We start from the raw sequence: 72,089 nt of genomic DNA, 5'->3' as shown, positions 1-72,089 counted from the left end.
AGAAAACCTGACACTTAACTTAAATAAAATGCATCAACCGCGTGTGTAGCCGTGATGGTCTCTTTCCGGCGGAGTCCGGGAAGTGAACACGGTTTTGGTGTTATGCTTGAACGTAAGTAGAATTCAGGATCACTTCTTGATCACTTCTAGTTCACGACCATGCTTTGCTTCTCTTCTCGCTCTCATTTGCGTAAGTTAGCCACCATATATGCTTAGTGCTTGCTGCAGCTCCACCTCATTACCCTATCCTACCCATGATCTTAAATAGTCTTTATCGCGCGGGTGTGAGATTGCTGAGTCCCCGTGACTCACAGATTACTTCAAACAGTTGCAGGTGCCGATGATAACCGTGCAGGTGACGCAACCGAGCTCAAGGAGGAGCTCGATGAAGATCGTGTTCGTTGTGTTGTTTCGTTTCCAGTTGATCAGTAGTGGAGCCCATTCGGGACAATCGGGGATCTATTGCATTAGGGGTTGTCTTTCTTTATTTGGTTCCGTAGTCGGACCTTGGTTCTATCTGGATGATGTAATGATATATGTATGTATTGTGTGAAGTGGCGATTGTAAGCCAACTCTTTATCCCTTCCTTATTCAGTACATGGGATGTGTAAAGATTACCCCTCTTGCGACATGCCTACCATGCGGTTATGCCTCTAAGTCGTGCCCCAACACGTGGGAGATATAGCCGCATTGTGGGTGTTACATGGCTAGAGAGGCATATCGATCGATGTGTGCCGTAAAGAAGGAGCTGGGGGGGCTACACACACCGTGGGTGAACGACCTAAAGTGACAAGACGAATTTGCACGATGAACCTAGAGAATGCTGAGGGAGGGTGAGAGGGATGCGGGTGTGTGCATGCACGAGAGAAAGTTAGCGCTAGCTAGCTACAAAGATAAGAGGATTGTGTGGGTGTAAAAGACGAATAGAGATCATACTTCATTATAAAAAGAGAATTCGGATATTTGAAGAATTTATCATAGTGTTTTAAACCGACGCATGTGTGAATATATATAACGGTGATACACATGGTGTGGTTATGAACATGTTATACTACATATAATATATTTTATCTCTACTCTTATAAAAAACGGAGTTGTTGATGATGGTGTGCCTGCCGTCCTGCAATATAGGCCGTCCGATTTGTATCTAACAGATAGGAAGGAAACTATGGCAATTTTGAAAAAAGATACCCACACCCCTCTCCATATTTGCAAATTAGGTCTCCCCTTGATCATGTTGATGTTCTGTGGAACGCATGGGCATCTTGCTAGTACTACGTATAATATATAGAACATTGATCATAATTCGGGCTAATGTGTGGCTTTTGCAGCTCAGGTCTAAATACTTGTCATAATGTAGGGGGCGGGGCACTATACTATGTGTGATAAACACGGTGTACACGTATCGAACATGGTTTAGATTATGAATATATAGTTAGTACATCAAATGTACTATTATTTGGAATCAACATCAAGTGTATTCAAAAAACAGAATTCGAGTTCATGTAGTACACATAGTTCATATCTATCTCTATAGTAATCATGTGCTGTGTTATTAAGGTAATACACGAATGATGGTTGAAGTTGGCAACAATCATGATTGTAGATTCTTATTGAAATAGAAAAACGAATTCAAATTCAGTTCGAATTGCAGCGGTAGTATAGACATTTGGAATGCACTAAAATGTTGGTATGAGTAGGTTACATTCATTATACAGCAAGCAAAAAAATTAATTGGACATAACATGGATTCATACTCCCTCCTTCCATCTATATAGGGCGTAATGCGTTTTTTAAGACCGCCTTTGACTATTGACAAGATTAATAGTACATGACAAGCACAATGTAAAAATCATATCATTGAAAGAACCTTTCACAGATGAATTTAATGGTGTGCTTTGTGTAAGTTGCATGTCATATATTATTTCTCTAATATTTGGTCAAAGTTAGCATCGAAAAACGCATTAGGCCCTATATAGATGGAAGGAGGGAGTAGCTTTGAATAGCATTTTTATAGTAAAACGGGGCAAGACTCTCTCTTTGTGTGGTGTGAATATTTTTATTTTTTTCGTTCTCTTTTTGGTTGAGGGAAGTGCAAATTGATTTGGTACGTACAAGTACAATATTACATGTTAGGCTTGTCCCTAAAATTCAACCCGCGCCTTGTTATATCCCGAAAATTCAGATATTGTGCTCCCAAAACTAGCGCCTTCACAACCCGCACCTTGCTACCCCGAAATTACAACGTGCGCGAAAACTCCCTCCAGCTGCCAAATCCCGACATGCGACATCCTCCTTCTAACCCTGAGCCGAAAGGGCCGCTAGTTCAAATCGGTGGGGGGTACTTTTGTAACACACCCTACATTTTGGACAAGCGCGTCCCTAAGTCATGGTTCACCCCTCCCATCGCCTCCTTTTTGCCATACGAAATTCCAGGCCGCCATAACCTCTCCACTCCAGTCGCGAAACCCCACCCTCCTCCGTCTGCCACGTCACTGCTACCTAGACGGAGCCTCTTCCCCGACGACGTCGTTGATACGTCTTTGCCGTATCTACTTCTCCAAACACTTTTGCCCTTGTTTTGGACTCTAACTTGTATGAATTGAATGGAACTAACCTGGACTGACGCTGTTTTCAGCAGAATTGCCATGATGTTGTTTTATGTGCAGAAAACAAAAGTTCTCGGAATGACCTGAAACTCCACGGAATTTCTTACAATAAATAATAAAAAATCCTCACAAAAGATGAAGACCAGGGGGCCCACACCCTTTCCACGGGGGTGGGGGGCGCCCCCCCTAGGGCGCGCCCCCTACCTCGTGGGCCCCCTGGAGACCTCCCAACTCCAACTACAACTCCAACACTATATATATGCTTTCAGGGAGAAAAAATAGAAGAGAAGATTTCATCATGTTTTACGATACGGAGCCGCTGCCAAGCCCTAAAACCTCTCGGGAGGGGTGACTTGGAGTCCGTTCGGGGCTCCGGAGAGGGGGGTTCATTGCCGTTGTCATCATCAACCATCCTCCATCACCAATTTCATGATGCTCACCGCCGTGCGTGAGTAATTCCATCGTAGGCTTGCTGGACGGTGATGGGTTGGATGAGATTTATCATGTAATCGAGTTAGTTTTGTTAGGGTTTGATCCCTAGTATCCACTATGTTCTGAGATTGATGTTGCTATGACTTTGCTATGCTTAATGCTTGTCACTAGGGCCCGAGTGCCATGATTTCAGATCTGAACCTATTATGTTTTCATCAATATATGAGAGTTCTTGATCCTATCTTGCAAGTCTATAGTCACCTATTATGTGTTATGATCCGTTAACCCCGAAGTGACAATAATCGGGATACTTACCGGTGATGACCGTAGTTTGAGGAGTTCATGTATTCAATATGTGCTGATGCTTTGTTTCGGTTCTCTATTAAAAGGAGACCTTAATATCCCTTAGTTTCCATTAGGACCCCGCTGCCACGGGAGGGTAGGACAAAAGATGTCCTGCAAGTTCTTTTCCATAAGCACGTATGTCTATATTCGGAATACATGCCTACATTACATTGACGAATTGGAGCTAGTTCTGTGTCACCCTATGTTATGACTGTTACATGATGAACCACATCCGGCATAATTATCCATCATTGATCCGATGCCAACGAGCTTTCCATATACTGGTTTACGCTTATTTACTTTCTCGTTGCTATTGTTACAATCACTACAAAATACCAAAAACATTACTTTGCTTTCGTTACTCTTTTGTTACCGATACCATCACTATCATATTACTTTGCTACTAAACACTTTGCTGCAGATACTAAGTTTCCATGTGTGGTTGAATTGACAACTCAGCTGCTAATACTTGAGAATATTCTTTGGCTCCCGTTGTGTCGAATCAATAAATTTGGGTTGAATACTCTACCCTCGAAAGATGTTGCAATCCCCTATACTTCTGGGTCATCAAGACTAATTTTTGGCATCGTTGCCGGGGAGCATAGCTCTATTCTTTGAGTCACTTGGGATTTATATCTGCTGGACACTATGAAGAACTTGAAAGACGCTAAGACAAAAATTTATCCCTCAACTATGAGGGGAGGTAAGGAACTGCCATCTAGCTCTGCACTTGATTCACCTTCTGTTTTGAGTAAGCTTGCGACACCTACACCTGCTTCTGCTATTCGTTCTGATATGTCGCATGTTATTGATGATGCTACTTCTGCTATACATGATACTTATAATGAAACTACCTCTATGCTTGATACTACTATGCCACTTAGTGATTTTCTTGAGGAACGACTTGCTAGGGCTAGAGAGATTGAAAATATTGAATCTAATTATGATGATGAAAGTGATGATGAAGAATCACTTGTTATTCCTGAGGGTTATTTATTTGATCAAGAAGCTTCTTTAGCTATTTTAGCTTGCAAAGATGGATATGAACTCAAAAGGTTATTAGCTAAATGGAATAAGCAATCTCTAAATGCTAGGATGAAACCTGACCCTGCTTTTACTGCTTCACCTATCTGTGTTACTCATAAGGATTTTGAATTCTCTGTCGATCCTGATATAATTACTTTGGTTGAATCTGATCCTTTTCATGGCTATGAATCTGAAACAGTTGTGGCACATCTTACTAAATTAAATGATATAGCCACCCTGTTCACTAATGATGAGAGATCTTGCTACTTTTATATCCTTAAAATATTTCCATTCTCATTAAAGGGTGATGCTAAAATATGGTTTAATTCTCTTGATCCTGGTTGTGTGCGTAGCCCCCAGGATATGATCTATTACTTCTCTGCTAAATATTTCCCTGCTCATAAAAAAGAAGCTGCTTTAAAGGAAATATACAACTTTGTGCAAATTAAAGAAGAGAGTCTCCCACAAGCTTGGGGGAGGCTTCTCAAGTTACTTAATGCTTTTCCTGATCATCCTCTTAAGAAGAATGAAATACTTGATATCTTTTATAATGGACTAACCGATGCTTCCAGAGATTACCTGGATAGTTGTGCTGGTTCTCCTTTCAGGGAAAGAACACCGGATGAAGCTGAAATCTTATTGAATAATATGATCTTAATCCTTTATTTATTGAAGTACCTCTAGACCTCGATAACCCGACACAGGTAGTAAAGGTAAATTCTCTCTATAGATATGATAAAGCTATAATCCCACTTACTAAAATTGCTAGCCCATGCTTAGATGAGTTTGATAAATTTATGGCTAAGCAAGAAGACTTTAATGCTTATTTTGGTAGACAATTAAAATACAATTCAAATATGCTTGGACACTTGGGTGATTATATGGCTAATGTCAAAGGTGAACTTAAACTTATTAGTAAACATGCTTCCATGGTTACTACTCAAGTAGAACAAGTACTTAAAGCTCAAAAGGAATTGCTCAATGAGATGAATAGTAAGAAAAATGATTATGCTGTTAAAGTGGCTACTAGAACTGGTAGAATGACTCAGGAACCTTTGTATCCTAAAGGCCACCCTAAGATAATTGAGCAAGATTCTCAGAGAAATAATATTGATGCACCTAGTTCTTCTAAAAGGAATAAAAAGAAAAATGATAGAACTGTGCAAACTTCTAATGAACCTATTGCTGAACCACCTGATAATCCAAATGGTATATCTATGTCTGATGCCAAAACACAATCTGGCAATGAACATGAACCTAATGAAAATGTTAATGATGATGTTCATAATGATGCTCAACCTAGTAATGATAATGATGTAGAAATTGAACCTGCTGTTGATCTTGATAACCCACAATCAAAGAATCAACGTTATGATAAGAAAGACTTTGTTGCTAGGAAACATGGTAAAGAAAGAGAGCCTTGGGTTCAGAAACCCATGCCTTTTCCTCCCAAACCATCCAAGAAAAAGGATGATGAGGATTTTGAGCGCTTTGCTGAAATGATTAGACCTATCTTTTTGCGTATGCGATTGACTGATATGCTCAAAATGAATCCTTATGCTAAGTACATGAAATATATTGTTACAAATAAAAGAAAGATACAAGAAGCTGAAATTTCCACCATGCTTGCTAATTATACATTTAAGGGTGGAATACCAAAGAAACTTGGAGATCCAGGAGTACCTACTATACCATGCTCCATTAAAAGAAACTATGTTAAAACTGCTTTATGTGATCTTGGAGCCGGTGTTAGTGTTATGCCTCTCTATTTATATCATAGACTTGACTTGAATAAGTTGACACCTACTGAAATATCTTTGCAAATGGCTGATAAATCAACTGCTATACCTATCGGTATTTGTGAGGATGTGCCTGTTGTGGTTGCAACCGTTACTATTTTAACGGACTTTGTTATTCTTGATATTCCCGAGGACGATAGTATGTCTATTATTCTTGGAAGACCTTTTCTTAATACTGCAGGGGCTGTTATTGATTGCAACAAAGGCAATGTCACTTTTCATGTTAATGGTAATGAGCATACGGTACACTTTCCTAGGAAACAACCTCAAGTTCATAGTATCAATTCTATCAGAAAAATTCCATCGAATAGATTTGGAGGTTTTGAATTTCCTCTTCCTACTATCAAGAAGAAATATGATATACTTATTATTGGGGATGTGCATATCCCTGTTGAGGTAACCTACTGTTATTCGAAATTTCTCTGGTTTCATGTTAATCGGAATGAGTTTGTTAACAAGACTTGATCAACCTTGTTAGTGGATTCCTTTTGACGAGCATGAGATGGATGAAACTAGAAGCACAACCTTCTGTACCCTCTCTATACTTTCTGTTATTTAGTTGAAATAAAGTAAAAAATAGTATTTTTCTGTCTGTTATCTGATTATCCGTGCAATATAAAAATGTCCCGAAAATAAAAAGTCCTCAGAATGACATGCCAATTTAATATGATTTTTTCGGGAATATTTGAGGATTTATGGTGCAAAAATTACCGCGGGGGGAGCTGCCACCTGGTCACGAGGGTGGAGGGCGCGCCCTCCCCCGTGGGCGTGCCCCCTGCCTCGTGGGCCCACGGTGGCCCTCCTCCACTTATTCCTGCACCCATCCTCTTCTTCTTCCTCCCACAAACACGAAAAACCAACTCAAGCACGAGTTCCAGCCCTCTTTGCTGTAATTTTCGATCTCCTTGCTCAAAGCACCTCTCACAAAACTGCTTGGGGAGATTGTTCTTTGGTATGTGACTCCTCCATTGGTCCAATTAGTTTTTGTTCTAGTGCTTTATTCATTGCAAATTTTTGCTGCTTAGGTGACCCTGTTCTTGAGCTTGCATGTCAAATTTATATGTTCAAAAGTAGTTTTGATGCATGATATAGGCCCTAGGCACTTGTAGGAGTAGTTGCTATCAATATTATTGAGTTTGGTTTACTTTTATTTTGAAGTTACTAAAAAATTCAGAATTTTTCACAGGAAGAAATATGCTTAGGAAAATGTTCCAAGGTGGTTCCTCAAGGAAGCAAGGACCCAGGCTTGCAATGCGTGATGCTGATGAAGAGCCACCAAGAGACGCTCCAGTGCGTCCTTGTGAGTGGCCTTCTGGAAATTTTATGGATCGAGCGGGAATTAAAGAAGAGTTTAACGCATATTTGCGTAATGCCGGTCTTGAGGACTTTGAGGCAGACAAATGCCCCCAGTATCATGATCTCACAAGCTCTTTTGTGAGGAGGTTTGAGTATTCATCTTCGTGTAATTCTCCTTCAATCATGTTTGATCTTTATGACAAATCTTATACCATGGACTTAGAGGATTTCACTTTTTCTTGCAAACTTCCACAATGGGGTAGTGTTAGGGATCCCCCTAAATCTGAATTTAGAAACTTTCTTGCTAGTATAACTGTCGGGGAATCTAGAGATATAACGCAAGCTACCATAGGGGGCATTCACTTGACTACTATACATTATTTTGCTCTCTTCATAGGTAGGTGCATAAATGCTAAGAATGAAGCATGTCACATGTGTGTCCCTCACCTTAGCATTCTCAGGAGTGCTGTGTCAGGAGACCAATCTTATCATATGGGAGCCATTGTAGTTCGTAGGTTGCATCATAATAGATATAATGAAGATTTCTTTGGAGGAATTTATGCAACCCGCTTAGCTAAATTTCTTGAGATAGACGTTCGTGAGGGAGACATGGAGTTGCCTCCTGCTTATTTAGATTTTGATTCTATGGTTTCTCACCATTTTGTCGAGAGGAACGAATCACCTCTCCAGTACCGACTAATCTTTGACAGACGTCGTGCTGTCCGTATTACTCTCCCTGCTCCTGCTTTCTTTGATTATCAGGCAAGAGGAGGATATACTATTACCAGAGAGGAGGCAAATAAGTACGAGAGGAGAGCGGAGGCCGCTCGTCGCCACACTGTAGCTTAGGAGGCGATAGCCGCTGCATCACAGTACGACCCCAAGAACTATTATTATGGATATCAGCCAGGCCAGCCGTGGCCATAGACCAACTTAGGCCAAAAGCCTAAGCTTGGGGGAGTACGTATTTCTCACCGACATTACATTTATGTTCACACACACACTCATTGCTAGATGTCGGTGCTCATACTTTTTCATTGTATGATCCATGCCAGTTTATTTCCTTTTATGCTTTCTTCTTGTGTGTTTAATAAACCTTAAGAAAAAACCAAAAAAATTAGTTGTAGCTTTTAATTAATTTACTTTCCATGCTTGTAGTAGTAATTAAAAAGAAAACCCAAAAATATTTCCTGTTCTTCTTTTGCTTGTTGGGAGCTTTCCCGTGTAAATAGTTTTATTTCTTTTCTTTCTTTGGGGGTCGATAGGAGAAGACCATAATTAAATTGTTGAAGTGGCTCTTATATGCTTTATTGTTGATTTAACCAAGAGCCCATATTGCTTTGTCTTCTCCTGTTTATTGAATGCTCGCAGATTCCAGCTTAGTCCAATGCACGTGCACTCTTATTATTATTCACATTGTTCGGTCGTGCAAGTGAAAGGCAATTATGATGATATATGATGGACTGACTGAGATGAGAAAAGCTGGTACGAACTCGACCTCTTTTGTTTTTGTAAATATGATGAGTTCATCGTTGTTGATTCAGCTTGTTATGAATAAACATGTTTGCAATGACAATTAAAGGTCATAGTTGCTTGTGCCATGCTTGATTAGCTATGAGTTATAATGGTTTACCTTGCGTGCCAACATGCTATTGAGATGGTTATGATGTGGTATGATGGGGTGGTATCCTCCTTTGAATGATTTAAGTGACTAGACTTGGCACATGTTCACGCATGTAGTTGAAACAAATCAACATAGCCTTCGCGATATTTATGTTCATGGTGGATTATATCCTACTCATGCTTGCATCCAATGTTTATTAATTTTAATGCATGTACATGGCTGTTGTCGCTCTCTAGTTGGTCACTTCCCAGTCTTTTCCTAGCCTTCACCTGTACTAAGCGGGAATACTGCTTGTGCATCCAATCCCTTAAACCTCAAAGTTATTCTAGATGAGTCCACTATACCTTCTATATGCGGTATCTACCTGCCGTTCCAAGTAAATTTGTATGTGCCAAACTCTAAACCTTCAAATAATCATCCTATTTTGTATGCTCGAATAGCTCATGTATCAACTAGGGATGCCTGTATCTTCCATGCTAGGCGGGTTATTCTCAAGAGGACTGGACTCCGCTCCTCACTCACGAGAAAATGGCTGGTCACTGGGATGCCCAGTCCCATGCTTTATGCAAACTAAATAAAAAATAATTGCAAAACAAAACTCCCCCTGGGACCTGATGTATGTTGGAGGCACTCATTGTTTCGAGCAAGCCATGGATAGATGTTTGTTGGTGGAGGGGGAGTATAAACTTTACCATTCTATTTGGGAACCGCCTATAATGTGTGTAGCATGGAAGATATCGCCATCTCTTGGTTGTTATGTTGACAACGAAAGTATACCGCTCAAAATATTAATTATCTCTATTTCAAAACCGAGCTCTGGCACCTTTACAAATCTCTGCTTCCCTCTGCGAAGGGCCTATCTATTTACTTTTATGTTGAGTCATCACCCTCTTATTAAAAGCATTAGCTGGAGAGCGCGGCTGTCATTTGCATTCATCACTGTTAATTTATATTGGGTGTGAATATGATTGGATCTCTTTTACCATGAATTACAATGTCTAGTCAGTCCTTGATCATTAAAGGTGCTCTGCATTTATGTTTTGCGGTCTCAGAAAGGGCTAGCGAGATACCATCTTGTTATATCATATTATGATTGTTTTGAGCAAGTGTTGTCATCCGAGATTTATTATTATGGCTTGCTAGTTGATTATGCTATTGATATGGGTAATCATGAGACCTGAGAATTATTGCAAATATGGTTAGTTATAATCCTTGCTGAAAACTTGAATGCTAGCTTGACATATTTACAACAACAAGAGCAAACAGAGTTTGTAAAAGTTTTTCTTTATTTCTTTCAGTTTGTCAACTGAATTGCTTGAGGACAAGCAAGGGTTTAAGCTTGGGGGAGTTGATACGTCTCCGTCGTATCTACTTTTCCAAACACTTTTGCCCTTGTTTTGGACTCTAACTTGTATGATTTGAATGGAACTAACCCAAACTGAAGTTGTTTTCAGCAGAATTGCCATGATGTTGTTTTATGTGCAGAAAACAAAAGTTCTCGGAATGACCTGAAACTCCACGGAATATCTTACAATAAATAATAAAAAATCCTCGCCAAAGATGAAGACCAGGGGGGCCACACCCTTTCCACGAGGGTGGGGGCGCCCCCCCCCAGGGCGCGCCCCCTACCTCGTGGGCCCCCTGGAGACCTCCCGACTCCAACTCCAACTCTATATATCTTCTTTCGGGGAGAAAAAAATAGAAGAGAAGATTTCATCGTGTTTTACGATACGGAGCCGCCGCCAAGCCCTAAAACCTCTCGGGAGGGCTGATCTGGAGTCCGTTCGGGGCTCCGGAGAGGGGGATTCATCGCCGTCGTCATCATCAACCATCCCCCATCACCAATTTCATGATGCTCACCGCCGTGCATGAGTAATTCCATCGTAGGCTTGCTGGACGGTGATGGGTTGGATGAGATTTATCATGTAACTGAGTTAGTTTTGATAGGGTTTGATCCCTAGTATCCACTATGTTCTGAGATTGATGCTGCTATGACTTTGCTATGCTTAATGCTTGTCACTAGGGCCCGAGTGCCATGATTTCAGATCTGAACCTATTATGTTTTCATCAATATATGAGAGTTCTTGATCCTATCTTCCAAGTCTATAGTCATCTATTATGTGTTATGATCCGTTAACCCCGAAGTGACAATAATCGGGATACTTACTGGTGATGACCGTAGTTTGAGGAGTTCATGTATTCAATATGTGCTAATGCTTTGTTCCGGTTCTCTATTAAAAGGAGACCTTAATATCCCTTAGTTTCCATTAGGACCCCGCTGCCAAGGGAGGGTAGGACAAAAGATGTCATGCAAGTTCTTTTTCATAAGCATGTATGACTATATTCGGAATACATGCCTACATTACATTGACGAATTGGAGCTAGTTCTGTGTCACCCTATGTTATGACTGTTACATGATGAACCACATCCGGCATAATTATCCATCATTGATCCGATGCCTACGAGCTCTCCATATACTGGTTTACGCTTATTTACTTTCTCGTTGCTATTGTTACAATCACTACAAAATACCAAAAACATTACTTTGCTTTCGTTACTCTTTTGTTACCGATACCATCACTATCATATTACTTTGCTACTAAACATTTTGCCGCAGATGCTAAGTTTCCAGGTGTGGTTGAATTGACAACTCAGCTGCTAATACTTGAGAATATTCTTTGACTCCCCTTGTGTCGAATCAATAAATTTGGGTTGAATACTCTACCCTCGAAAGTTGTTGTGATCCCCTATACTTGTGGGTCATCAGTCGTCCACTGCAACAGCTCGACGTCCCTCGTCCACCTCCCCGGATGAGGATCCGTCGTCCATCTCGTCGTCCCGCCGGTTCAGCTGCCCCGTCCTCCACCTCCAAGGAGCTGCTCCGACGATCGTCTCGTCTATAGCGGCTGCTCCATCCCCACAGAGCCGCCTTTACCTGCTCATCCTCACTGACTCCTCGAACGAAGCCAAGGCCTACTCGGCGCCACCAAAGAGGTTGTACACTCATCGCATCGCACATTCTCCTTAGCTCGACCTCCCGGCGCCGACGGTGCTCCATCCCGCACCCCCATGGAGCGGCTACCTTGAAGCCGGCGCCGCGGGCAACATCTCCACGGCGGCTCTTCCCCAGTGCGAGGCCCCTTCGGCGGCGGCATCCATACCAGCCGGATCTGCTGCTGCTGCTCTGGCTCTCGCTCGCTCGCTCGCGCTGCTGCTGCTCCGACTCTCGCTCGATCACTTGCTCGCCCAGCTGTTGCTGCTTCGGCTCTCGCTCGCGCTGCTGCTACTGCTCTCCCCCACGCTCGTGCTGCTGCTCTGCTCCGACTGAATCGACTTTTGGGTCAGTCCATTTTCAGGGGGGCTCGCCGGAGTTAAGGAAGAACCACCCGCAGCGGGGACGGGGGCTCGGCGGAGAGGTACCCCACTATCTACCTTAGGGTTCAGGGTGGGGGCAGGGGGCTATAGGGCTGGCCGGGGTGGCAGCGGACCGGCGGTGGGGAGTTGCTTCGGGGCGGCGAGGCGGCACTGGCGCCGGCGGTTCGGCCGGTGGTGGCTGGCGGCTCAAGGGGGGTGCAGGTTGAAGATGAACTGCAGGTCCTCCCTAAACTACATGTCAAGTGCCTCTCTGCTGCCATTGCGTTCAGTTTTGATAGTAACATTCAGATTCCACAGTAAATTTTAGTTTCGACAGTTAAGTTCAGAGTCAACAGTTTTTTACCTTTGTTCTAGTTAGGTGGTTTTTGGTGATGTAAATTTTACATCTATTTTACATCATCTATTGGAGATAATATTAAAATCCCACTTGAGATTGACAATGTCTGTCTTGTGCTGCTTCAGCCTTGACGTCTTACGGCTCAGCGGGGCTGCTCCAACGACAGAATGATCCATCACAACAGAGTAGTGCCCTGGACGCCGTCTACAGATTCCTCAGATCTTCCTCCACACCTCCGACAGCCACCTCTGCCTCAACTGCTTCAGCGACCAACCCAATGATGCTGAGGTCGACACGGCTACGGCAAAGAGGTTGTACACTTGTTGCATCACTTATTACTATACATTCATGTCGATCCATTAGGGCTATTTTGGTTCGACGGAAAAACATAGCAATAGGGAATTTTCCAATGGCACTCTACTATTCAATTATTCATGCATTTTGTTGAAAGCAATGAAGCAAAACATCCACCTGGACCTACTTTTCAAAATCCTATGCATGAAAACAAGACCAAGTGCATTAATGGTAGAATAACATTCTAATTGTACACGCTTTCATATGGTTTCACTTTATTTTGGCCATGTTTCTTTGCATTCCTGTGCTCTTCCAATTCCTGTAAACCAAACACTCAAGTTGACAGAAATCCTGTGTTTACAAATGCTCTGTTTACCATGTGCATTCCTATCCTATTCTGGTGTTTTTCCTATCCCTGCGTTTTTAGAATCATGCAAGTCAAATGAGACCTTACAGAATTACTTCAGTTACAGGTAGGTGTCGAAGGGAACTTTGTGTGGTTTGTCCTGCTCCTACCGCGACGTCGTCCACCTCAACTGAGCTGCTCCATCGACAGAAACATCCAGCAAACCAGACATCACGACTCCTGACCGTCTTTCGCCGCCTCAGATCTCCTTCCCTGCCGCCGGCACCCACCGCAACGGCATCACCATCATCGGCTCAGCAGATGAACCTGAGGAGTACATGGGTCCACAAGAGAGGTCGCACTCTTTTGTTTCTGCTTATGTTATGCATTGCTTAAAATTACCTGCTACTTTATCATCCTGTTCACCTCTTGGACTCCAAGTCAGGTCCAAATTAATGTTCAAACTTGAGTTCTAAATTAGTTGTGGGGCACATACCGAGGAAGCAATGAATAGTATCTCTGTCTAATATCTGGTTCACCTAGGGTAAGCCTATGTTGTTCATCTTGGGTGGGAAACAAATAGTAGAGCAATCATCATCTGTCTTTTTATTAAATTAAAGCAATCATCATCCTGCTATCATTATTTTTGGATCCATCCACTGGTTGTTACCATCACTCTAAATTTCTGCATGCTCTCCTTACATAATCTCACCATATTTTTTCGTATGCATGTCAGATATTGTACACAGTCATGCCGAACATGTAGAGAAAAAGAGAAGAGTTTTGCGCGGAAATACAATGTGATGCAGACATCGCTCCATGGTGGGTTCAATGGCAAACCCTCCCCACCCCTCTCCAGATTGTAATCCAGAGGAAGATATCTGTTCTGAGGCAGATTCAGACGCCGCTGACCACTCCTATTTAGCCCCCAAGGTGTTTGCTCTAACTTGGCATGATGATGTTAGTCATATCATGCATATGTTGCCTTGCAGTGCATACTTTTGACATCATATATGTCATCTGCTTAGTTTAGACATGTTATGTAATGCCACCTGTTTAGTTTCTATATCATATATGGGAATTATGCAGTCTCATGTCTTTTAGCCAGCCATAATATACGTGAAATGTGCAATGTCATCCTGTTTAACCAGGCATCATATATTTGAATGATATGTTGCCCATCCTTTTCTTCATTACATTTCCATTTGTCGACAATGTTTGTACATTAAACTACACTTCCTATGAATCAGCCATTTGGGTGGGAGATTGAAAAATCTGGAGTGAAAACAAGGCCTTCAGAGCAGACAGTGCTACCTGTCGAAGCAGATCTCTTGTTGGGTCCCGATAGCTCCTTAGAGATGGATTCAGAGACAGATGACCAGTCCTATTTCCCCACCGAGGTGTATGCTCTAACTTGGCACGGTTATACTGCTCATATCATGCATATGGTGTCTTGCATTGCATAGTTTAGACATCATATACACAATATGCAACACCATGTTCTTAGTTCAGACATCATATCTAATGCCCTCTGTTTAGCATATTAATCACATATGTGAATTAAATGATGGATCCTGATTACTTAGATAACATGCAGTGAATTATGTCATGCGATCCTGTTTAGGTATTCATCATATCTTTGAATTATGTTATGCTATGCTATCCAGTTTAGATAGACATCATATATGTGAAATTATGTCATGCTATCCGTCTTAGTTAAACAATATACATGTCAAGTATTTCATGCCCTCTTTTTTCCACACTATCTATTGCATCTGTCTCTCATACAATGTCTGTACATTCAACTATGTTTCCTGTTTATCAACCATTTGAATTGGAGCGGGTGATGCCAGCATCTAGTAGACTAAAAACACGATCTTCAAATAAAACAGTGCTACCTCTTGGTGGAGATAGCACCCCGGTTGTACATGCACGAGAACCAGCCCTACCACACATAACCCAAACTCTCGCAGATTGTAACCCTACTACGATGGACAGAGAACCAGATAAAATAGTGCTACCTCTTGGTGGAGATAGCACCCCGGTTGTACATGCACGAGAACCAGCCCTACCACACATAACCCAAACTCTCGCAGATTGTAGCCCTACTGCGATGGACAGAGAACCAGCTTCACCCAATCTAACCCCAACCCCAGCAGATAGTAACCCAGTTCCTGTTGACACAGCACCATCTCCACCACAGAGCTCCCAAACAAGAGCAGTTAGTAAGGCAGCTCCAGTGCCCAAAGGGCCAGTACTACCACGGCGAACCCCAACTCCACCAGTTAGTATGCCTATTCCTGTGGAGGAAGCACAACCAGCTAGTCGTAGTTTAGCATCTATCGCATTTGATGTTGTTAAATCGTATGTGCGTATCTTCCCATCTTGGAAATATTATACTGAAGATGAAGGAAAATGCCAGTTGCAGGTGTTTGTCCAAGAGTTATGTGTAAGTAATGTTATTCATGGGAATTACTTTGCTTTGTCCCATACATCCTACCTCCATGATGGTTATAATACATCAAATTTTCCCATTTTTCTCTATAGAGAAGGACCGATTTGGAAACTCGGGATGAGGTAACCTGTGCTAATACCTCTGCTATCTTCAAGAATGCTTGGTGATAGTATCGGAATTATCTGAAGAAAACTTACTTCACCGGCAAAGAAACTCATAAAATTCCCTTACGTTCTCCTGAGACACATTTACTGGACGATGACTGGGAACACCTTGTTCTGTACTGGTCCCGAACCAAGAATGTGGTAAGGTCTATGAGCTCATTTTCTATTTTTAAGTACTATATTCTTGCGTCTTACTGTACTCTGTTCATGTAAAACAAGTGCCTAAACCTGAAGAACAATTGTTCTAATTTAAGATTCCATTGCTATCATAGTTCAAAAAAGCGCTACGCGTTAATTGTGTGTTTTGCCACCGCATTGCGCTTTACTGACCAAAGCACATGCTTATGCACAGTTATGCACAGATTAAGCGTAGTTATGCGCAATGCGTTTCGCCAACGCCTAGAGCCTAGGCGCGCTTAAGCGCTCGCTTAGGTGCGCCTTTTTTAACTATGATTGTTGTCGTGCATACTGCTTTGCTCTTGTATAAATGTATTTACTCATACAAACTTATTTTTTAATTGGAGGATCTAATCGAAACTCCAATGGCACAGCAGGTATGTTCACGCATGTTTCTTTAACAGGCTGGCTCTTATCAATAGCTCTGTTGATTTCAATTTCAATTGTGTATACAGTTGACTTCTCATATCATGCACCTTACTAGCATCACAACAGAGCCAATAGTGTTGTTGTACATGTAGACCCGTGGTACCCATCTGAAATCTTGTTGTGCCGTGTAGTTTCCCACGCTTTGTATTCTTTCACTCCTCCTTTTCCTTGAACTGATATGATTTGAACCGTGCCTCTATTTTGATTTGGCAAGACAATGCAGTGACCATAGGACATAGATATATGTTTGTTTGATGCTTTTATTATGTACTGGTACTTGGCAATAAAAGACTTGGTAGTTTAATCCTGTCCACCTTACTAATGAACTGGTTCACCGAAATGAGTTTCATATAGTAGTACATGCTAAACATGTTATGTGTCTGCTTGTTTATTCTTTTAGAATGCTGACAGAATATTGGGGAAGAGTGCCTTATTAAGCAATGGTAAAGGAAGTACTGCAGATAAGGTTCAGGATAGTGACACATCCTTGTTGGTCTCCAACAAAGCTGATAAAACAGCTAAGTAAGACTATCTCAAAGACAGTGAGACAACCCAAAAGTCCTATCTTGGTTTAGTGTTCGAGTTACTGGCCACTACCGCTTGCACAAGCTATTCAAACTCACTGTCTGAATCAGTTTGGTTTCTTGAGTCTCAACTACAAGCTGAAAGACATCGATCAGTTGTGCAGCAAAAAGAAGCAGAAGGACTGCGGAAGTCCCTGGAGCATTCAGATGCATACTTTTTGGTGCAACAGCAAGCGTTGGAGGATTTTAGCGCCAAACAGGACAAAGCTAATAAGCTTGCTAAGCTTATTGCCAGCATGGTGGATACCACGTTTCTTGAGCTCTTCTGAAGTTGTTTCAGTTATGCTCTTGTTTTGCTGCCGCGTTTATTTGCACTGGTGGCCAATTTTGACGGCCAGTGTATGTAATATGCTGCTTTGTTCCCTATATTTGCACTGGTGGCGAACTTTGATGCCCAGTGGATGTAATATGTAATAGCGGTAATAGGCTAGCGTTAATTGCTTGCTTATTTATTTCCTTATTGTCTTGTTTAGTTGTTTGCTTGTAGTCACTGCAGTTCTTTTTCTGTGTTTTTCTAGTGGCCCCAATAACCTATTTTTGGAAACTAGGCAAAAATAATCATGGCAACACATGGACTGTTGTAACCATGGGCCTCCTGCGGGCCGTATGATCCATGGGCCTTCTACGGGCCGTAGGATCCATTGGCCTTCTACGGGTTGTATGATCCATGGGCCTTTTACGGACCGTAGGATCCATGGGCCTTCTACGGGGCGTATCATCATTTCGCCAACCATGGGCCCTACTATTCATGGACAATAACGGGCCGTTAATAGGTCGTATTTGATAACTCTATGAAAACAGCCCAACAGGTTTTTTCGATATGAAAACGGCCCAACATATTAACGGGCTGACTGTAACCACGGGCTGAATTTGGCCCACAAGAAGAAAATGACAGTAACGGGCCATAAGTAACCGAATGCTGGAAATGAGCCCAAGAATAAATGGGCCCTGAGAAGGCCGAAAGATAACATGGGCTGGAAACGGCCCAACGGAATAATGGGACGTTAATGGGTATAAAGTGATACACTGTTCATTACGGGCCAGTTTTACCATGGGCCGTTAAGGGGCCGAGGGTTACTAAGGGCCTCATATGGGCCGAAAGACGTCATGGGCCATACATGGGCCGGAAGTTAAAACGGTCTGGAATTATATTGGACAGCCCAGATGACGCTACTAGGCCTAATTCGGATAGGCCGTAAACGGGCCCTGGGATAGCGGGCTGTAAATGGGCTATATGTGAACATGCCATTAACAGGCTTGCCGTGGGCCGGCCCACCACCCTTTGACTAAGTCAAACGGGCCGGCCTTTTCACAGGAATGGGCCTCTGTTGGGCCGTGCCATGTGTCGACGTATCATAGGCACTTTGGGTCCAATGAGTGGATGACATCTGTCCCAACGGTGAGCCGACATGTGTTTCCTCCAGCCAATGATGATTTTACACGTGGAAAATCCCCATTGGTCAGGGTTGTTAACGGGTTATCGAATCCAAAACCGGACCCGATAGCTTAACGGCGTTCCGTTACGGTGGATGCCACGTGTCGGTCACCCTTGACGAAAGCACTTCTGTGACACGCGATTTATCGTCATGGAAGTGGACACTTCCGTGATGATAATTTTGGTAATGTCATGGAACACTTCTACGACAGCACAGGTATGACTATCTTGATTCTGTCATAAATTTTTCATGGATGGACATGCATGACAGAAAACGTGACCTACTGTGACAAACATGTATCATCACGGAAGTGTATTTTTTTATAGTGTACGCGCCAGCTGTCCCAAAATATCGACCCACCTAACGGTCATATCATTGAAGGGCATTTATGTCTTATCATGTCGGGCTGCTCCCTAGGCTATAAATAGCCACCCCTACAACCACTAGCTGGTTGGTTGCTCTCGAGAAACTGACACTTGTCATTGAGAGCATCCCATCCTTCAAGGACTTTGAGCGAAAATCATCAAGTGAGGAAAAACCCAAAACTCAAACCAAACACCTACAAACCCAAAGTGATTTAGCATCACTGAAGAGATTGTTCCTATGTGGAATCGACGCTTGTTACCTTTGAGGACTGTGCATCCTCCAGACGGTTAGGCATCATGGTCTGAAGCATCCAAGAGGAAATTGTGGATCGCCGAGTGACCGAGTCTGTGAAGGTTTGGAAGTCACCTGAAGACTTACCACGACTGATTGGACGAGGTCTGTGTGACCTTAGTTCAAGGAGAATACGGTGAGGATTGTGTGTCCGGGACTGTGTGTCCTCAGATTTAAATACCTGGCCGCTCTAACCAGACGTACAACTGTCACAACAGTTGGAACTGGTCTACCAAATCATTGTCTTCACCTAGCTTACTGGTTCTATTTCCTCAACCCCTTCATTTCCTCATTACTGTATTGTGTGCTTGTTCATATCTGTTTGAAGGCTTTGACTAAAGACTTTCTCAATTTCCTAAGTTCAATTTCTTCAGTCTGTTTGCCTTCACCCTGTTTTATCCCGTGCTTACGCTTTCTGTACTCTGTGTCTTGTTTTCAATTCATCATGACATCCATGCTTATGTTATGGCATGTCTGCATCTGAGTACTTATTCCGCTGCAAGTAGTTCTTCGCTTAGGAATTTCCACGCCCTGAAATTCCTCAATGAAGAATTTATAAAAATCGCCTATTCACCCCCCCCCCCCCTCAAGTCGACTTAACGCACTTTCACCAAGCAAGGCTTACTTGAGCCCTAAGCAAGCGACCCTTATCTAACCCTAAGACTAACGGGCTATACTGCCAGCCCATGCCCATTAGGCCCATTACGTATTCTAACACAACACCCCACCTGGACATACAGCTTGTCCTCGAGCTGCAACCTAACCAACTTATAACCATGACTCGACGCAACACAAACCTAACACCTAAAAACAAGCCTTTTACATCTCGGCTTGTTTTATTACTCTCAACCTGAAATGGATTGGGACGCTTTATTTTGGACCCCTGAACATAAAGTGGACACCATCCTCACGTCGGACGTGCATGTGTACAGCCACCTGGATCCCATGGACACCATCTGGACAAAAGGACTGCATCTGTATGGCCACCTGGAAGTGGTCGCAAGAGCGACCAGCAAAGGCGCCCTCCCGGCGGCCGGCGGCGGGATGCAGTGGTGCTACGTGGTGTGCTCCTGTCGGTGACTGTCGTGGTTCTAAGTCTGACAACAAAGTAGAGGGCCCTTCGCGGTGGAAGTAATAGCCCTATGTCTCGGTGCCCGGAGGCTCGGTCGATTGGATTATGCGTGAAGTTACAGGGGGTGCGAACCCCTGTGCCAGAGGAGGGGTTTGGCTTATATAGAGTGCATCGGACCCCTCCAGCCCTCAGTTACACAGTGTTTAAGGTACATAAAGATGGGGCGTTACTAATAATGCCAGCAATAAAGACACATGAATGACTATTAAGTCTACAGGGTAACGCCTGACCGTTGCCATACAGAGTGACTTTAGATCTTCTATCCGTCGAGTGATTCTTGTTACGGTCGAGTGAGTACTCCTTGGTCGAGTGAACTTGAATCTTTTGAGTGGAATGTTTATGGTCGAGTGAATGATGGTATCCCTCGAATGCTTCTGACTTTAGGTCAATGTCCTTGGGGAGGGTGTCTAGGTCAGGCCTATGACCCTACCCTAGGTACATGTCGTCATCATTAGCCCCCGAATGGTTCAGGGTTCAAGTGGAAGAAGGAGTGGAAGTTGGTTCCGACTCTGTTACACGCTGCGAAAGCATTTTCCTTAAACTAATGAGTCGTGCGACAACTTTGACTTCATTTTCAGTCGCCTTGATCCATTCTAAAGTAGTCGAGTGAAGTTTTGCTGATAAGCTTCAAGTGTTGATATGGAAGAAATCTTCGGTCTGATAGGTTGCTCTGCTGCTCCCGGATCTTGCGGGATTCGAAATATTGGGAAGCGCGCGAGACGGAGGAGGCTGTAGTAATCGGGATGGATTACGCAGGGGCGCCTCAATCACCACATCACCTCTTTTGCCACGTACCGAGCGAGCGACAGTTGCGGATTTGACATGATTGCCCGGGCCCAGTCGTCAGTCACTCGGAAATGACTCCATATAAGGCATTGGGTTGGGGAATTTTGCATAGTGCGCCCCAATTTCTCCTTCTTCCTCCTCTGCTTCTCCACTCCTACCGCTTCCGCTCTCGACGCCGCCTCCCGTCCGTGCGCCTCTTGCTGTGATGGCGAAGGACAAGATGGCGGCGCTGGAGCGCACAAAGAAGGGGGCGGCGAAGGGGAAGGGCAAGAAGACCGGCCGGAGCGGGTCGTCGTCGAGATCCGCCTTGCCACACGGCTGGGTTCAGGGCAACTAGATCCAGTCCACAATCGAGCTGGATGACTTGCAAGATCTGGCTGAGAGCGGGCTGATTGAGCATGGTTCCTGGAGGCTCTCGGGGGATGAAAATGAGCCGCAGCCTCAGGAGAGTGAGTGTGTCTTACTCGCCACTCACGTCGACTGTGGTTTTTCTTTGCCCCCACATCCCTTTTTCCGTGCATTCCTGAACTTCTTCGGAGCTCAACTCCACCATTTCTCTCCCAACACTATCATGTACCTCGCTGCCTATGTCTCCCTGTGTGAGAATTTCATGGGTTGCCGACCGCACTGGGGTCTGTTTAAGCACATCTTCACATGCCGCTCGTAGACTGTGAAAAAAGCTAGCCCGAGTGACGAGAAAACCCAGGTGATCCAAATGTGTGGGGGCTTAGGTATCCAGATGAGGGGAAGAGTGCTTTTCCTGCGATGACTCTCCCTGACTCGGTTAGAGGGTGGCAGTCGACTTGGTTTTATTGCAAAGACAAGTCGACCCCTGGTCATTCGACCAGTCTCCCTCCCTTTTCCTTGGAGCGAGTCCATAAACCTACTTCCTTGAGAGTGACTCCAACAGAGAAGGTGGAGGTGACCATGTTGATGGAGCGAGTAGTTCAGCGGATCCATGAGGGTGTGACTGGTATGGATCTGCTCAAGGTATTCCTCAGTCGACGTATCCAGCCCCTCCAGGCTCATGATCACTCCATGTGGATGTACTCGGGGATTGAAGATTCCACTCGGATCCACCCAGAGGACGTTGATGAGAAGAAGGTGGCGTAGTGGGTGCAAGGCATCACAGGAAACAAGGATAACCCAGGGGGTCCCGAAGAGTTTTACCATTCGACACCAACAACCAACCAGACCAGGTCTATTCTTTATTTTTGAGTGTTTTTCATTCTGACTTGTAGTCGTTTATTGAGTCGACCATCCTTTGGTCACCTCTTTTGCTTCGCAGATTTATACGGAGACGTACTCAATGCCGAACGGGGAGCAAGAGCAGTACCAGGAAGGAGAAGAAAGCGGAGGCAAAAGCATGGATTGGCAGTCTGATGGGGGAGAAGAGGAGGAGGAAAGCGAGGACTCGAGCAGTGGTGAAGAAGTCGAGTCACCACCTCGCAACGAAAAGCGTTCCAAGCATAAGCACGACCCAGCAAGTATCCGTGGCCAAGTAGCTAAGCCGACTGGACAGACTTCTAAGTGCACTCGGACCTCTTCCCCTGTGCCGACTGAGAAGGCTCCAAAGCAGCCCAAAGTTGCAGCACCAAAGTCTCGGAAGACCCTTCCCAAGATCAAGATCGATGTCCCCGTCGCTTCTGCGTAAGTGTCCTGTCCTCACTTTTTGATCAAGGACTTGTGTTGTCTAAAGGAAATATGCCCTAGAGGCAATAATAAAGTTATTATTTATTTCCTTATATCATGATAAATGTTTTGTATTCATGCTAGAATTGTATTAACCGGAAACTTAGTACATGTGTGAATACATAGACAAACAGAGTGTCACTAGTATGCCTCTACTTGATTAGCTCGTTGAATCAAAGATGGTTAAGTTTCCTAGCCATAGGCATGAGTTGTCATTTGATTAACGGGGTCACATCATTAGAGAATGATGTGATTGACTTGACCCATTCCCTTAGCTTAGCACGATGATCATTTAGTTTGTTGCTACTGCTTTCTTCATGACTTATACATGTTCCTCTGACGATGAGATTATGCAACTCCCGAATACCGGAGGAACACTTTGTGTGCTACCAAACGTCACAACGTAACTAGGTGATTATAAAGGAGCTCTACAGGTGTCTCCTATGGTACTTGTTGAGTTGGCATAGATCAAGATTAGGATTTGTCACTCCGATTGTCGGAGAGGTATCTCTGGGCCCTCTTGGTAATGCACATCACAATAAGCCTTGCAAGCAATGTAGCTAATGAGTTAGTTACAGGATGTAGCATTATGGAACGAGTAAAGAGACTTAGCCGGTAACGAGATTGAACTAGGTATTGAGATACCGATGATTGAATCTCGGGCAAGTAACATACCGATGACAAAGGGAACAACGTATGTTGTTATGTGGTTTGACCGATAAAGATCTTCGTAGAATATGTAGGAACCAATATGAGCATCCAGGTTCTGCTATTGGTTATTGACCGGAGACAAGTCTTGGTCATGTCTACATAGTTCTCGAACCCGTAGGGTCCGCACGCTTAACGTTCGGTGACGATTGGTATTATGAGTTTATGTGATTTGATGTACCGAAGGTTGTTTGGAGTCCCGGATGAGAACACAGACATGACGAGGAGTCTCGAAATGATCGAGCCGTAAAGAGATATATTGGAAGGCTACATTCGGACATCGGAAAGGTTCCAAGTGATCCGGGTATTTTTTGGAGTACCGGGGAGTTACGGGAATACGGGAGTACATATGGGCCTTAGTGGGCTTTAAGGGAAAAGGAGGAGAAGCCACGAGGGCTGGCCGCGCGCCCCACATGGGCCTAGTCTGAATTGGAGGGGAGGGGCTGTGCCCCCTCTTTCCTTCTCCTCCCCTTCTCCTTCCTTCCCCCTCCTAGTGGGACTAGGAAAGGAGGAATCCCACTCCTACTAGGAGGAGGATTCCTCCCCCCTTGGCGCGCCTAGAGAGGCCGGATGGCCTCCCCTCCTTTATATACGTGGGGAGGGGGCACCCTAGGACACACAAGTTGATCAGTTGATCTTTTAGCCGTGTGCGGTGCCCCCCCTCCACCATAATCCACCTCGGTCATATCGTAGCGGTGCTTAGGTGAAGCCCTGCATCGGTAGCATCATCATCACCGTCATCACGCCATCGTGCTGATGGAACTCTCCCTCGAAGCTCTGCTGGATCAGAGTTCGTGGGACGTCACCGAGCTGAACATGTGCTGAACTCGGAGGTGCCGTATGTTCGGTACTTGGATCGGTCGGATCGTGAAGACGTACGACTACATCAATCGCATTCTCATAACGCTTCCGCTTACGGTCTACGAGGGTACGTGGACGACACTCTCCCCTCTTGTTGCTATGCATCACCATGATCTTGTGTGTGCGTAGGAAAATTTTGAAATTACTACGTTCGCCAACTGTGGCATCCGAGCCAGGTTTATGCGTAGATGTCATATGCACGAGTAGAACACAAAGGAGCTGTGGGCATGGGTATATACATATTGCTTGCCGTCACTAGTTGATTCTTGATTCAGCGGCATTGTTGGATGAAGCGGCTCAGACCGACATTACGCGTATGCTTACGCAAGACTGGTTCTATCGACGTGCTTCGCACACAGGTGGTTAGTGGGTGTCTGTTTCTCCAACTTTAGTTGAATCGGATTTAATGAACAGGGTTCTTTCTGAAGATCAAAAAGCAATCACTATACCGTGTTGTGGTTTTTGATGCGTAGGTAAGAACGGTTCTTGCTCAGCCCGTAGCAGCCACGTAAAACTTGCAACAACAAAGTAGAGGACGTCTAACTTGTTTTTGCAGGGCATGTTGTGATGTGATATGGTCAAGACATGATGAGATATAAATTGTTGTATGAGATGGTCATGTTTTGTTAAAGTTATCGGCAACTGGCTGAAGCCTTATGGTTGTCTCTTTATTGCATAAGATGCAAGCGTCATACAATTGCTTTACTTTCTCGCTATGCGATAGCAATATTTGCAAAAGGAATTGTTGGCTAGATGACCATATGATGACACGTTGATAGAGATCAAGATTATGGAGATCATGGTGTCATGCCGGTGACGATGGAGATCATGACGATACTTTGGAGATGGAGATCAAAATCACAAGATGATGATGGCCATATCATGTCACATATTTTGATTGCATATGATGTTTATCCTTTATGCATCTTATTTTGTTAGTTCGATGGTAGCATTATAAGATGATCTCTCACTAAATTTCAAGGAATAAGTGTTCTCCCTGAGTATGCACCGTTGCGACAGTTCTTCGTGCTGAGACACCACGTGATGATCGGGTGTGATAAGCTCTACGTTCACATACAATGGGTGCAAGACAATTTTGCACATGTGGAATACTCGGGTTAAACTTGACAAGCCTAGCATATGCAGATATGGCCTCGGAACTCCGGAGACCGAAAGGTCAAGCGTGAATCATATAGTAGATATGATCAACAGAGTGATGTTCACCATTGAAAACTACTCCATCTCACGTGATGATCGGACATGGTTTAGTTGATATGGATCACGTGATCACTTAGATGATTAGAGGGATGTCTATCTAAGTGGGAGTTCTTAAGTAATATGATTAATTGAACTTAAATTTATCATGAACTTAGTACTGATAGTATTTGCATATCTATGTTGTAGATCAATAGCTCGCGCATAGCTTCCCCATTTACTTTTGATATGTTCCTAGAGAAAAATAAATTGAAAGCTATTAGTAGCAATGATACGGATTGGATCCATGATCTGCGGATTATCCTCATTGCTGCACAGAAGAATTATGTCCTTGATGCACCGCTAGGTGACGGACCTATTGCAGGAGCATACGCAGACGTTATGAATGTTTGGCAAAGCTCGGTATGATGACTACTTGATAGTTTAGTGCACCATGCTTTATGTCTTAGAACCGGGACTTCAAAAATGTTTTGAACGCCACGGAGCATATAAGATGTTCCAAGATTTTAAATTGGTATTTCATACTCATGCCCGTGTCAAGAGGTATGAGACCTCTAACATTACTTTGCCTACAAGATGGAGGACAATAGCTCAACCAGTAAGCATGTGCTCAGAATGTCTGAGTACTACAATCACTTGAATCAAATGGGAGTTAATCTTCTAGATAAGATAGTGATTGACAGAGTTCTCTAGTCACTATCACCAAGTTACTGGAACTTCGTGATTAACTATAATATGCAAGGGATGACGAAAACGATTCCCTGAACTCTTCGCGATGCTGAAAACAGCAAAGGTAGAAATCAAGAAAAACATCAAGTGTTGATGGTTGATAAAACCACTAGTTTCAAGTAAAAGGGCAAGGGAAAGAAAGGGAACTTCAAGAAGAATGGCAAGCAAGTTGCCACTCCCATGAAGAAGCCCAAAACTAGACCCAAGCCTAAAGCTGAGTGCTTCTACTGCAAAGGAAATGGTCACTGGAAGTGGAACTGCCCTAGATACTTGGTGTATAAGAAGGATGGAAAAAGGTATACTTGATATACATATTATTGATGTGTACTTTACTATTGTTCATAGCAACCCCTCGGTATTTGATACTGGTTCAGTTACTTAAGATTAGTAACTCGAAACGGGAGTTGTAGAATGAACAGAGACTAGTTAAGGGTGAAGTGACGATGTGTGTTGGAAGTGGTTCCAAGATTGATATGATCATCATCGCACACTCCCTATACTTTCGGGATTAGTGTTGAACCTAAAATAAATGTTATTTGGTGTTTGTATTGAGCATGAATACGATTGGATCATGTTTATTGCAATATGGTTATTCATTTAAGTCAAAGAATAATTGTTGTTCTATTTACATGAATAAAACCTTCTATGTTCATACACTCAATATAAATGGTTTATTGAATCTCGATCATAGTGATACACATATTCATAATATTGAAGCCAAAAAATAGTAATTGCAAAGTTAATAATGATACTGCAACTTATTTGTGGCACTGCCTTTTAGGTCATATTGGTGTAAAGCGCATGAAGAAACTCCATGCTGATGGGTTTTTGGAATCACTTGATTATGAATCACTTGATGTTTGCGAACCATGCCTCATAGGCAAGATGACTAAGACTCTGTTCTCCAGAACAATGGAGCGAGCAAGTGATTTATTGGAAATAATACATACTGATATATGCGGTCCAATGAGTGTTGAGGCTCGCAGCGGGTATCATTATTTTCTGACCTTCACATATGATTTGAGAAGATATGGTATATATACTTGATAAAACATAAGTCTGAAACATTTGAAAAGTTCAAAGAATTTCAGAGTGAAGTGGAAAATCATCATAACAAGAAAATAAAGTTTCTACGATCTGATCGTGGAGACGAATATTTGAGTTACGAGTTTGGTCTTCAACTAAAACAATGTGGAATAGTTTCACAAATTCATGCCACCTGGAACACCACAGCATAATGGTGTGTCCGAACGTCATAACCGTACTTTATTGGATATAGTGCAATCTATGATGTCTCTTACCGATTTGCCACTACCGTTTTGGGGTTATGCATTAGAGACAGCTACATTCACATTAAATAGGGCACCGTCTAATCCTTTGAGACGACACCGTATGAACTTTTGGCTAGAAACCTAAGCTGTCGTTTCTTAAAGTTTGGGGTTGTGATGCTTATGTTAAAAAGTTTCAGCCTAATAAGCACAAACCTAAATCGGAAAAGTGCGTCTTCATATGATACCCAAAAGAAACTGTTGGGTACACCTTCTATTACAGACCGGAAAGGCAATACCTTTGTTGCTAAGAGTGGATCCTTTCTAGAGAAGAAGTTTCTCTCGAAAGAAGTGAGTGGAAGGAATGTAGAACTTGATTAGGTAATTGTATCTTCTCCCGAATTGGAAAGTAGTTCATCATAGAAATCAGTTCTGGTGATCTCTACACCAATTAGTGAGGAAGCTAATGATGATGATCATGAAACATCAGATCAAGTTACTACCGAACCTCGTAGGACAACCAGAGTATGGTCCGCACCAGAGTGGTACGGTAATCCTTTCTGGAAGTCATGTTACTAGACCATGGCGAACCTACGAACTATGAGGAAGCGATGATGAGCCCAGATTCCACGAAATGGCTTGAGGCCATGAAATGTGAGATGGGATCCATGTATGAGAACAAAGTATGGACTTTGATTGACTTGCCCGATGATCGGTGAGTCATTAAGAATAAATGGATCTTCAAGAGGAAGACGGACGCTGATAGTAGTGTTACTATCTACAAAGATCGAATTGTCGCAAAAAAAATTTCAACAAGTTCAAGTGTTGACTACGATGAGATTTTCTCACTCGTATCGATGCTTAAAAGTTGTCCGAATCATGTTAGCAGTTGCCGCATTTTATGAAATCTGACAAATGGATGTCAAAATTGTATTCCTTAATGGATTTCTTAAAGAAGAGTTGTATATGATGCAACCAGAAGGTTTTGTCAATCCTAAAGGTGCTAACAAAGTGAGCAAGCTCCAGCGATCCATCTATGGACTGATGCAAGCATCTCGGAGTTGGAATATATGCTTTGATAATGTGATCAAAGTATATGGTTTTATACAGACTTGCGGTGAAGCCTGTATTTATAAGAAAGTGAGTGGGATCACTACAGCATTTCTGATAAGTATATGTGAATGACATATTGTTGATCGGAAATGATGTAGAATTTTCTGGAAATCATAAAGGAGTGTTTGAAAAGAGTTTTTCAAAGAAAGACCTCGATGAAGCTGCTTACACATTGAGCATCAAGATCTATAGAGATAAATCAGGACGCTTGATCAATTTTTTCAATGAGTACATACCTTGACAAGATTTTGAAGTAGTTCATAATGGAACAGTCAAAGAAGGAGTTCTTACCTGTGTTGCAAGGTGTGAAGTTGAGTAAAGACTCAAAACCCAACCACAGCAGAAAGTAGAAAGAGAACATTCCCTATGCCTCAGTCATAGGTTCTATAAAGTATGCTATGCTGTTTACCAGTCCTATTGTATACCTTAGCATGATTCTGGCAAGGGAGTACAATAGTGATCTAGGATTAGATCACTAGACAGCGGTCAAAATTATCCTTGGAGGTCTAAGGAAATATTTCTCGGTTATGGAGGAGATAAAAGAGTTTGTCGTAAAGAGTTACGTCGATGCAAGTTTTTTCATCGATCTAGATGACTCAAAGTCTTGATCTGGATACATATTGAAAGTGGGAGCAATTAGCTATAGTAGCTCCATGCAGAGCATTGCAGACATAGAAATTTGCGAAATACATACGGATCTAAATGTTGCAGACCCGTAGACTAAACTTCTCTCACAAGCAAAACATGATCACTCTTTGGGTTTTAATCACATGGCGATGTGAACTAGATTATTGACTCTAGTAAACCCTTTGGGTATTAGTCACATGGAGATGTGAACTAATCACATAAAGATGTGAACTAGATTATTGACTCTAGTGCAAGTGGGAGACTGAAGGAAATATGCCCTAGAGGCAATAATAAAGTTATTATTTATTTCCTTATATCATGATAAATGTTTATTATTCATGCTAGAATTGTATTAACCAGAAACTTAGTACATGTGTGAATACATAGACAAACAGAGTGTCACTAGTATGCCTCTACTTGACTAGCTCGTTGAATCAAAGATGGTTAAGTTTCCTAGCCATAGACATGAGTTGTCATTTGATTAACGGGGTCACATCATTAGAGAATGATGTGATTGACTTGACCCATTCTGTTAGCTTAGCACGACGATCGTTTAGTTTGTTGCTACTGCTTTCTTCATGACTTATACATGTTCCTCTGACTATGAGATTATGCAACTCCCAAATACCGGAGGAACATTTTGTGTGCTACCAAACGTCACAACGTAACTGGGTGATTATAAAGGTGCTCTACAGGTGTCTCCAATGGTACTTGTTGAGTTGGCATAGATCAAGATTAGGATTTGTCACTCCGATTGTCGGAGAGGTATGTCTGGGCCCTCTTGGTAATGCACATCACAATAACCCTTGCAAGCAATGTAGCTAATGAGTTAGTTACGGGATGTAGCATTATGGAACGAGTAAAGAGACTTGCCGGTAATGAGATTGAACTAGGTATTGAGATACCAACGATCGAATCTCGGGCAAGTAACATACCGATGACAAAGGGAACAACGTATGTTGTTATGCGGTTTGACCGATAAAGATCTTCGTAGAATATGTAGGAACCAATATGAGCATCCAGGTTCCGCTATTGGTTATTGACCGGAGACATGTCTCGGTCATGTCTACATAGTTCTCGAACCCGTAGGGTCCGCACTCTTAACGTTCGGTGACGATTGGTATTATGAGTTTATGTGATTTGATGTACCGAAGGTTGTTCGGAGTCCCAGATGAGATCATGGACATGACAAGGAGTCTCGAAATGATCGAGTCGTAAAGATCGATATACTGGAAGGCTACATTTAGACATCGGAAAGCTTCCGAGTGATTCGGGTATTTTTCGGAGTACCGAGGAGTTACAGGAATACGTGAGTACATATGGGCCTTAGTGGGCTTTAAGGGAAAAAGAGGACAAGCCACGAGGGCTGGTCGCGCGCCCCCCATGGGCCTAGTCCGAATTGGTCTAGGGGAGGGGCTGCGCCCCCTCTTTCCTTCTCCTCCCCTTCTCCTTCCTTCCCCCTCCTAGTAGGACTAGGAAAGGAGGAATCCTACTCCTACTAGGAGGAGGATTCCTCCCCCCCTTGGCGCGCCTAGAGAGGCTGGCCGGCCTCCCCTCCTTTATGTAGGTGGGGAGGGGCACCCTAGGACACACAAGTTGATCAGTTGATCTTTTAGCCGTGTGCGGTGCCCCCCTCCCCCATAATCCACCTCGGTCATATCATAGTGGTGCTTAGGCGAAGCCCTGCGTCGGTAGAATCATCATCATGCCGTCGTGCTGACGGAACTCTCCCTTGAAGCTCCGCTAGATCGGAGTTCGTGGGACATCACCGAGCTGAACATGTGCTGAACTCGGAGGTGTCGTACATTTGGTACTTGGATCGGTCGGATCGTGAAGACGTATGACTACATCAACCGCGTTCTCATAACGCTTCCGCTTACGGTCTACGAGGGTACGTGGACGACACTCTCCCCTCTTGTTGCTATGCATCACCATGATCTTGCATGTGCATAGGAAATTTTTGAAATTACTACATTCCCTAACACTGTCGACCCTCTTCCTCATTTGACCGAGTGAATCTTGAAACTTGCAGAGCTGCTACTTCTGGGACTTCTGCTTACAGGGATGATGACGAGGATGTGGAAGACGCGGTCACTTCTAACCCGGGTATGACTTTTGCAAACTTGTCTTTGCTTTCTCAGCCATTTTGTTGGTCGACTGAATTCTGGCGGTTAATTCTTTTTGCAGCTCCTCCCAATGTCATTGATCTTCCAGACGACGACAAGGATGTGCCGCTGAGGCCCATGGGAGGGAGAAGTAAGAAGACATCAACTGGCAAGGTGCCCTAGTCGGCGCCAGTGACAGAGCCGGTGATCCAGGAGATCGGCGATGCCAACCGGGCTTCTGTGACTTTTGCCGTACCATTGTCGAGTGCTCAGCCTTCGGCGTCGACTGCACAGATTCCAGCCGATACATCGTATTCACTCTTCACTGTGCATCACGCCCCGGAGGACCAAGTGGGTGCTTCCAAGGAAGCTATATGGCAGGCAGGCATCATGATGGAGCAGATGAAGGTGGTTCGGGGGGCCAGTCAAGCTGCTTATGACATCAGCTCAGCTCTCTGAATCAACATCCAGGTTGGTTGATTACCGACTGAACCCTTAGCTTGTCGCGTCGCTTGTTCTGTTAGGATATGCTACCCAAAAAAATTTCCTTGTGCATCTTTTCGTCAGTCTGCATTTTGCATTTGTACACCCATTGGATGTTTAATTTATTGCTGAATAGTACTGCTGAATAGTTTTTCTTCTTGAGTTGACTAGGTTGTGTCGATTGAGTCTTTGAACCAATGGGGGCACGCTGAGTGCACCCACTGGGTGTAGTCCCCGAGACCATAGTTGACAGCGGGCAGTCGGCTATGGTCTGAGAATCAGAACTTTCTCACTTGGTCTGAACGGATCATGTCGAGTGTATCTTGCACCAGTGGGGGCACGCTAAGTGCACCCACTGGGTGTAATCCCCGAGACTACTGTTGAATGTTTGATTCGGCAGTAGTCTGAGAATTCTTTTCACTTGGGAGTGAATAACTTTTGATTATGTCCATTGATGTAACATTTGTTGACTTCAGAAATCCTGTGAGCTCATCTCCAAATTTTCCGAATTCGAGGAGAAGCAGAGACAGCTCAATCTTGACTTGGAGCTGGCTAAGTAGAACTTGCAGAAGGCCAAAGACGAGACAACTGGTATGGAAGCTAACAACCGGTCGACTGTTTAACTTGGCCGACTCACAAGTCATCTCCTCGTTCTTCTGTCTGACCCGAGTGCATATCTTTCAGAGAAAATGAAGCAGGCTCTGGCGAAAAAGGACCTCGATCTTACTGCTGCGCAAAAGGAGGCTCAGGAGAAGATTGCGCTTGGTGACAAGAAGCTGGCCTCAGTTGGGGCGCTGGAGGAAGAAAACGCCAAGCTGAAGGCATCTCTTAATGAATCCAACCAAGAAGTGACCCGTCTGAAGAAAGACAATGTGGCTTTGAACGAGAATATTGAAGGCATTTCTTGTAAGAGAAATAACCTGGAAGCTTATCTGGGGGCACTCGCCAAGAAGCTATTCCTTATGCTCGAAGGTATTCTTCCTTGTCCGACTATTTAGCTATCGTCGATTAAACATGCAACCGTCGACTCATTATTTCTTTGCATTTGTAGACTTCTGCCAAAAAATTTGAGGAAAAAACCGGACGGATTAAGACAGGCCTGGACCTTGTCATTTCCCCTGTTGGTGATGAGGCTGCCATGAACATGCTCCAACTGGAATCCCAAGTTGCGAGTGTTACGGACTACCATGCTCGCCTGAAGGTTGCGGTGTCGCGGATTGACTCAACTCTTTGGCCATGGGGGACGCTCCAGAATGACCTCGAGTCTTTGATGACTCGACTCAATGAGATCCTTGGCCGAGTGCAGGAGTGGAAGAAGTCATCTGCTCACTGCGGTGCTGACGTAGCTCTGTCGCTAGTTCGAGTTCACTGCAAGGAAACCAAGGAGGAAAAGCTAGCAGAGATCAAGGTTGCCAATACCAGAAAACATGACTTCCAGTCCTTCATGGAAACCTTTATTGTCGCCGCCACTCGAATTGCAGATGGGATCGACCTGGACGAATTTGTCAAGCCTGCCAGTCCTCCTCCCGCAGAGTGAACAAACTTTTTATGATCCAATTAAATTTGCCTCGGTATGCCGAGTGGTTTTTGTAACCGTTTAAACTCCTTCGGGCCTAATGCCCGAGTACCTTAAACTGCGATCTGGAACCTCGTAGGATTTATCTGAACTTGGTTGCTTTTGGATGTTTTGACTCTTTGAGTAGAACTTGTTTCTTTAGTTTGAGTTGCTACTGACTTTGTGATGCAGCTTAGTCGAGTGAACCATGGACAAAGGTACTTAGTATTGCCCATGGCCTACACCTCGTCGTCCTCGCGGATCGGGATGGAGCGGACGTTGTATTTGTGCCGCAGCTCCGAGGATGAGGTCGCAGTCGACCTGCACCTTGTCGTCCTTGCGGATCGGATGGAGCGGACGTTGTATTTGTGTCGCAGCTCCGAGGATGAGATCGCAGTCGACCTGCACCTTGTCGTCCTTGCGTATCGGGATGGAGCGGACGTTGTATTTGTGTCGCAGCTCTGGGCGTGTTTGAAACTTAGTTGAGTACTGGACTGCGGCTAAGCCCCCAAGTGGGAGGGTTGCCCTCCACTCAGTAGGATTTTTAAAACTTAGGCGAGTACTGGGCTGCAGCTAAGCCTCCGAGTGGGAGGATTGCTCTCCACTCAGTAGGATTTTATAAACTTAGGAGAGCACTGGGATGCAGCTAAGCCCCCGAGTGGGAGTGAGGGAGTCCTGGATTAGGGGGTCTCCGGACAGCCGGACTATATCCTTTGGCCGGACTGTTGGACTATGAAGATACAAGATTGAAGACTTCGTCTCGTGTCCGGATAGGACTCTACTTGGCGTGGAAGGCAAGCTAGGCAATACGGATATGTATATCTCCTCCTTTGTAACCGACCTTGTGTAACCCTAGCCCCCTCCGGTAACTATATAAACCGAAGGGTTTTAGTCCGTAGGACAACACACAATCATACCATAGGCTAGCTTCTAGGGTTTAGCCTCTCCGATCTCGTGGTAGATCAACTCTTGTAATACTCATATCATCAAGAATAAATCAAGCGGGACGTAGGGTTTTACCTCCATCAAGAGGGCCCGAACCTGGGTAAAACATCGTGTCCCCTGCCTCCTGTTACCATCCGCCTTAGACACACAGTTCGGGACCCCCTACCCGAGATCCGCCGGTTTTGACACCGACATTGGTGCTTTGATTGAGAGTTCCTCTGTGTCGTCACCGTTAGGCTTGATGGCTCCTACGATCATCGATAGCGTGCAGTCCAGGGTGAGACCTTTCTCCCAGGACAGATCTTTGTGTTCGGCGGCTTCGCACTGTGGGCCAACTCGCTTGGCCATCTGGAGCAGATCGAAAGTTACGCCCCTGGCCACCAGGCCAGGTTTGGAAGCTTAAACTACATGGCCGATATCCGCGGAGACTTGATCTTTGACGGATTCGAGCCCCTGCCTTGTGCGTCGCGCGGTCACGATGAGTACGATTTAGCTCTATGATCGGACCATATTCAGGAGATTGCACTAGCAGCCGCTCCGAGCCTCAATTTGGAGCCAGTTGCGCCATCCATGGACGGGTGGATGGACCCCGTCACGGAGGTCGTATCCTCAGCGGCGATCGAGCCGAATATCGACCTTACCCTTCACGAGAGCCGTGTTGCCAAACTGCCGGATCCTTCTCCGGCCACGGACTCCGAACCGCCTGCGCCCGTTCCTGTCGAATCCGATTGGGCGCCGATCATGGAGTTTACCTCCGCAGATATTTTTCATCACTCACCCTTTCGCGACATACTGAACTCATTAAGGTCTCTCTCCCTATCAGGAGAGGCCTGGCCGAACTACATCCGGCAGGATTGGGATGCGGATGACGAAGAAATTTGCCGCCCACCCACCACCCACTTAGTAGCCACTGTCGATGACTTAACCGACATGCTCGACTTCGACTCCGAAGACATCGACGGTATGGACGGTGATGCGGGAGTCGAAGAGGAACCACTACCCATAGGGCACTGGACAGCCACCTCATCATACGATATATACATGGTGGACACACCCAAAGAAGGCAATGGCGATGAGACAACGGAGGATGACCCCTCCAAGAAGCAACCCAAGCGCCGGCGTCAGCGGCGCCGCTCTAAGTCCCGCCAAGGCAAGAGTGGTGATACCAACACCGGAGATAATAGCACTCCGGACAGTGCCGAAGACAACAACAATCCCCTCCAGCAAGATTTAGAGCAGGAGGATGGAGGAGCCAGCCCTTCGGAGAGAGCGGCAGATGGAGAGGCGGAGGATGATAACTACATGCCTCCCTCCAAAGACGAGGCAAGCCTCGACGACGACGAATTCGTCATGCCAGAGGATCCCGTCGAACAAGAGCGCTTCAAGTGCCGGCTTATAGCCACGGCAAATAGCCTTAAGAAAAAGCAGCTGCTGCTTCAAGCTGATCAAGATTTGCTAGCCGACAGATGGACTGAAGTCCTGGCGGCCGAGGAATATAAACTCGAACGCCCCTCCAAGAGTTACCCAAAGTGCAGGTTGCTACCCCGACTAGAGGAGGAAGCACCGAAACCTACATCCCCGGCGTATGACACGGCTGATCGGCCACCTCATGGCCACGACAGAGAAACATTCCAGCCAAAAGCTCAGCCCGCACCCCGATGCCATTCCAATAAAAAGGCATGGGGAACACGCCAGACCTGCGAGAAATATTGGACGACAAAGCAAAACATGCAAGATCGATCTACGGATCACGAGGGCGCGCCACTATGCGAGACGATAATCGTCACGCCGGATACAGTAAAAGTAAGTCCGGCCGGGCCGAACACAGCGGGCAAGACTCATTTGAGCTGCGTCACGACATAGCCCAGTACAGAGGCGCCGCACACCCCCTATGCTTCACAGACAAAGTAATGGATCATCAAATCCCAGAGGCTTTCAAACCCGTAAATATTGAATCATACGACGGCACAACAGATCCTGCGGTATGGATCGAGGATTTCCTCCTGCACATCCACATGGCCCACGGGATGACCTACACGCCATCAAATACCTCCCACTAAAACTCAAAGGACCAGCTCGGCATTGGCTCAACAGCTTGCCAGCAAAGTCCATTGGCTGTTGGGAAGATCTGGAAGCCGCATTCCTCGACAACTTTCAGGGCACTTATGTGTGACCACCAGATGCTGATGACTTGAGCCACATAATTCAGCAGCCAGAGGAATCGGCCAGGCAATTATGGACATGGTTCCTAACAAAGAAAAATCAAATCGTCGACTGTCCGGATGTAGAGGCCCTAGCAGCTTTCAAGCACAACATCCGTGAGGAGTGGCTAGCCCGGCACCTTGGTCAGGAAAAGCTGAAATCTATGGCAGCCCTCACGACACTCATGAGCCGCTTTTGTGCGGGATAAGACAGATGGCTGGCTCGCAGTAATAACATATCAAAGAACCATGGTACTTCGGATACCAAGGACGGCAATGGCAGGTCACGTCACAACAAACATAAGCGTCGCATTAACAGCGACAATACCGAGGATACGGCAGTCAATGCCGGATTCAAAGGCTCTAAACCCGGTCATTGGAAAAAGCCATTCAAAAGAAGCACTCCGGGCCCGTCCAGTTTGGACCGTATACTCGATCGCTCGTGTCAAATACACGGCACCCCCGACAAGCCAGCCAACCATACCAACAGGGATTGTTGGGTGTTCAAGCAGGCCGGCAAGTTAAATGCTGAAAACAAAGATAAGGGGTCACATAGCGATGATGAGGAGGAGCCCCGGCAGCCGAACACCGGAGGACAGAAGAGGTTCCCCCGCAAGTGCGGACGGTGAACATGATATACGCAACCCGCATCCCCAAGAGGGAGCGGAAGCGTGCACTCAGGGACGTATATGCGTTGGAGCCAGTCGCCCCAAAGTTCAACCCATGGTCCTCCTGTCCGATCACCTTCGATCGCAGGGACCACCCCACTAGTATCCGTCATGGCGGATTCGCCGCACTAGTCTTAGACCCAATCATTGACGGATTTCACCTCACTCGAGTCCTTATGGATGGTGGCAGAAGCCTGAACCTGCTTTATCAGGACACAGTGCGCAAAATGGGTATAGACCCCTCAAGGATCAAGCCCACTAAAACGACCTTTAAAGGCGTCATACCAGGTGTAGAGGCCCATTGCACAGGCTCAGTAACACTGGAAGTGGTCTTCGGATCTCCGGATAACTTCCGAAGCGAAGAGTTAATCTTCGACATAGTCCCATTCCGCAGTGGCTACCATGCACGGCTCGGGCGAACCGCATTTGCAAGATTCAATGCGGTACCGCATTATGCATTCCTCCGCTCTTCGCTGTTTGGGCGCCCATCATCATAATGCCGGGGCACATATGATTCGCCCCTCGGAGGGGGCGTAGGCACTCGACGGCGATCGTCACGGTCGAGCCGACGATTGTGCTGCTTGCGGTTCCGACCAGAGTACTGCCCCTGGCGATACCCTCGCCCTTCACACCGTGGAGGCGATCTTGGGCTGTGAGCCGACTGAACGATGTCAGCCACCACAGATCTGCTATGAATTCTGTTACGCGACTGAGACACTGTTGTGTTCTGCTCTCCTGCCACTCGGAGCAATGCTCTGATCTGCATGAAACCTCTGCCAGCTTCTGACTGGGACGGCTGAATAGACTCCGCTATACGGGCTGCAGCGGTAAGATTTTGAATCGGAGTGCGGTATACCTGTGGTTCCGATGGGAATAACTGCCGCTGACGTCGACTGGACTCGGGGACCTGCCGCCGAGCACGTTCGTCGAGTGTATGCTGAAGATTCTCCAGTCGAGTGCGCTCAGCCAAAGTGGCTAAACGCACTGCCTCCAAGGCCCAAGCCTCACAAGTCTCTCCCACAATGGGCGTGTGTAGGGCCTCCATATTACAGTGGTGAAGTTCCTCCCTCTGCTGAGAACAGAGAATTTCGGGATGATACTCTTCACGAATACGCGACAGCTCGCCGCCGCCGTTATTGCTGTCGTTGCAACACATGCCAGGCGGGCTGCGAGGCGTGTCGACCATCAGGACTTCTGCCGCGGGGTCGCTGCTATCGCACTCGAACAAGGTCTCGACGGAGCCAATCGACGGGTCAAACAGGCCATAGAGGCATTCGTCGGGCTCAATTGTCGCGACTTGAGGGGTGGCCGACTGATGTGCCACCGCGTTCTTCACCCACCGCTGAAGCCGCGACCAACCGGATCGCTTGCAACGACGAGTAGCGGGGAACGGAGGTACTGCGGGAGCTGACCGATACTGGGTTGACGGCTGCCATAGTAGGACGCCGCGAACGCACGCACGAAAGTGCGTCGCTCCATGGACGGGGAGCGCCTCGACGTCGAGAGGAGCTTCCTGAAGCCAAGCGGAGTCGTCTGCGATGAAGCCGAGCGCGCCGAGACGGATCTCACGGCCCTCAGCCAAACCTCCACCGGAAACCATGATGAAAAGAGTCGAAAAAAATTGCAACCTCACCGGAAAGTCGCTAAGACACCTGCCCCATGGTGGGCGCCAACTGTCGTGGTTCTAAGTCTGACAGTAAAGTAGGGGGTAGGAATGTAGAGGCAAGATCCTAGCTATGGTGAGATTGTGCACGCAAGATGTACGAGTTCAGGCCCTTCGCGGTGGAGGCTCGGTCGATTGGATTATGCGTGAAATTACAGGGGGTGCGAACCCCTATGCCAGAGGAGGGGGTGGCTTATATAGAGTGCGCCGGACCCCTCCAGCCCTCAGTTACACAGGGTTTAAGGTACATAAATATGGGGCATTACTGATAACGCCAGCAATAAAGACACATGAATTACTATTAAGTCTACCGGGTAACGCCTGACCATTGCCATATAGAGTGACTTTAGATCTTCTATCCATCGAGTGATTCTTGTTACGGTCAAGTGAGTACTCCCTAGTCGAGTGAACTTGAATCTTCCGAGTGGAATGTTTATGGTCGAGTGAATGATGGTATCCCTCGAATGCTTTTGACTTTAGGTCAATGTCCTTGGGGAGGGTGTCTAGGTCAGGCCTATGACCCTACCCTAGGTACATGTCATCGTCAGTGACAACATGCCTTCTCCCCGTCGGACGGCTGTTGGTCGGTACCGCACAGAGAAGAGTGGATGGCTGTTGATGAAGAATGGCGAGGAGGGGTACGCCCCCCCCCCCAACCGCCGATGTCGCAGAATTTGAGGGTGCTATCCGTGGGGAAAACAGCATGCCCAAGATCTCCAACGCGGCGGACAAGATCGAGGTCCTTTGCGTAGCGAAGCGCAACTAGGAGGAGCGGCAGCTGCAGACCACACATCTCGCGCACATGCCGACACTCTAGGAGGCCGCGCGCAGCAGCCTGCAGCCTCACCGCCGCCGACACGTGGCGGGTAGCGATCCAAGCCGGAAGCGGTGATGGCGATGGTGGGAACTTGATCTATTGGATGGGGACACCCTGGGAAAGCGGTGATGGCAATGGCGGGAACTTGATCTGGTGGATCGGGACTCCCGCCGGCGCGGTCGATGCGGGGCCAGAGCTGACCAGCGGGGGCAGCTGCAGCGGCTGCTACAGTGTCGCACTGGGCAGCAGCAGCGGCTGCTGCGGCGGAGGGCTGGGCGCGGCGGATGCCACCAGGAGCGGCAGCTACCACTGCAGCCAGGGCCGGGCAGTGGATGGCAGCTACAGCGGCCTAGCGAGTGCGGCAGAGGCCGCCAGGAGCGGCGGCTACCACTGCAGCCAGGGCGGGGCGGTGGATGGCAGCTGCAGCGGCTGCTGCAGCGGCCCGGCGAGCGCAGCGGAGGCCGCCTGGTGCGGCGGCTGCCACGGCCAAGAATAGGCGGATCTCTGGGAGCGCCTGGGTTAGGTCCCACAGCGCCTCGGACACCTCCTCCGGGGTGAGGATGGCAGGGGCGACAGAGGATCCCGGCGCAGGCAGGAGCGGGGCGATGGTCGTGGTGGTTGCCAGAGGCGACGAGGTGACCGACACCAGGAGAGACGGGTTGGGCGGTGGTGAAGACATGATCAAACCGAAGCTAGGGCATACCAAATTTTTATGGCGCTGCTAGAAGGAGGGCGCGAGAGGGCCGACCGGGGGCCTTTTGCCCATGGCCGGGCAAGATGGAAGGGATTTCCTTCTTAATTCTTGCTTGATTAGATTGATACATCTCCTCTCTTTATATAGAGAGGTTTACTTGACTCCCAAGCAAGGCTTACTTGGCCCCTAAGCAAGTGACTGCTACCTCTTGAGCTTGCGTTGGTTTTCCCCGAAGAGGAACGGATGATGCAGCAGGGTAGCGTAAGTATTTCCCTCAGTTTTTGAGAACCAAGGTATCAATCTAGTAGGAGGCCACGCTCAAGTCCCTCGTACTTGCACAAAACGATAGCTACTCGCAACCAATGCGATTAGGGGTTGTCAATCCCTTCACGGTCACTTACGAGAGTGAGATCTGATAGATATAATATTTTTGGTATTTTTGGTATAAAGATGCAAAGTAAAAAGTAAAGGCAAAATGAAAGGCAAAGCAAGATTAAAGTGATGGAGATTGATATGATGAGAATAGACCCGGGGGCCATAGGTTTCACTAGTGGCTTCTCTCAAGAGCATAAGTATTCTACGGTGGGTGAACAAATTACTGTTGAGCAATTAACAGAATTGAGCATAGTTATGAGAATATCTAGGCATGATCATTTATATAGGCATCACGTCCGTGACAAGTAGATCGAAACGATTCTGCATCTACTACTATTACTCCACTCATCGACCGCTATCCAACATGCATCTAGAGTATTAAGTTAAAAACAGAGTAACCCTTAAGCAAGATGACATGATGTAGAGAGATAAATTCATGCAATATGAAATAAACCCCATCTTGTTATCCTCGATGGCAACGATACAATACGTGCCTTGCTGCCCCTTCTGTCACTGGGTAAGGACACCGCAAGATCGAACCCAAAGCTAAGCACTTCTCCCATGGCAAGAACTACCAATCTAGTTGGCCAAACCAAATGGATAATTCGAAGATACTTGCAAAGATAACCAATCATACATAAAAGAATTCAGAGAAGATTCAAATATTATTCATAGATAGACTTGGTCATAAACCCACAATTCATCGGTCTCAACAAACACACCGCAAAAAGAAGATTACATCGAATAGATCTCCACAAGAGAGGGGGAGAACTTTGTATTGAGATTCAAAGAGAGAGAGAAGAAGCCATCTAGCTACTAACTATGGACCCGAAGGTCTGAGGTAAACTACTCACACTTCATCGGAGGGGCTAGGATGATGTATAAGCCCTCCGTGATGACGGCCCTCCACTACTAGGGAAAAGCCTAGCAGCAGCGCGGGTTTTAGGCCTATCAGTAGCGCGGGTCGATGCGCTACTGATAAGGCGCTACAGCTAACGTATAGCAGTAGCGTGCCTCCTCCCGCGCTACTGCTAAATCGGCTTAGTAGTAGCGTGTTCCTGGAGGTGCGCTACTGGTAATTAGTAGTAGCGCTTCTCCCTTCCCGCGCTGCTACTATTATTTCGTATTTTATTTCTTTTTTATTTCATGTTGTATTCGTACACCTTTACACAAGTTTTCATACAACAGGAATTTAGAAATTGTTTTGAAATCATAATGAGTTATTACATCACGGGGTGAAAGAACCGTGGACTAGTTTCAAGTGGATGGACATCCACTTGAAACTAATCCGCGGTTCTTTCACCCCGTGATGTAATAAATATCATCATCATCATATCATTAACAACTTATCATCATAATACATCATTGTCATATAACACCTCCTCAAGATCATCATTTTCATCAATGAGACATCACATAGCAAATTGATCACTAGTCGTAATCACAAGTACTACTCGTCATCAACTCTAACACATTGTATCACATAATAAACATATTGTACCTCATAGGACCTACTACATTCTCTTAGGACCTACTATATTCTCTAAGGTAAAATAGAAAAAAACAAGATAGCCCCTGACTCTCCATTATGGAGAATGGAGATTATCCTGTCTCCAATTCTTTCCTTTCGCTTAATGTTACTTCCAAGAACCTCCTTGCGAATGTCCAAACATTTTTTCCATTCTTTGATTAGCATGTGTTCACTGGTTTTAGAAATCCGATATGCACAGGTGAGCTCCTTAGATTGACCTGGCTGTAGGTTCATAACTGCAAGGCGACCATTCTGATACATCAGATGAGGCACACAATCCATCAGGATTTCCTGTTGAAAAACATAGTAATAACTTCATAGTTAGCAATGATGTACTAGTTTTAGAAGTATGCAAAAGATGCACGGATGTCGTAATAGTAAAAAATCTTACCAGGGTATCTCCATAGAAGTTACCGTGGTTCAACACGTGCACTAGTGGCACGTATTCACCATAATTTGGAGGAGTTCGATATAGGTATTGTAATTCTCAAGAAAAGTACAATAAGCAATCAGATGACTTTTCTCCTTATAAGTTAATTCGGAACCATCAGTGTAGTGGGTTTTGTCTACCATCTTCTGCACATTCTTTGAAGATTAAAAATAAGTTGTCAATGGAAATAAGCTGTCAACTATTTTGAAATAAACAATATAAATTAGTTAATAACTATGTTTGAGAAACTCACATTGCAGTAGAATCGGAAGCGTATCAACAAGGACCCAAATGTCCATATTGTCTTGCTCGATGTCAGGATTACCAAGATCCATGGTGACAATCATACCCTCATAAAAACCATACATTTTGCAAAGTGCTTCCCAACTTTGGCAACCAAAATGGGTTACGCTCTGAGAATTGTACAGATTTACTTCAAAATCGATATCATGATGGGTCCTTAGGTGTATTTTCTTTGTTTCAAAATTTTCATGGTCTTCAAAACCCATCCTCTCCAAGACATAACGTCTTGCATGGCATGGGATAAGCTAGTCGAATTGTAAAAGATGAAAATTAGACGTTAAAATAGTTGAAGTCATGCTTAATTATGGAAAAAACACTTGTCGTTGTTGCGTACCGTTTCAACATCGAAGGTCTCCTCGAGCTAAATGCTGAAGCGTCGATCTTCATCCAGCTCAACGAACCTGTCGCACATACCTCGATCGTCGTGCCACCAGCTGCACTCCCCCGGGAGACTGTCGTCATCCGAGTACGACATTTCCTACGTTCATAATTCAAAGATTAAACTTGTACAATTAAATATATGTACTAAAAAACCTAAATTAGATCATTATTTTTCAAGAAAATCCAGGCCACTCGATATTTCCTACATATTCTAGCACAAGTCATGCCAGAATTCAGGGAAAAATCCGGCATGACCTTTGCTAAAAAAGGACATATCGAGCGCCTGAAATTTGCCGGAGCGGAAATTAATCAACACTCCGGCAAAACATAGGCCACTCGGAGGTGTAACCAAAACATGACCGGGCACTCCGGCAAAACAAGCGCCTGAAACTCATAAAGGACTCATATTGACATGGAGATTTGCCTGGTCTCACCTCGAGGTCGGAGGGGGTCGGTGACGGGGACGACGGCGGGGATGATGGAGGGGCTCCTTGATTTCTACAAAAGCAAAAACCCTATTAATTCAACTAGTACATCCCGAATAATTGCTTAAACTAAAAGATAACAACAAATATGATATGTTCAACTAGTTCTATTAATTCAACTAGTTCTTACTAAATATAAACTTACTATAAATAGAAAAAAACTAGTTCTTTCTAAAAAATAAAGTAGTTCAACTAGTTATTTTAATTTTCTTACTAAAAATACATTAGTTCTATTAATTCAACTAGTTTATTAATTTACTTACTAAACTAGTTCAACTAAAACTAAACTAGTTCAACTAAAACTAAACTAGTTCTATTAATTCAACTCGTTCTTACTAAATATAAACTTACTATAAATAGAAAGAAACTAGTACATCTACTACTACGAATTAACATCTACTACTACATCTACTACTAATTAACATCTACTACTGCTAATTATACAACTAGTTTACCATCACAACTACTAATTAATATCTACTACTACTAAAAATCATATTCTATGAACCCTAAATTAACATCTACTACTACTAAAATCATCTACTAACTAAGCAAAGAGAGAGGGGGTGGGGGAGGGGTGGGGGGCTTACAGAGAGGGGAGAGACGGTGGCAGGGAGGTGCTCGGCGACGGAGGTAGGGGCGGCGAGGGCGGGCTCGGGATCGGGAGGCGGCGGTCCTGGGCGGGCTCGGGCGGCAGCGGTGAGGTCGAGAGCGGCGGCGGGCGGCGACGGTGAGGTTGAGGGCGGGCTCGGGCGGCGCCGGTGAGGGGAGGATCGGGCTCGAGCGGCGCGGCGTGACAAGAGTAGGGGAACAGGGGGGAAAGGAGGACTTGGCGAAATTTTGAGCCGGGGTGGTGGTTAAGTCGAACTAGCAGTAGCGCTCGTAAGGAAAACGCGCTATAGCTAACTTATCTATAGCGCGTTTTATGTAAAAACGCTACTGCTAATGGAAGCAGTTATTTCTTTTGTTTATCCCAAAATTAGTAACGCTTTGTCCTGAAAAAACGTTGTAAGTCTAAGCAATGTGAAAACATCAAAAATATACATTGGTCATCATTGATCTTTTTGTGTAGAATCTAAATAGTCAACATGAATCCTCACTGTACCTGTATAGGTACAGGCGAGGATTCATATTGCAGCTACAAATCATACACATATAGTTCAATGAAGACCAAGTGCTCGAGATAGGTTGAGAAGTAACATATTTAAGGTGGTAAACACCTTGTTCACTTAGCAGTATGGGACTAAATTAATTAGTTGCGGTGATACTTAGCAGCAGTGAGTTTTTAAGAAAAACGCTGCTACTAAGTACTTTAGCAGTAGCGCATCCCCCGGAAGGTCGCTACTACTATATCTAGCCAGGAGGCAACACCGTGGAAAATATAGTAGTAGCGCTTGTTCCGCATAGAGCACTACTGCTACTTAGATATTAGTAGCGCTGCTCTCTGGAGCTCACTACTGCTAATTAGCAGTAGCGTCTGTTTTCAAACCACGCTGCTGCTAAGATTCTGTGTATAAGGTTTTCCCTAGTAGTGCTCGTCCGGCGGAGCTCCGGAACAGGCCCCAAGATGGGATCTTGTGGATACAGAAAGTTGCGGTGGTGGAATTAGGTTTTTGGCTCCTGTTCTGATCGTTTGGGGGTACGTGTGTATATATATGAGGAAGAAGTACGTCGGAGGAGCAACGAGGGGCCCACGAGGCAGGGGGCGCCCTAGGGGGGGCGCGCCCCCCACCCTCGTGACCGCCTCTTTTGTTCCTTGGAGCAGGGTCCAAGTCTCCTGGATCACGTTCAGTGAGAAAATCACGTTCCCGAAGATTTTATTCCGTTTGGACTCCGTTTGATATTCCGTTTCTTCGAAACACTGAAATAGGCAAAAAAAACAGCAATTCTGGGTTGGGCCTCCGTATAATAGGTTAGTCCCAAAAATAATATAAAAGTGGAAAATAAAGCCCAATATAGTCCAAAACAGTAGATAATATAGCATGGAGCAATCAAAAATTATAGATACGTAGGAGACATATCAGGCATCCCCAAGCTTAATTCTTGCTCGTCCTCGAGTAGGTAAATGATAAAAAGAGAATTTTTGATGCGGAGTGCTACTTGGCATAATTTCAATGCAAATCTTCTTAATTGTGGTATGAATATTCAGATTAGAAAGATTCAAGACAAAAGTTTATATTGACATAAAAATAATAATACTTCAAGCATACTAACAAAGCAATTATGTCTTCTCAAAATAACATGGCCAAAGAAAGTTATCCCTTCAAAATCATATAGTCTGGCTATGCTCTATCTTCACCACACAAAGTATTTAAATCATGCACAACCCCGATGACAAGCCAAGCAATTGTTTCATACTCTAACTTTTTCAAAACTTTTTCAATCTTCATGCAATACATGAGCGTGAGCCATGGATATAGCACTATAGGTGGAATAGAATGGTGGTTGTGGAGAAGACAAAAAGGAGGGGAAGATAGTCTCACATCAACTAGGCGTATCAACGGGCTATGGAGATGCCCATCAATAGATATCAATGTGAGTGAGTAGGGATTGCCATGCAACGGATGCACTAGAGCTATAAATGTATGAAAGCTCAACAAAAGAAACTAAGTGGGTGTGCATCCAACTTTCTTGCTCACGAAGACCTAGGGCAATTTTGAGGAAGCCCATCATTGGAATATACAAGCCAAGTTCCATAATGTAAAATTCCCACTAGAATATGAAAGTGACAACATATGAGACCCTCTATATGAAGAACATGGTGCTACTTTGAAGCACAATATATGAGACACGATATATCATGGTGCTACTTTGAAGCACAAGTGTGGAAAAAAGATAGTAGCATTGCCCCTTTTTATTTATTTTCTATTTTTTGGGGGGCTTTCCTTTTTTTTCTTTGGCCTTTCTTTTTTTATTGGGACAATGCTCTATTGAATGATGATCATCACACTTCTATTTATTTACAACTCGATTCTAAAACAAAGTATGACTCTATATGGATGCCTCCGGCGGTGTACCGAGATATGCAATGAATCAAGAGTGACAAGTATGAAGAAATTATGAACGGTGGCTTTGCCACAAATACTATGTCGACTACATGATCATGCTAAGCAATATGACAATGATGAACGTGTCATGATGAACTAGGTGGTGGAAAGTTGCATGGCAATATATCTCGGAATGGCTATGGAAATGCCATAATAGGTAGGTATGGTGGCTGTTTTGAGGAAGGTATATGGTAGGTGTATAATACCGGCGAAAGGTGCGTGGTATTAAAGAGGCTAGCAAAGGTGGAAGGGTGAGAGTGCGTATAATCCATGGACTCAACATTAGTCATAAAGAACTCATATACTTATTGCAAAAATCTAGAAGTTATCAAAGCAAAGTATTACGCGCATGCCCCTAGGGGGATAGATTGGTAGGAAAAGACCATCGCTCGTCCCCGACCGCCACTCATAAGGAAGACAATCAATAAATAAATCATGCTCTGACTTCATCACATAACGGTTCACCATACGTGCATGCTACGGGAATCACAAACTTTAACACAAGTATTCTTTAAATTCACAACTACTCAACTAGCACGACTTTAATATTATCACCTCCATATCTCAAAACAATTATCATGCTTCAATCTTTTCTTAGTATTCAACACACTCAAAAGAAAGTTTCACAAATCTTGAATACCAAGCATATTATTATTAAGCAAATTACCATGCTATTAAGAGACTCTCAAAATAATTTAAGTGAAGCATGAGAAATCAATAGTTTTTTCAAAACAAATCCACCACCGTGCTCTAAAAGATCTAAGTGAAGCACATAGAGCAAAATTATAACACTCAAAAGATATAAGTGAAGCACATAGGGCAAAATTAACTAGCTCAAAATATATAAGTGAAGCACATAGAGCAAAACTACTTAGCTCAAAAGATATAAGTGAAGCACATAGAGCAAAACTACTTAGCTCAAAAGATATAAGTGAAGCACATAGAGTATTCTATCAAATTTTAATTCATATATGGCTCTCTCAAAAGGTGTGTACAGCAAGGATGATTGTGGCATACTAAGACAAGAAGATACAAATAATACAAGATGCTCCAATAAAAACACATATCATGTTGGTGAATAAAAATATAGCTCCAAGTAAATTACTGATGGAAGTGGACGAAAGAGGGGATGCCTTCCGGGGCATCCCCAAGCTTTGACTTTTTGGTGTCCTTGGATTATCTTGGGGGTTCCATGGGCATCCCCAAGCTTAGGCTCTTGCCACTCCTTGTTCCATGATCCATCAAAAGAATTCACCCAAAACTTGAAAACTTCACAACACAAAACTCAAAATAGAAAACTCATGAGCTCCGTTAGCAAAAGAAAACAAAAGACCACTTAAAGGTACTGTAATGAACTCATTCTTTATTTATATTGGTGTTAAACCTACTGTATTCCAACTTATCTATGGATTATAAACTATTTTACTAACCATAGATTCATCAAAATAAGCAAACAACACACGAAAAACAGAATCTGTCAAAAACAGAACAGTCTGTAGTAATCTGTATTTAGCGCAAGATCTGGATCCCTAAAAATTCTAAAATAAATTTATGGACGTGAGGAATTTATATATTAATCATATGAAAAAAGAATTAACTAAATATCACTCTTCAAATAAAAATGACAGTAGTTCTCGTGAGCGCTAAAGTTTCTGTTTTTTACAGCAAGTTCAACAAGACTTTCCCCAAGTCCTCCCAACGGTTCTACTTGGCACAAACACTAATTAAACACAAAAAACACAACCAAAACAGAGGCTAAATAATTTATTTATTACTAAGCAGGAGAAAAAGCAAGGAATAAAAATAAAATTGGGTTGCCTCCCAACAAGCGCTATCGTTTAACGCCCTTAGCTAGGCATAAAAGCAAGGATAGATCTAGGTATTGCCATCTTTGGTAGGAAATTCTTCGATGAGGCATCTATTTTCCTTAGGAATTTCTTTATTTCTAGTGATTATCGAACTTTTAGGCACAAGATCGAAAAATTCATTTGTAGCAATCGGTTCCTTAATGATAGCAAAAAGATTAGGATGAATACCTATAGATTTAAGATCCGCAGTTTCCTTACTAGATGATTCACCCTTATTTTTAGGAACATACATAAGCTTGGCAATTTTAGTAGGAGGACTTGGAGTATTCTTTACGGAAGAAAAAGCGGTTCCCAAGTTTGTAATGATACCCTCAAGTTTATCAATTCTAGTGAATCTAAGTTTATCTTCTCATTAAATATGGGTCCCTTTTCCTTAATATTTTTCAGAGTCATTCCTACCTTAGAACCATATTGAGTAATTTGATTGTGGATCTTTTTATCTAGATTTTCAATTGATTCAATAGTAGCAACTTTATTTTCAATAATTTCAAGTCTTTGCATAACATGCTCCAAAGTTAACGTGGTTCCATTAACCAAAAGAGGTGGTGAGCCGAATAAATTTAGCATAGCATTATAAGAATAAAAAGTATGGCTACCCAAGAAGTTCCCTCCGGTAATGGTATCGAGAATATATCTATACCAAGGATTAACACCTACATAAAAATTGCGGAGAATAACTAAGGTAGATTGCTTCCTGGTAGATCTATTTTGAGCATTGCAAATTCTATACCAAGCATCTTTTAGATTTTCTCCCTCCATTTGTTTAAAATTTAGAACTTCACTCTCGGGAGACAATGGGGAAGATATGAGAATAGCCATGGCGACAAGCAAACAAAAAGGCAAGCGGGCAAAAGAGGCAAATAGAGAGGGAGGATAGAGAGAGAGGGCGAATAAAACGGCAAGGGTGAATTGGGGGAGAGGAAAACGAGAGGCAAATGGCAAATAATGTAATGCGAGAGATAGGGATTGTGATAGATACTTGGTATATTGACTTTTTGCGTAGACTCCTCGGCAACGGCGCCAGAAATCCTTCTTGCTACGTCTTGAGCTTGCGTTGGTTTTCCCGAAGAGGAAGGGATGATGCAGCAGAGTAGCGTAAGTATTTCCCTCAGTTTTTGAGAACCAAGGTATCAATCCAGTAGGAGGCCACGCTCAAGTCCCTCGTACCTGCACAAAACGATAGCTACTCGCAACCAACGCGATTAGGGGTTGTCAATCCCTTCACGGTCACTTACAAGAGTGAGATCTGATAGATATAATATTTTTGGTATTTTTGGTATAAAGATGCAAAGTAAAAAAGTAAAGGAAAAATGAAAGGCAAAGCAAGATTAAAGTGATGGAGATTGATATGATGAGAATAGACCCAGGGGCCATAGGTTTGACTAGTGGCTTCTCTCAAGAGCATAAGTATTCTACGGTGGGTGAACAAATTACTGTTGAGAAATTGACAAAATTAAGCATAGTTATGAGAATATCTAGGCATGATCATGTATATAGGCATCACGTCCGTGAAAAGTAGATCGAAACGATTCTGCATCTACTACTATTACTCCACTCATCGACCGCTATCCAGCATGCATCTAGAGTATTAAGTTAAAAACAAAGTAACGCCTTAAGCAAGATGACATGATGTAGAGAGATAAATTCATGCAATATGAAATAAACCCCATCTTGTTATCCTCGATGGCAACGATACAATATGTGCCTTGCTGCCCCTTGTGTCACTGGGTAAGGACACCGCAAGATCGAACCCAAAGCTAAGCACTTCTCCCATGGCAAGAACTACCAATCTAGTTGGCCAAACCAAACGGATAATTCGAAGAGACTTGCAAAGATAACCAATCATACATAAAAGAATTCAGAGAAGATTCAAATATTATTCATAGATAGACTTGATCATAAACCCACAATTCATCGGTCTCAACAAACACACCGCAAAAATAAGATTACATTGAATAGATCTTCACAAGAGAGGGGGAGAACTTTGTATTGAGATTCAAAGAGAGAGAAGAAGCCATCTAGCTACTAACTATGGACCCGAAGGTCTGAGGTAAACTACTCACACTTCATCGGAGGGGCTAGGATGATGTAGAAGCCCTCCGTGATGACGGCCCTCGTCCCGCGGAGCTCCGGAACAGGCCCCAAGATGGGATCTCGTGGATACAGAAAGTTGCGGCGGTGGAATTAGGTTTTTGACTCCTGTTCTGATCGTTTGGGGGTACGTGTGTATATATAGGAGGAAGAAGTACGCTGGAGGAGCAACGAGGGGCCCATGAGGCAGGGGGCGCACCCTAGGGGGGGCGCCCCCCACCCTCGTGACCGCCTCTTTTGTTCCTTGGAGCAGGGTCCAAGTCTCCTGGATCACGTTCGGTGAGAAAATCACGTTCCCGAAGATTTTATTCCGTTTGGACTCCGTTTGATATTCCGTTTCTTCGAAACACTAAAATAGGCAAAAAAAAAGCAATTTTGGGCTGGGCCTCCGGTTAATAGGTTAGTCCCAAAAATAATATAGAAGTGGAAAATAAAGCCCAATATAGTCCAAAATAGTAGATAATATAGCATGGAGCAATCAAAAATTATAGATACGTTGGAGACGTATCAGTGACCCTTATCTCTAATTAACCCTAAGACTAACGGGATATACTGCCAGCCCAGGCCCATTAGGCCCATTACGTACTCTAACAGTATATGATACAACAAGAAAGTTTTGTCAATCCTAAAGGTGCTGACAAAGTGTGCAAGCTCCAGCGATCCATCTATGGACTGGTGCAAACATCTCGGAGTTGGAATATATGCTTTGATGAGTTGATCAGAGCATATGGTTTTATACAGACTTGCGGTGAAGCCTGTATTTACAAGAAAGTGAGTGGGAGCACTACAGCCTTTCTGATAAGTATATGTGAATGACATATTATTGATCGGAAATGATGTAGAATTTTCTAGAAAGCATAAAGGAGTGTTTAAAAGGAGTTTTTCAAAGAAAGACCTCCATGAAGCTACTTACATATTGAGCATCGGGATCTATAGAGATAGATCAAGACGCTTGATATATTTTTCAATGAGTACATACCTTGACAAGATTTTGAAGTAGTTCAAAATGGAACATTCAAAAAAGGAGTTCTTGCCTTTGTTGTAAGGTGTGAAGTTGAGTAAAGACTCAAAACCCGACCACGGCAGGAAATAGAAAGAGAATGAAAAGTCATTCCCTATGCCTCAGTCATAGTTTCTATAAAGTATGCTATGCTGTGTACCAGAAATATTGTGTACCTCACCATGAGTTTGGCAAGAGGGTACAATAGTGATCCAGGAGTGGATCACTAGACAACGGTCAAAATTATCTTTACTGGAATAAGGACATGTTTCTCGGTTATGGAAGTGACAAAAAGATCGTCGTGAAGGGTTACATTGATGCAAGCTTTGCACTGATCTAGATGACTCTAAGTCTCAATGTGGATACATATTGAAAGTGCGAGCGATTAGCTAGAGTAGCTCCGTGTAGAGCATTGTAGACATAGAAAATTTCCAAAATACATATGGCTCTGAATGTGGCAGACCCGTTGACTAAACTTCTCTCACAAGCAAAACATGATCACTCTTTGGGTGTTAATCACATAGCGATGTGAACTAGATTATTGACTCTAGTAAATCCTTTGGGTATTAGTCACATGGAGATGTGAACTAATCATATAAAGGTGTGAACTATTGGTGTGAAATCACATGATGATGTAAACTAGATTATTGACAGTGCAAGTGGGATACTGAAGGAAATATGCCCTAGAGGCAATAATAAAGTTGTTATTTATATTTCCTTATATCATGATAATTTTTTATTATTCATGCTAGAACTATATTAACTGGAAAATTAGTACATATGTGAATACATAGACAAACAAAGTGTCCCTAGTATGCCTCTACTTGACTAGCTCGTTAATCAAAGATGGTTAAGTTTCCTAGCCATAGACATGTGTTGTCATTTGATGAAAGGGATCACATCATTAGAGAATGATGTGATGGACAAGACCCATCCATTAGCTTAGCACTATGATTGTTTAGTTTATTGCTATTGCTTTCTTCATGACTTATACATGTTCCTATGACTATGAGATTATGCAACTCCCGAATACCGGAGGAACACTTAGTGTGCTATCAAACGTCACAACGTAACTGGGTGATTATAAAGATGGTCTACAGATATCTCCGATGGTGTTTGTTGAGTTGGCATAGATCAAGATTAGGATTTTTCACTCTGATTGTCGGAGAGGTATCTCTAGGCCCTCTCGGTAATGCACATCACTATAAGCCTTGCAAGAAATGTGACTAATGAGTTAGTTGCGGGATGATGCATTACAGAATGAGTAAAGAGACTTTCCGGTGACGAGATTGAACTAGGTATGATGATACGGACGATCAAATCTCGGGCAAGTAACATACCGATGACAACGGGAACAATGTATGTTGTTATGCGGTCTGACCGATAAAGATCTTCGTAGAATATGTAGGATCCAATATGAGCATCCAGGTTCCTCTATTGGTTATTGACCGGAGATATGTCTCGGTCATGTCTACATAGTTCTTGAACCCGTAGGGTCCGCATGCTTAACGTTCGATGACGATTTGTATTATGAGTTATGTGATTTGATGACCGAAGATTATTCGGAGTCCTGGATGAGATCACGAACATGACAAGGAGTCTCAAAATGGTCGAGACGTAAAGATCGATATATTGGAAGGCTATATTCGGACATCGGAAAGTTTGTGAGTGGTTCGGTTATTTTTCGGAGTACCGGAGAGTTACGGGAATTCGCCGGGGGAAGTATTGGGCCTTCATGGGCCTTAGTGAAAAGGAGAGAAGGGCCATAATGGGATGTTGCACACCCCACCATGGGCTGGTCCGAATTGGACTAGGGAGGGGGTGGCGCCCCCCTCTTTCCTTCTCCCTCTCCTCTCCTTCCTTCTTCTCCTACATGGACTAGGAAAGGGGGAAACCTACTCCTAGTAGGAGTAGGAACCCCTCCCTTGGGCGCGCCCCTTGAGGACGGCCCTCCTCCTCCTCCCCTCCTTTATATACGGGGAAGAGGGGCACCCCATAGACACACAAGTTGACAGTTGTCTTAGCTGTGTGCGGTGCCCCCCTCCACCATATTCCATCTCGTTCATATCGTCGTAGTGCTTAGGCGAAGCCCTGCGCCGGTAACTTCATCATTACTGTTGCCACACCATCGTGCTAACGAAACTCTCCCTCGGCCTCAACTGGATCAAGAGTACGAGGGACTTCATCGAGCTGAACGTGTGCTGAACACGGAGGTGCCGTACGTTCGGTGCTGAGATCAGTCGGATCGTGAACACGTACGACTACATCAACCGCGTTGTCATAACGCTTCCACTTTCGGTCTACGAGGGTACGTAGACATACTACCCCCTCTCGTTGCTATGCATCACCTAGATGGATCTTGCGTGTGCTAAGGAATTTTTTTGAAATTACTGCGTTCTCCAACAATATGGCTTAGACAGCCAACGCTACAAGCATATGACGTGCCGCATCGAGGACCTCTCATTTCATCTAAGGCGGTGCAAAGGGCAGAGGCATGCAATTGATTATAGATCAAAGGAGGTGCCGGGATGGTAGAGCTAAAGAGACGAAGATCGTCAGTGATTTATGTTCCAACCTGCCCCTTTAAAAATGGAAGTATGAAAAATAAGTTGAACATACCGTGAAGGATCCCATCTTCATTGATTCTTTGATCACCACAACGTTCACCTAATGGGCGTGGAGGACCTGGAGGTCCGCGTCAAGCCTGTGTATCCACCTACCGTGCTGCATGCACACCAGGATCAAATGTCGCCTATCTCTCCCCCTATGAGTCCTTGACAATGGGTCGACACAACTCTTCATCGGCCTCAAGCTCTAAGGTTTCAACCTCCCCTCGCCATCACATGAGCATAGCAAGCACACCATGCTTGTCCATTAAGACATCAGTTGGGTGATGCATGTGGCGGCCTGCACTAGCGTGTTTTCCAGGTGCCCCGGTTGTGATCCGTGAATCTCAGGTGTCGTCATGCCAAAACCTATAACTACTCAACATCATATAGTTGGATGCACGCACATTAGGACCCAGGGAGCTCATCATCGACCACTGCTTATTCCATGTGATCCGCCTGCTCACCAATGCTTTAGGAGCACCTGGTGTGCAATGATAGCCCTTCCATGCTAGTATTTGGAAATGCCCCACTTCCACGCACATAATCCTGAACCTAGGCTTATTTTTCCTCGAGAGTGACCCCTAGCCAGGTAACACCATGTATTAGTTTCGGTACATGTCTCAAGGCTCGCCCTCGACGTTAAATAAGCCTAGGTTCATGTTTAAGTGTGTGAGGCGTGCGACATTGCCTAATGCTAGCATGATGGGTATGATGTTGCATGCTAGGCACTCTAGCAACGGGAGAGCAAGAGGTCGGATCACATGGAATTAGCAGTGGTCGACAAAAGAACTACATGAGCCCTGACGCTAATGTGTGCTCCTCCATGACGTTTGGTTTGTGCCCATGGTTTTTGGTGCGACAACGCTTACATAGACCACAACTACAGGCACTTGGAGAACAATCTAGCGTAGGCCGCCACGGGCATTGGGAGACTGATGTCCTAAAGATGAGTGTGGTGAGCTCTCCATAATAATGCAATGGTGGTAGGAGGTCAAAACCTCCTAGCGTGGTACCATGGTGTTAAGTTTACCCCTCCTCGAGCAACTCGCGTGGGAAGATGTGGACGCACCAACTTGACAATGCCCTCGAGGTCCTACACGGCCCAATAGGTGACTGTCATGGCAATCGGCGATCAACAAAAATAGGTTCATCCTGGCCTAAGAACTCAAGGCAGAACATCCTCACGTGTTGAGTAATATCGCTTATGCCACTTTCGTCTTTGTTCGCTTCCACAAAGTTGTTGATATCACCATTGTAGGTAGCCATGGCATGCACAAATCCCTTGAGAAAGGTGATGAACTCATGGTACGCCAACGGATGCATGTTAGTAACCCTAAAGTCAAGGGTGCGGAGGGTGACGCGAGGCACATCCAGCATCTGGCAGACGGCCCAGGTGAATGTGGAATAGGTGTCGAGGCCATGCGGGATGGTCATAAGTGTTTGTTTGCAATGAGCTGAGGCGATCCACACACTACGGAGGCCGCTACCAAGGTGAGGAGTGGTCATGTAGATGGAGCATAACACTGTGGGACTCATATGTGAAGTCCTCTTGCAAGTATATAGACATTTTTACATGAGGGCATAAATGTAGGAATCGCAAGTCAAGACAAATCAAACTAGAAGGGTTTGATTCATATGTGGGCAAAATATGAGGAAGTTGTTACATGCGGGTAAAAGCTATTAGGAAACGTAATTTATGTGAATGGGGCTAAAAATTTAGTGGAATATATCTACTATATTAATAAGGTATTACCCACACACCTTATGAAAGTTCGCATTACAATTATGAACAAAGTCCATAGCAGATAACCAAAACTATTTAGCCTATGCTGGAAGAAGTGTATCTAAACAAGTTTTCATACAAAATGAATTGTTGAATCGAGGTATTGCACTAGATCAAGCATGATTGTATTCATATTTTAACACGAGAATTGTTTTATGGTACCCAACAAACAAAACAATATGGACAACTCCACCAAATAGTTTTCCTTTATGGTAACTTGTTTCTTGCATTGTATGGTTGTAATATCTTACTAAAAAATAATAATAATAAATGATAGATGTATATGCTAGACTTTGGTAATACAGAGCCAAGGACGAACCAAAGCTTCATAGACAACAATCCATGGACCGTCCATAGTGCTACCAAGTAAGCCTCTAGGTGACTTCTCTTACTAGAAAGTAATGATCCTATGAGAATAGGAATTTGTTAGGACATGGTGCATCACATTTTCCATTTTCAACTTCTTGTTGTATTCACTCGTAACAAGCTCTTTCTTTGCCAAGTCTGTCGGTTTTTTAAAGATACTGTTGTATGCATCCTAGTCGCTAAAAGGTGGGGTAATGAAGTTTCCATTTTTCATAAATAAATCCAACATTAGTTGTTACATTGTGGCTGGAGTAATGTGGCGTCCGACACTCGACGCCATGCCTTATCAACCAAACAACTCTTCAGGCCCTCATTATTTTCTAGGAAGAACTAAACATACATATAGAATGCAAAATCCACAAGCAATGAATAAAAAAAGAAGAAGAAAGAAATGCAACTGTGTATGGAGATGTGAAAGTTGAGCGACCTCTCAAAATCGAACCAAATGCACGGGTTGATCGTAATGATGCTTCCTCAACAAATATCATTCAAACAAATTTGTGGAACACAAATATTGGAACATATTTTAGTTGCAAAATCAAAACAATGGAAGCATGTATACGAAAAGTATTCACACGTAGTGCTAAATACATTTTCTAAGCTTTCTGTACTCCCATTTGTTCATTACCACTTTTACCTTCATCTCAAGGGCATTTTTTGTGTGAGGATAAACTTTCGTTGTAAGATTCGATAAGGCCTAGAAAATAGGGTTAAGGCGTCGATTGCTTGGCGATGGCAAGAGAGGTGAGGACATATATACAAGAAGGGTCACTACGAAAGGCGGTGGTGGATATAGGTGGTGAATTAGTTCTTGGGAAGGCGGCAGATCCAGATCTAACACTGATTCGAGAGAGACGATGAAGGCGATAGAGAGAACGATGAGAAGATGGCAAGGGGGAAGAGCCGAGGAGGTGTGTTATGGGGTCGGTGTTGCTGCTGGATCTAAAGGCCACAATGTAGGAGGGAGTGTGGGGTGGTTGTACCAACACAAAGGATAAACAAAACTTGGCGGCAGGGGACACATGTGTTATACAAAAGGCTAGGGAGAGGTATGTTGGGTTAGAGATTTATGATTGACTTATATAGAGAACATGTGGAGTAAATTGGTAAAGCCAACTGTCCATAAATCGGCTGATATGGTAGAAAATATTTTGTGGTTATCAAATAGGAAAGTCGAAGAGCTTTGAATATGCTAGATAGAACAAAGTTATGAGAAAGACATGTCCCATAATGTCATGAGCACACAATTGTTCAGTCACTCACTCTTTTAATAAATTGTATCAGTTTAGATCATTGGTGGACCTAGGAATGCAATGCAGCTTGTGCAAAAGCAGACCGCATGACCCAAAGGGGTCTACATGGGCCACAACCCAACTGTTGGCATATGGGGCGTGCAACCCAGAGGCCTGGGAAATGATAGAGTAGGAGGGGCGATCTTACTATGTGAGTAAATTGCCAAAAAACCACAGCTGTGGGAGACTTCTCAAAAAGCCATCGAATCGTTAACAGTGTGAAAAGGTTGTTTTTTTGCTAAAAGCACAAAACGCTTGGTTGAGCTCGTTTTGACAAGAAATTAAGAATGGGTCCCACTTTAAGTGATGACATGGAAAGGAAAAACTCACACCATTTGACTCAAATGACAGGTTGGCATAGGGCCCACCTGTCATCCTCTCTCCCACACCTTCATCCACTTTGCTCCTGTTTAGCCCCCGACCAGGAGCCTAGGTACGCATCACACATAGGCGCCCAGGTCGCTTGCTGCGCCCTCTCTCTCCAACTAGGACAAAGCATAAATAGCCATAGCCATGAATGGATTTCCTTTCTAGTACAACAGAACAACAGCGACACCGTCCTGATTCCTCAGGCCATGTGCCCCTTCTCCTCCAACAAGCAGCACATCAACCATTTGGTCCTGGGGGCAGCGGCCTCCTCCCATTCGGGAACATGTCCAACTTGGACGAGTTAGACGAGAGCGTGCACAACTTTGCGGCCATGGCGGCACATGGCCCAGAAGTATGGTGCGTCAGCAGTCGCGGATTCTCTGTGGTCTACAAGTCACTAGAGAATCATCAAGGAGCGGCCACGGCTCGGTCATCTCGGTTGCGACAACGACGAGCACGATATAGATCCCCTAGCCACGGATGAAGAGGAAACCATCACACCCATATGAGTAAGCGTACAAAGAATGTGACATACAACATTCGTTGGTAAGCACGTCCAAGACTCCAGGGGCTCACGCATCTGGAGAGGCCTTCGGTGCACATGGGAGAGCAGGGGGAAGGGTGGCCACCAAAGTATTTCACCGGAGCTCGAGGCTCTCTTAGCTCACCAGGTTCAGGGCGACAGTGATTCGTGCCCATGGATGGCGCACACTCCTGTCGCGTCGCCGAGGCCACCGTGCAACTGTCATCCCGTGATCTCCACTGATCCCACGCCTAAGGCCGTTGGTCGTTGCTATCATGCTCTTTAGTCACCCCGAGCGCCCAAACCACTCCAGGATGTCGCAAATGTGTCCCCTTTGCCTATTGCATGCACGAGCTCACCAAGACTCACACCGCAACACACACTTTGTTCATCTACGGTTATTTCCATGGCGTGGCAGTGGCCGCCCACAGAGCGCGCACAAGGTACTCGATAAAATGCATGAGAGAGAGAGATAAATTCTGAAGCATTGACCCTATGGCAACCTAACGCCATAGTATAAAGGTGCAAGTTTTAGTTGTCATCTCACCATTAACAACAGGCCCCAACCGTCAGATTCAACATCAAACGACTCTCAACCAAGTGTTTAGTGCTTTCAGTTTTTTTTACTGAGGTCAGAGTTTTTTTGAAGAACGGATCTGTAATTGTGGTAGTTTTGACAATTTTGTCTTAATATTTAGATGCTCGGCAAAAATATGACACTTCAAGCTCTCACATGAAGCTCATATATTTCTCTCTTGTTCACATTTTTGGTCGCCAAATGTGCAAATAAGCCTTCAAAGGCTGAATTTCACCTCCTGAGGTGCTTACAAAGAGCTCTCCGCCCAATATGTTCAAGAACAAAATGATTCAATCATCTAGATCAAGAGCAAAAAACAGAACCCAACCTTTTCAAATAGCTTCTCCATCACAATAGGCTAAACACCACTTATGGCGCATAACGTTATGGCGGGAGGATAAATGCCTTGATGCCACGATCAAGTTGAATCAACACTTCACTCGTTTGTCGTTTTTGTTTCACCTCTATGACATGGACAAGAATTGCCATTCAACACTATGTTGTCCTCAACTCAAAAACTAAAACACTATTGTGTCCTTGACGATCTTGGTTAGTGATCTAACCCTTTTGGCCGCTATGTCTTGGCATGACTATTACTTCCTCCATTCCAAATATATACAATACCAAATTTGTATCATTAGACCCATCATGAAAAATATTTTCATATATTATTAATCTTTGTCAAACATACATATATTTGATTGTTACAAAAATTGATGCCCTTATATTATGGGATGGAGTGAGTAATTCATACGTTTGAGAAATGATTTCAAATGAACTACTTGGAATAAATACCTAGTAACCTTGCTCCTAATCGGTTAAAACGTAGTTCATCCGCTGCAAGAGCCAGTATCATGGGGAGCACCTGCATTTACTGACGCCAAAGGCGAGGGGCACCGAGCAGCAAAGGCGCCCCGACCTACACGCCCTATCTGTCGGTTGTGAAGCGCCACCCTGCTAGCGCCCTCCTCGTTGTCGCCTGGGTGGAGCCCTGCCGGCGTCCACCTCTGCCCAAGCTCCGCAATGATGTCCTCCTCTGCCCCAGCTCCATGACGAGCTCTCGCACATGTAGCTAGTTGCAGACACAACATTATCAGCTAAAATGTTCTCTGATTTTGTCAGCTAGTTGTAGGCACAACGAATGTTAAACTCATTTCCTCCCATAGGCAAGATGCAGAACAATGTTGCTAATTTGTTATTTGGTTTTGTTGAATGTGCTCAATAGAGTTTGCTTAGCATGCTGAATTGAGTGTTTGATCTATGTATATGTGCCTTTTTATAGAATTTAGACATGGTGAATTGGATGTCTATGTATATATGCCTTTAGAAACTTTAGAGATGAAGCATTGCTAATGTTGCAATGTATATGTTGCTTCTTATAAAGTTTCTGAGATGGAGCATCGCTATTTTTTCTTATTGTAATTGTCTATTTTTGTTGTTGAGATCATGTTGAAATGGTGATGTTTTATTACCAAAATTATTTTTAGTGTAGAAATATGTTTTTTCATATTTACCTATAGTCAAATTATTGGTCAAATGTTGTATTGGCACTAAAAACTCCATTGATGCAGGCTACCTCATATACATGCTACCAAACATAGTCTCAGCCTAGTAAGCCTAACCGATGCAGGCTACCAAAAAAATCTTAGGACAACATGTCTCAGCAATATAGGCTACCAAACAATTGAAGTTACATGTACTCAAAAAGTCTGCATTCAACATGTCTCAAAGGAGAGTAACCATGCCACGATGAGAACGATTATGAAACACACCCTTAACGGCGCTCTTTATCACCAATAACACTTTAAGATTGGTGAAGTTGTTGAACCCGTGGTGCTAACATAAGCGTTTTTTTCTTTCTCTCTCTCTTTGGGCGTGTACAATGGAAGTGCCGCATAAGATAAATATTGAGATGGAGAAGAGAGAAACAATAAGAAAAAGTTTGCCTTCTCTTAATTGAGAGATGATATTTTAGCAAGAATATGTCTCACCATAAATTTAGCGATACCGTGTCCGTGATAACACAACGAGACAAGGTAATTAACTCATTTACCATGAGAGATTCAGTTGCTTCCTGTTAAACTTATTTTTAGATACCTTAGGGCATCTCCAACATGGACATCTAAACCTCCCGCATTCGTCAGGACCGTGGTTCGGGCACGATTTGTCGTCCAACGTGATACCCATCGATCCATGGACCGGTCCGGACGTCTGTTTCTTGCAACCGAAGGCAAACCAGGGGGCTTTGCGGGTGACCAGACCGCTGCCACGTATGCGCGGACATCTCGAACCCAGCCACAGAACTCTCTCGCGTCCACGCATGTTCCCGCGCAAAGCGGTTGCCACACATTCATGCCGCTCAATGCCGCTCCAAAGCACCACATTGCATTCATGCCCGCGTAGAGCGGGCACGACCTCTCACTGGCTCCGACATTGAATAGTCGCACCAACCGAGAGCAGCAAATACGCGTCGTTCACGTCGTCAATTGGTCCCCATTGGCACTGCTTCGACCGTGTGGCCGACCCGTCCACGTCCATCATTGACCTCACCTCCACTGGCGATGGCCAGGTCACAGACTCCGACAAGGAGGAGTAGGGCATGCGTGACGGCGGTGCCTCATGTCCCATGTGGGCCAGTCTGTGTCACATGTCCTCTTCTTCGCTGGTGACCGCACCTTCACTTTTCGGGACTCACAGCCGCCAGACATGGACACAGAGAGGAACAACAAGGACTTGGAGGTTGAACGCTTTTCGGGGCTCATGACCACCGGTGAAGATTCTAGATTAGCTTCGGACGCTTTTGTTTAGTTGAAATATATCAAAAATGTAATGAATTTTGTCTAGTTTAAATGAACATTATCTGGTTTGCATGAAATTCATTCGTTTTGTTCAAATTTGCTTTCAAATGTATGCATACATGGTTGGATGGTCGGCTCCTTCAGTGTCTGCGGACCTATCCGTGGAAAAATACAATGTCCATTTTAGGGTTGGCATTGGAGATGCCCTTACCACATCAGTTATGTGGTGCTTCCTGCTATGCTTACTGCACGTCGATATAATGTTTTCTTCGGATTATAGATGTGGAAGGAATTTGAAAAGGGGGACAGAGTGTTGCTCTTTCTCGAGGTAGCATAAAGAGCACTAGTAGAAGTAAAAAAATAATTTAGGTCCATGGACCACCTAGTGACGACTACAAGCATTGAAGCGAGCCGAAGATGCACCGTCATCATCTCCCTCCCTCATTGGAGCGGGCAAACCTTGTTGTAGTAGACAGTCAGAAAGTCATCGTGCTAAGGCCCCATACGACCAACGCACCAGAACAACAACCACCATCAATGAACAGAAGCATAGATATGAAGAATCCAACCTGCAGACACACGGACGCAAACGAATGAAGACCGATTCCAAGTGGATCCACTGAAGACAAACACTGAGCGATCCATGAGATTCGCTGAAGACACACCTCCACACGCCCCTCCGACGACGTTAAAAGCACCACCGGGGCGGGGGCTTCACATGGAGAACTTTATTTCATCTTTAGGAAGTCGCCATCGATTCGTCTTCCTAAGCATGTCACAAACCCTAAACTAAAAAAACACCTAAAAGCGGAGCCCTCTGGCCAACAAAGGCTGGGATCCACCGCGCCTCCATGGTCCTAGGACCACAGGAGATGAGACAGATCAGCAGCGACACCATCGATAGGGAGGGTAAACCCTAGTTGAGCGCTCTTGGTTCGCCCGAGCGAAAGGGTACGAATCAAACAAAGTACAGAGCGTTGCTCTGTTGGCAGGCTATGTAGTTGTGCACGCTGCCCACCCATGTTCGGGACTTTGGGCTCGTCAGGGTGCTCAGGTTGCCTCTTCTATTAAAATATGCCGCCAATGGCTAGTCCTAGCTGGTCTTGTTTCTTTTTCTTGGAAGGAATTTGAACAGAATTCATCTTAAACCAATGGCTAGTCCTAGCTGGTCTTGTTTCTTTTTCTCGGAAGGAATTTGAACAGAATTCATCTTAAACATTTATTTTCTTGATCTTAAACTGGAAAGGAGAAAATGTTATTTCAACATTTGGGTTGGGCTGGATATAATACTGACACGAAAATGCATGAATAAGGCCGACCGAAACCAATAGAAAGAGGAAGCCCACCTGAGACTTATAAGGCCGACTGTGTCTTGACGAAAGGACACCCGATGTCCCGATACCCGAAGAAGGGAAACCCCACCTTGTCCGGCGCCGCCACCCACCTCTTCTCCCAAAGGCTCACCCTACTTCTCCGACCATGGCCAAGAAGCGCGGCGAGAAGAGGCCGCCACCGCCGCCGGCTGCCTCCTCTGAGGAGACCCACTCGGGCGCAGACGAGTCCGAGGACGAAGAGACCATCGCCGTCTCTCGTACCCCTGCCCCCAAGAACCCGCCTCCGCCGCCGCAGAAGGGCGAAGAGTCGGAGACCTCTGACGAGGAGGAGGAGGAGGAGCCATCCCACGCGGCCCCGAACACTGCCCCCAAGAAGCAGCCTCCGCCGGCGCGACAGAGCGAGGACTCCGACAGTTCCGACGAGGAGGAGGATGGGGGTTCCGAATCTGACAAAGATGCGCCGCCGCCGAAGCCATCTCCGAAGCAGGAGGCCAAGGCCCCGGATGCCAAGAAGCCGCGCCTGGCTTTCCACCGCGTCTGGTCCACCAACGACGAGGTCCGTATCCTTGAGGCCCTCGCCGCTCACCAAAAGGAGCACGGCGTGCTGCCGCAGCCCGACGCACTGGTCGAAGCCCTCGCCGGAAAGCTCGACAACCGTGCCTACAGCAGCAAGGAGCTCCAGGGGAAGGTCAAAAGCCTCAAGCATCGGTATGTGTCAGCCGCCAAGAAGTACGAGCTCCCGACCAAAGAACACGACCGCCGGCTCTTCGACCTCTGCAAGATCGTCTGGAGCGGCCACAAGTACAGGGGCCGCGCTGCCACCGCTTCTACTGCTGCTGCTGCCACTGCCAAGGCGAACAACCACGAGCCCAAGGGATTTGAGGAGATGTGTGAGTTGTACCCGTACCTTGCAGAGGAGGTGAAGAAGAGCATGTTCAAGCGGGAGTTCGGAAAGATGGACGACGACAAGGCACGCTTGCTGGACGAGAAGATCAAGAAGCAGAGGGTACAGCAGATGAAGGTGGAGCTACGCCGCAGCGACCTTGGCAGGGAGGTGACCAAGGCAATAATGGACATGATCGACTGATGGATGAGCTTACCGGAAACTGTATCGATGATCACCCGAAATCGGTGACAACGCGAGCATCCTAGAATTGGCAAATTGCGTCGTGTTGATGGTAAGAATGTTTTTGCGGCAAGAGAGCGTGATCGCTGGTTCGATCAAATAGTGTTAGGTTAAGAGATGCTAGCTGAATGGGTTAGTTCAGTAAAGATGTTCTGCTGTTATTAGTTTTCATAGCTCGTTCATACAGGTTGTTCTTGGTCTTTTGAGTGTTTCAGATTCCAGGTGCGGATTAGATTTCGCTTTTGAGTAATTCAAAGGTATAGACTGGAGTCGTAAGTCTGAATTTGATGACTGTTATGGATCACCGGATTGTGTTTTGCATTGTGGTGGATTACTGCTCTCCTTGCTAATCTGCTAGTAGTTTTTTGTTCGTTCATGAATGGATCCCCATGTTCTGATATCGATGACTGTTAAGGTTCTCAGGCTTTATTTTGCATTGCAGTGGATTTTGCTGAGCTTGCCTGTTTGCGTTGTTTTTCTTGTCTATTTTTCCGTATTTTAACAAGAAGAGCTCTATTTCAGCTATATGGGTTAGTCGTGCCTTGTTTGTGCTGGAGCTCACCAACTCCTGATCAGTGGCCACCGCGGTACTGAATCCTGCAAACCAAGGAGGCCCTACATGAATCCTTCGCCCGCAATTTGGTGAATTTTGTGCTCTCCTCTGTCTTTCCGTCACCCTTTCTATTCTCAGCTCTCACGATTGAATCAGACACAAGTGAATTAGGCATAGAATACTTGCAGGCCATGGACCTGGTGCTTTCCCATTGCTTTAATCTCTCTTCTCAAGTGCATCAAACTACGGAAAGAAGATGAACATCTTCAAGTTTTTCCCAGCCCTATCTCAAGCTGCTATGGTGCGAATGCAACACCACTCCTCCGATTGTGCGCGAATCTTGGTGCGAGAACATAATCGTTTGCTCCGATTCTATTTTTTCCGTGACATAGCATCCTCCCAGCATTGCTGCTCTATCTGCCCCCAATCCCATTTTTTCAGATAGCAACTTTCTGTGTTTTTGTCCATTTAAATCCTGAACAAGTGGCTATCTTGAGCATGACAATTTCAGTTTTTTAGGCCTTTTGCACATTACAAGTTTGCAACTATGTCAGCGATAGCATGACAATTTTTCTGTTTCTTTAGACGTACACCTGGCAACTATATATGCTATAGCATGGCAGCTCATTTTCTGAAAAATACCACATATCCCTCTGATATAGCATCCGCAATTTCTGAACATGGTGATGACTTTCTGCACTGTACCATGACGATTCTCTATGTTGTAGCATTTCAATCTCTATTCTATAGCATGGCAAATTTTCTATGATGTAGCATGATAATTAACCTCTTGTAGCATGGCATTTCCTAAAGTCATGTGGGAACTTTTCTCTTTCTGTGGCATGGCAATTCTCTATGTTGCAGTACAACAAGTTCTAAACAATTTTTTTTGCAAGCTTTTCTGTGGCAGCATGGCAATTCTCTAATGTGTGAGGGAAGAGGGGTGGGTAAGTAGTCTGACAGCAGGGACATCGACGAGGACGAGTCTTCGTCGTGTGTAGGACGTCGCTAGTCCATCTCAAAACCCTTTTCAAGTCCGTCCTTTAAGCGCCTGATTTTTCAGCTTCATTGCAGGTACATTTTCTCTCTTTATTTAGGAACAAGGGTTCTTCTTTTATCCCTCTTCATAAAATACTGCTAGGCCAGGTGTTACTCATAATGCTTTGTATTCATTTGATGCTATGTTTCTGAGATAATAAAAGCGTCCTTTATCAAAAAAAATGTCGTCTTGAAATCTCTATGTCAATACCAAGCCAACCGCTGGGCAGTTGGAATTAGTGAAAAAAAATAGGCATGTGAATTAGCTGCAAACCAAACAGAGCTCAACAAAAAATCCATATCCTTGATTTGGTCAGCAGCTCATACCCAACGAAACACCATCGTGCACCTACGCAGCCCGCTGGCAACACGTTCCACACGTAGCGTATCCCGCTCGTCGGTCGGCCTCAATCCTCATGGCTCCTGACCGACACACTGATGCATGTCGTGGCCAAACTAGGCTCCACTCCACTCCAACGTGCAAATCAACCGTAGCCACATTCTGAAGATTGAAATTCCATGTCCATTTCGCATGGCGCTAGCTCGAGCAGCGGCCGACCGGACCAAGTGCAGAAAGGGAGAGGCGGACCGGACAGGCTCGTGATCCGATCGGCAGCGAGGAGTCGTCGTCGTCGCCGGTCCGTGCAGAATGGGTTCTGGCCATCCACCGCCATCGCGCCCCCACGGGTGTCGCGTCGACCGGGTCCCGTGGTCTACCCCGTCGCGTATAGGTTGCTGTCGACTGTCGTAGCTGAGCTCACATCTGAGCGCTTTAGTTACTTCCTTCATTTTTATATACAAGGCCACAAACTCATATTACAGGTACCAAGGTAGAAATTGATGCCTACTTAAGTTAATGTTGCAAGCTAGTCTTTTCTTCTTGCTAGACGTGTTAATCAATGTGCATTTTGCTCTTCAACGCACAACAAGACAACTCTCACTCCTTGTTGATTGAGACTAGTCACAGTGGGGAGTAACTTAGAGTAGTAACATGCACATGTTACTAGTGTATATTACTACCTCCACAATGGGTAGTAACATATGTGTTGTGTTATGCATAACTTCATTTATTAGGTTGTAGACTCATCTTTTCTTGATATGTGTGATGTTACAGTAACTAGTTATGTTACCATATGCATCTATTTCTTCATTAATTACATGTCACATTATCTATTTTGCCTAGATAAATGTGATGTTATCACCTATGTTACTTTCATTGTGGGTAGTCTGATTAATGTGGTGCATGCACACGAACCCTCTCACTCCAACATGCATGTAAGGGGTATTAATGTCCTCGGTTGCTACTACGAGGCAAGCCTTATCAATTTTACCTCAATTGATGTTAATGGCCTTGTATAGTTGCAAATTGTAAATTCGACAATGGCCTTATATATAAAAATGGAGAGAGTAGTTAGGTAGGCGTTGAACGGAGGCAGACGGACACGGAACGAGCTCGTTGCTGGTCGACGCACGGCGAACGGTGGTCGACGAGACGACCTGGCGGCCAGTGCCGTGACGGCTCGTCGGCGTACGTGCCGGCCATTGGAATGGCGAGGAAAGCTCGAGCTTTACAGCTCGAAAGCCTTCTTTTTTTTGTCCTTCCATCTCTCTTTGTGAACGTGTGTGTGGAATAAATGGGAGAAATTCGCGCCTTTCGATCTGTTCTAGTAAAGCAAAGGGAGCTGTTGGGATCATCAAATCGTACTTGTTTGTTTTGGTTCAGGAATGAATGTGAAACACGTACGTACCTACTACGTACTCGGTTTTTCCTAAAGGAAACGAAAAGAATGCGAAACACGGCTCCACGATCAGATGAAGGCAGTCTGAACATTGGCCGAGCACAACAAAGTGGCAGAGATAAGATGTCGTGAGAAACGTGTCTCGGCTTGGAGAGCGGCGTCAGATACATTCAAATAAAACAGAAAAATATCTTCTGTTCTAACAATAAAATCTGTTGTCAGAAAAATAGAAAAAATCCAACAAGAATAGCATCGAGTGTGGTAGGAGCGACATTTGAGGTGCCCATGGCAAGAATAATAATAAAAGTAAAAAAAAAACTTAAAAACATTTTGAAGACCTGATCCCCCCCTCAAATGACATTTGGCCACTCGAGCATCTTTCCGTGGCAAGACATTTCACATTTTTTTACTTGTGTTTCTATTTATTTTTCTTCAAATTTATTGATCATAGATAGTAGATGAGCCTGGGCCGATCTATGGATTACAGCTCAGTTTGATGTGTGTGTGTTTTCTTTAATCTCATGTTTCCCAACTCGTGGAATTCTGAGCACTACTGTAATGGGATGATCACTTCAAAAACGCAAATTACACGGAATAACTTTCAAATTGTGCAAAAATCAAATATTGGCAACAATTAAACAATGTTCAGTCCTCTTCTGTGTTGATCATTTTGTGTGCGAGTATGCAATTACAGTGTAAAGAAAAATCAAAATCTAGTCATCCTGGAGTATGTTTTATGCACACATCTAATCTAGCTCCCAAAACAATCTAAACAAAGGTGAAAGCAGACGCCAAAAAATCCAGCATCTACGCCGATCAAAATGGCCTCTTGAGCCCCCTGAAGTCCACCGTCTCGATGCACTCCACGCTGCCCCTGAAGCCGTTGAGCAGCTTGAGCAGCTCGCTGGCCCGGTCCTTGGTGACGCCGCCGCAGCCCACCTGGAGCAGCAGGAGCAGCTTCTGGAAGGCGCCCACACGCAGCGCCTCGGCGCAGCACGCGCCGGCGCCGGCGTCCGCGCCGCGGCAGAGGCGCCAGAGCGCGGAGACGGCGAACTCCGTGGCCATGTCGGACACGCGGAACATCTTCTTGACCAGCACCGGCACGACCAGCGCGTGCGCGCGCGCGGACTCGAGGCCGGCGTCGGCGCACAGGACGCCGTCGAGCATGGCCAGCGCCTTCTCGCTCGTCCCCTTGTCGGCGTCCACGAGGAGCTCCGCCACGACGGGCACCGCGCCTAGCTCGGCGAAGCGGGCCGCCGCGCGGTCGCTGCCGGAGACGAGGTAGTAGGCCGTGACGAGCGCGGCCTTGGTGGCCTGCGGGGACACGGGGTTCCTGACGAGGCCGACGAGCGCGCTGCACACGCCGGGCGTCCTCGAGATGACGTCCACGGTGTGCCGGTCGGCGGACGAGGCGAGCTCGCGGAGGACGATGGCGGCGCTGGCCCGCGCGGCGAGGTCGCCGTGGGAGAGCACCGAGACGAGGGTCTTGAGGGAGGCCGGTGAGGCAATGCAGCGCCGCGCCTCGTCGTCGAGCGGGAAGAACACGGTGAGTGCCGCCAGGATCTTCCCCAGCGCGCCCAGAACGGCGGCGCTAGTACCCTCCACGGGCTCCCCGGCGAGGCTCTGGAAAGCCGACGAGAGCTGGCGAGCGGCGCCCGCGGCCGCGAGGCACCGGCGGTTGCGGTCGCTCTCCTTGCCGATCGCCCTAGCCCTGGCGGCGAGCTGCCCGCACACAGGGGCGTTGCCGCGCCTGGCGGCGGTGGACACGGCGGCGAGCACCTCGGCGGCGTCGGCCTCGGCGACGGGCACCTTGGGCGTGGGCACCCGCTCGGCCTGGTTGGCGACGCACCAGTCCTGGATCATCCTTCGCGTGGCGTGGTTGGGGACGAGGTCGGCGAGGCGCACGGGGCCGCCGGTGACGGGGCACGTGCCTCGCCCCCGCGCCAGCCACCCCTCCACGCTCTCCCGGTCGTAGGTGATGCCCGTGGGCGCCGTGACGGGGTCCTTCATCAGCTCCAGCGAGATCGGGCACCGGAAGTGCGCCGGCACGGCCAGCTCCCCGTCGTCCGCCACCTGCGCGCGCCTGCCCCGCCGCAGCAGCGGCAGCTCCGGCACCAGCCTCGTCGCCCGCGACATGGGAAGAACCATATTCTTCTGGGCGAGCCGGTAGACAAAGACAAGAGGCGTGCGAGGCGGAGCTTCCAGTCGGTCAGTCAGTCGCACGTTGCGGCGGCCGGAAACGTTGAACGGAATGGATTGGAGTTGAAGTCGTTGGCGTCGGTTGGAGGTTGGAACGGAGGGAGGGGAAGAGCTGGGGAGGTAGTGCGGCGGTGGAGCGGGATATATAGGTTGTGGAGTGGGGGGAGGGAAGCGGCGTGACGTACGTACGCGGGGTTGGGAGGGAGACGGAGACGGAGACTCGTGGACTTGCGCGGGGCGGAGGATTATTTTGTTCGTTCGGTTGTGGTTGGGTCGAAGCGTTTGAATGTTGACCGTTGAACACGCAATGTTTGAACGTGCGACCACGGCGCTCTGCTCGCGTGGCGTTCGCGTAGAGGCCGCGGACGGGATGGAAAACGGCACAGGGCCCAGTGCCAGTTGCCCAAAAGTCCGACTGGTTTGCGACTTGGACATCTCCGCTGGACGGAGAGGTCGGGGTGGCCGCACTGGGCGGGCCCCGCATGTCAGCCACGTCCTCGCCACGGCTAATCGACCGCAGCAAGAGGAATATTCCTTAATAATTAATCAACAAGGCCAGCGAGTTCGGCTGCTCCAAGGCGTTTCGCCAGGTCAGGAGCCACTGTACAAAATGGTTTCTTTCTGTCGAGACTTTTCGGACTTGGTCGTACGGCGTGATGCGCGTGTCCGCATGCGCGCGCGTCCTGCTCCGGTTGGTTGGGGTGCATGGAAACGCGCGGCGGCAGCTTTGCGGCTGGCTCTTCGGCTTGTTTTGCACGATTCCGGCCGGCCGGCGCGCCCAAGGAGGCCGTCCTGTTGACTGCCGACCGGAGTGCGTTTCGTGTGTTAAACTGCCGTAGGTCAGTCGTGGGCAATAAATAATGAGGAATCTTTAGCTTTCCAAGGGGAAATAAGGATTTCTCGCAGTGCATTACTGGAGGTGCAAACCACCTTATGCTCGCACGAGAATACGAACAATGACGATCGAGTTGGCTGTAAAAGCAGGAGAAGATGAAAATGATTGATTGCACAATTTCATCATGGAATGACATTCGTGACAGACGTGGCAAAAAAAATTGATGCTTCAAAAATGTTATTTTAAAAAGCATTTTGGACCATCAGTTTTTTGTTTGCCACGTCTTTCATGAATGTCATTTCGTGATATATGCAAGCAATCAAAATATTTGTCAATGTTTGCCACAACAAAATTCATTCTTTTATTTTAATTTTCAATTTGCTTTGATTTTACCACTATTCATCCGAGGTCTGTGAGCTCGAGCCGAGAAGAGCACTTTCGAAGAAAGATGACTTCCGGCTTACTCTAGGTGTCTATTTGTCGTATCTTGTCGTGGTTCTATTGTTGTTGGTCATTTCATGTACTTTAATTGAAAAATATTTGGCCTCATTGCCTTGCATCTTCCTTCATAACAACTAAGGTTTCACTGTAATACTCAACTTGAATTTTACAGTCTCATGAATTGCTAAAACATACAAAAGTAGCCGACTAAAATAAAAGGCAAAAATGAAGAAAAGAATTCAATAGCACAAAAACAGTTAAGTAAATATGAACGTCTGTCTTTGTATTCTGTTTCCAATTTTTTTTTACACATTGTGCAACCATTGTACATTAAAAGTGCAAAAGACA

General features: G+C 45.2%; 2 protein-coding genes across 2 annotated transcripts; one reads left to right on the top strand and one right to left on the bottom strand.

Annotated features, from left to right (window-relative positions):
* Positions 1-63,847: 63,847 nt before the first annotated feature.
* Positions 63,848-65,312, top strand: LOC125522874 (STOREKEEPER protein-like). Its single transcript, XM_048687921.1, has one exon. The coding sequence runs from the start codon at positions 63,956-63,958 to the stop codon at positions 64,895-64,897; it is 942 nt and encodes a 313-aa protein (XP_048543878.1). The 5' UTR covers positions 63,848-63,955; the 3' UTR covers positions 64,898-65,312.
* A 3,576-nt stretch (positions 65,313-68,888) lies between these two features.
* Positions 68,889-70,594, bottom strand: LOC125523259 (U-box domain-containing protein 21). The gene has a single exon (XM_048688307.1). It carries the CDS (start codon positions 70,412-70,414, stop codon positions 69,083-69,085), a length of 1,332 nt encoding a protein of 443 aa, XP_048544264.1. The 5' UTR covers positions 70,415-70,594; the 3' UTR covers positions 68,889-69,082.
* Between the last annotated feature and the right edge of the window lie 1,495 nt (positions 70,595-72,089).

Source organism: Triticum urartu, chromosome 7 (genome assembly GCF_003073215.2).
Source record: "Triticum urartu cultivar G1812 chromosome 7, Tu2.1, whole genome shotgun sequence".
Classification (NCBI taxonomy): Eukaryota; Viridiplantae; Streptophyta; class Magnoliopsida; order Poales; family Poaceae; genus Triticum; species Triticum urartu.
The sequence above is the reverse complement of the archived record's forward strand: the minus strand, read 5'-3'. Positions and strand labels throughout refer to the sequence as shown.

Excerpts from the sequence above, each read along its gene's own strand:
- LOC125522874 (XM_048687921.1), top strand. The coding sequence starts at position 63,956 with ATGGCCAAGAAGCGCGGCGAGAAGAGGCCGCCACCGCCGCCGGCTGCC.
- LOC125523259 (XM_048688307.1), bottom strand. The coding sequence starts at position 70,414 with ATGGTTCTTCCCATGTCGCGGGCGACGAGGCTGGTGCCGGAGCTGCCG.